This window comes from Bidens hawaiensis, unplaced genomic scaffold (genome assembly GCF_021521415.1).
Source record: "Bidens hawaiensis isolate Kalapana, Puna unplaced genomic scaffold, B.hawaiensis_p1.1 tig00028006_1, whole genome shotgun sequence".
Lineage (NCBI taxonomy): Eukaryota > Viridiplantae > Streptophyta > Magnoliopsida > Asterales > Asteraceae > Bidens > Bidens hawaiensis.
Window position 1 is genome coordinate 176,388 of NW_027494544.1, and position 50,833 is coordinate 227,220.

Here is a 50,833-nt window from a genome sequence, read left to right on the forward strand (position 1 = left end):
TACTAAATTAAATAATTCAATATTAAATCAAATAAGCCTATTTTGAAATCAAATTAATGTTAAGACACATGTTGTACTGATTAATTAGAAAGATTAAATATACAAATGTCTACGATTAGAGTAGACTTTTGTGGCCGGAGAAAGAGATGTGATTCCTTATCTAGTATATATAATGCCACTTCTGATGTAATCATGTTCATTCAAGCTCTAGTTTTTCTTTTCAATTAATTTCATCAGTATTCCATGGAAGAGTTTAATCACCTCAAAATTCAATTGAAAGATATTCTATCGGCTACCAACAATTTTATACCCAACAATCGAATCGGGGGCGGAGGGTTTGGATCAGTGTACAAAGGGGAACTCTCTCGCCCGGAGGGACTCATAACAGTAGCCTGTAAGCGTTTGGATCCTAAATTTGGGCAAGGGCATGTTGAGTTTTTGAAAGAGATCATGATGCTTTCAAAATACAGACATAAAAATTTAGTCTCTCTCCTACACTTTTGCATCGAGGGTAATGAGAGGATCCTCGTGTACCAATATGCATCTCGTGGGAGCCTCGATTGCTATCTATGTGACCCTGGTCTTACATGGACTCAACGTCTAAAGATATGCGTTGGAGTTGCTCAAGCACTAAACTATCTTCATGATCCGACGGACACCCACCAAAGAATACTCCATCGAGACATTAAAAGTTCCAACATCCTTTTGGATGAGGACTGGAATGCCAAGGTTTCGGATTTTGGGCTATCTAAATTCGGCCCAGCTAACCAACCGCAAACATATGTTGTTTCAAATGCAGTTGGTACACTTGGATATTGTGACCCGTTGTATTCGGAGACAGGAATCCTAACGAAAGAGTCTGATGTTTATTCTTTTGGGGTTGTGTTGTTTTAAGTAATGTGTGGGATGTTATGTTATGAACATAGTGATGGTACGTTCCAGGGCATTTTAGTGCCTAAGTGGAAAGAAAGTTTTGAAGGAAAAAGACTAGAAGACATAGTTTTTCATGGCCTAAAGGATCATATGGATCCTGGTTCTTTGGAGACGTTCTCAACCGTCGCTTATCAATGCTTAAAGAGAGCTCGTAAAGAACGACCAACAATGGGGGAGATGGTGGAAAAACTTGAGATTGCACTTAAACAAGTACTTAATTTTTCTTACCATTTTATATGTTAAATGTTTCCCTATATATTACAAGTCTAGATTTGATTAATATCATGTAGACATAATAAAATATATATTGTTACAGGTGCTTTTTGATAATGTGGAAAAGTTTGAACGAATGCGGAGGAATGCAGATTTTGCGGTGTCTCCTCTATTCTACGAAATCAAAAGTGACTCTTGCTTTTTCAGAAGGGGATTCTTGTTGACGGCGGCAAAACGGTGATATGCTCACACTTTAGAAATTCAATCCTTTCCTTTGTTAATAAGTTTACTAAGCCTTAGCTCGCCTCGTGTCATTATAACATATATTGGCGACGCAGCCACGTGATTGGTCCACGTGGTCTCATGTGTTTGGTTGACTTTTTTTTAAACCCGTGTCAATGAGTCGTCGCAACGCGCGTTTTTTATTGTTTGCCGTGATCAGTTTGTGAGCGCAATGTGCGTGCTTTTTATTATTTAAATATGTTAATTTGTTGTGTTTGGGTGTGGACAAATTTATTTTGTGTTTTACTTTCGGTGCCGTGACCTGATATCGACCAAACTCGTGTTGATTTGCCACCACAACACACGGTTTTTTTGTATGATTTAGTGTCAGCACTATCGAATCCGGCCAACTCGCGTCAGTCAGTTCCAAACGCAGCACGCGAGTTTTCTTCTTGCCGTAGCTTTTTTTGTCTGTCGATTCCGGCGAAATTGCATCAGTGTGAAAAACAACACACATATTTTTACTGTTCGTTACAGTTGTTTTAGTATGTTAATTTGTTCTATATAGGTGCGGACAAATTTGTTTATGTTGTACCTTCGTTGTCGTAAGCAGATACCAACAGAAATTGCATAAGTTTGCCACCACAACACTCATTTTTTATTATGTTATTTGTTGTATTTAGTAGGGGTGTTCCGGATATCCGGTGTTTCGGATATCCGAAAATTTTGGATAGTCAATTTCAGTATCCGAACCCGTATCTGAAATTTCGGATATCCGTTCGGATAATAAAATGGATATCCGAAAATTGAAAAAAAATCACTATATATGTTTGAATATAAAAAAAATATATATATATAAACTTAAGATTTTGGATAGTTCGGATATTCGAACTATCCGAAAATTTTAGAATCACTATACGAATTCGATTTCGAAATTTTGGATATCCGAGATTCGGATATCTAAATTTTCGTAATTCGGATTCGTATTTTCGGATACGGATTCGGATTTTTTTAACACCCCTAGTATTTAGGCGTTACCAAACTTTTTTTGGGTTTATTTTCGGTACCGTAACTCAGTACAATTGAAATCACTTCGACTCGTAGCCGTATCGTACATACAGGTTGATAAGCTATATGACAGACAAAAAGCATCGTTAAGCCGGATATACTACCTAGTTGACTTTAAACTATTCCTTAGGGTCAGTGCGATTTAAACGAATTGCATGTTATAAAAAAGGCAAACAGAAAAATTAACGCTCATTTATGGATGGAGAGGGTAATTACTAAAAATCTAAAATGTTCACTATCTATTCCACAGTGGTTTTCAGTAAACAAGAACGAGCGACATCATGAACTCATATCTGCAGAAAAATGTGTTCCTCCATCTGACGTGATATTTCGTCCGCGAAATACAAAATTTGGTTCAAGGTCAGTCAGTCTACCTTGTCGTATATTCCAATTATTTTTATATTTGGGGAAGTATTGCTTCTTGTTTTTGTTGAATTGCTTGATTTAATATTCCAACTTTGTGTCCAGATTTCAATGCTTATTGAAATATGCATCGACCAAAGATTTGAGACTAGAAGTTGAGACTCAATTCTTGTCACCACATGTCACATATGTTGCAAACCTTGTCTACAAACGCGATCACCCTCATCAAGATAACCTGTGTATACCCTTCAAATACAAACTGGAAGAAAAGGGACAATATTATACATCATGTGTTGCACATGTTGGCGAACGCGGATGGCTAAGGACCGAACTGTTCCAGTTTACTAGCACCAAAAGCGAACATTATTTTGACATTCAGTTCTTGAGTGAGATGAAGGGCAAGGATATACTGTCTGAGTCTTGCTTTACCATTTCCATTGAAGGTGTTGAATTTTGTCCAGTAGCCTTGGTATGTATGTAGGCATATTATATTTCTTTGTTTACTTCAATTAATGGTCAAATTCTAATACAAATGAACGTAATTATAGGAGAATGATGAAGATAAGGTGGATATGCAACCCGCATACAATGATTGGGCGGAAAGATTGCCAGATGATTACTGCAAAATAGTGGAAGATGTCGATGAGTCCATGACTCTGAATGAAGTTTACTTGCTTCTTCGGAAAGGGCTCTACATAAATGATTCGCAACAGGTATAATGCACAAAGTGTACCTTCATGGTTACTTACCACATATGTTCATGTTCAGTTAAAAGCCATTTTTGATAACATGACAATGATGAAGAGTTTAAAAGTTAATGATTGATTACTTACAAGATATACTTTTGTTGATAAAGCAGTGGTTTTCTATAAGTAAGAAGTCAAAGAAACGTCCTATGCTACCAGCTCGAGCATTTTTAACAGAAAGAAGACCGCAACTGGATGATTATCTACCACCAGTAAAAAATTGTCTATGGAAGGCACTGCCAGGATCAAGGTTATGTAAGTGTGTGTGTGTAAATGTGTGTGTGCGCGCGCGCCCCTATTTAGAGATAATAACTGAATTAAGTATGTTGACCAAGATAATTAACAAAATAGCTATGTATTTTCAAAATTATCAATGAACTAGAGCGCGAGATGTGTAATTTGACACGACAGATTTCAATCTAGCGCACCAGATTTTGATCTGGCATATGACAGTGGCGTAGGAGATGACCTTAGCCCAGCATATTTGACGCAGTAAACTGCATCTGTTGCGCCACGGTGTAGTGGGAGGACACATGTCCCTCTCTGAATTAATTGATAATTAAAAAACAAAGTCAAATGTTGTTAATTCAAAAAAGTCAAGGTTGCTGTTTTGTTAGTCATCTTGGTCAACATGGTTAATTTGGTGATTATCCCCCCTATTCATCATATATTTTCATTAATTTGTTGAGTTATATACTTATATATCATGAAGGTAAGATATATATATATATATATATATAAGGAAACGAAACAATCATACCTTGTGGATTTTTATTAAGCTTGCAGAAAATGATGTAGGTAACCAACCATATAACTTTCTTGTAAAATAATACTCTATTTACAATCTTGCAGATTCAATGAGGCGGCCGAGTCTCTTTAAAAACAATCGCATGTGTGCGAATTGAATCTCGTCTATTATCACCCGATATAACGTATGCTTGTTACCTCGTGTTCAAGCTACCCGAAAATGCCTCCATGTTTGAGGGTATCGTAGTAACAAGTTTTAGGGATTATAAACAAACAAAAGATTACATCTATTTACTTGCCCCACCACATACCCCGATTATCGAAGTAATCCCTGGTGAGAAACCATCAAGAACGCGTAAAATAAAAGGTCATCCAAAACTCAGGTTGGATGGATGGATGGTTCCAGTGTGGGAGTTTCTACTTGGTTCTAATTCAGACTCTTTAGATATGGATGGTTATTTGATGAATGGAATATTGCCGGTCTTCTTATCCAGGGCATTGAGTTCAGGCCACATCAGTTGTTTAAACCTATTACTATGTAATATTGTCAATATGATTTACATTGGTAATGCTTTTTGCTTTTTATTTCTGTTCTTTAGGCTATATATTAATTTTGTGTTTTTAATTTTATTATCAGAGTGTGGATACATCAATTGACATATACAAGAACAGTCAATAATTTTATTATGTATATGGATTTAACTGCATGTTTTACTAATCGTATTACTTCTATTTATACTAACTGAAGCGACACGCGTGCTCCTTGAAATGGTTACATGAAACGCGGTCAGGTCCATGGCCCACCTGTTGTCCCCGTCATCCTCGCAGGCATCTAATTCCATTGTCGTAGGTCAATGTTGTGGACTTAATTGATCTAGGGCTGAGCAATTTGCTGTTCCAAACCGTGAGAAGTGAGAACCGGGGAACCGGAACCGAACCGCTAGATCCGAACCGCATTATTGTATTTGGGTCCGGTTCTGGTTCTTAAATTTGGGTGAAAACGGTTTCCGGTTCGGTTCCGGTTAGAACCGACGGTTCCAGTTATAGAACCGCTAGAACCGGGTTTGGCTTAAACTTTGAAGATTATATTTAAAATTCTATTTTATTAGTACTCTTTCATACTTCCATGTACGAGCGACCATCCACGTTCTCACTTTCCTTGTTAGTTGTTACATTTAATCCCTTACAATATAATAAACGATAATCATCTTCCACGGCCCTAAATCTGTTTTAAAAATTAATTGTTTTCTGAAATATCTTGAGCTATTCTAATCTATTTTCAATCCCCTTCATTAAAATATAATATGTTAATATGATAATGTTTTATTTTATGGGTTGTCGGTTGTTTCTTACACCTTCTAATATTTCATATTTAAAACTTTAATTCAAAACCGGTTCTAGCAAGAACCGTTTAACTCGGTTCCGAACTGAACCGGAACTGTTAAAATACGGTTCGGTTTTGGTTCTTATATTTAGCATTTAACGATTCCAGTTCGGTTCCGGTTCCAGTTCGATTCTTGCAGTTTTGAACCGTTGCACGCCCTAAATTGACCTAACAATCTCCGCCTTCAATCTAAGTTATTCGTAGGTCCTTTACACCTAGTAGATTTCTCATAAGACTATTAGGCGTGGATGACACTTTGCTTCCCACTTTAGAATGTCACGTCAACGTCACATCATACCCTATTCAATCCACTATCTTCACAACACTATAGAAATTGTCACCAATTCACCGCTTACCCCCTTTTCAAAGATAATGATAATATTTATATCACTAAAATAATTTAATATAACTAAAATTAATTTAATACAACTAAGCTTGAAACTTATATAAAAATAATGTTTCATTCATTGAAAAAAATAACAAGAATTAAAATTTAAAGCCTAAAAAAAGAAAAAAAAACAAACAAACATCTTTGTTGGCGATTTGAGCTTACAACGCCTCCCATGCTCGTTCACGTTTTTTGTCCGTGACGTCGATGTTAGTTTGGAGGATTGTAAAGTCCTCCCTCATTGCCGCCTCCTATTCCCACTTCCTCGCCTCCATTTTTTTTCTCATTTTGAGTTTTCACTCCTCAATTTCCATATATATAGTTGGTGTTAAGCGCGTCTAACTTGTTTGCCAACAAATCCAATTTATCTAACGTTAAATTCGATGGCAAGCTTTCGGTCTTAGTTCAAAGCAGCTTTTCTCGTTTTCGGTATCGAACTTTCACCCTCATGGTTACTATAGCGACTACAGCAAACACGATCGTATGAATAAAAAGCAAAACCACCAAACTCGACTAGACATAGGATGAAAAATCTGTAACAAAATTGAATTTAAAGTTTGAGTTGTTATAGATTTGTAATTTTTGATATGGAAAAAATGAGAAACTAGGGGTTTATATGTATGGTTTAATAAGTTATTTAATTTTTTTAAAACATATCGTTGTGCAAATGGTTTTATTGAATAAAAAATAGTTTTTTGTGTGTGGAAATTGTAAATCTCAACGGTAATTTGAGCGGCACTTTCTCCACAATATTGACACCGCCAAACAGCCTTAATATAAGGGGGGGGATGTTTGCACACCGCTGGCGCCGTTGCCACATGTACAAAGTAAGCGATAAATCAAGGACCATGCATAATAGTCGTAACGGTTTTGTTAGTATGCTGCCTTTTGTAGATCTAACTTTTCCCTTTTTTCTACGTATTCACGTATGAAGTGATATCTAATTTGGTTAGTATGCTGCCTTTGTAGATTTAACTTCTCTCGCATAGGTGGTTAATTTGTTCCAAAATCATTAAAGACAATATGCTTGGGGGAGGGGGGATCCGCGATATAATCAAATCGGGTACCCCACGACGAGCGGTAACACCATCGCCGTGGATTTAATACCCATTTCGGTGACTTCAAATGTTGGAAAAGAACCCGATTTAAAATTTGACCGACGGTAAATTTGTTTACTGTTGGTATTGAAAAAAAAAGTTTTTCCTATATAATATTCAATCATTTACTATTTCACCTACACACTTGAGCCGGATGCCACGGATTCGGGTTTGAGCTTGAGTTTGGGTTCGGGTTTGAGCTCGGGTTCTTGGTTGAAGAAAGTTGAGAAATTGATTGTATTTTGAAAAGAATTGGAGTGTTGAATGAAATGGAGTTGAGAAATTGTTTGAATAAAATGATGTTGAGAAATTGTTTATTTAAATAGGTTAATTTGTGTCACACCCCAACCTAAGGCGGAAATGTCGGGACGTGATTCGATTGCTCACAACTCGAGGATACTATCATAATATAAAAGTGACAATATCTAATTAATTATTTTATTCAGAGTATACACACATTATTCAATTACAACAAGCAATTTTAAATACATGAATATAAGCTCAAATAATGATTAACTTGATTATATCCTAAGGTCTTGTCTACGTGTCCAAACTTCAATCTTCAATACAAGCAACTTGCATATGCGTAGAAAATGGAGTTTGTCAACATAAAGTTGAGTGAGAATATCACTAGTTTTGCATGTCAATGTAAATAAGCATAACGTGATAAAAGCGGTAAATATAATCATACCACAAACAAGTATGTAGTCCGTTGCCAAGCGAATCGGGCGTTGGTCAATAGCATGAGCACCCAATACATGGGAATACGTCGGACCTCGCCGAATATACGAATGACTGAATATCAACACCATATACGAATGAATGAATATTAGCACAAGTAAGCACATAACACGTATATTTGATTAAGTCACTCATAATTACACGTATGCATTTGTTTGAGATATATATATATATATATATATATATATATATAGTATGAAATACGGATAGGTACGCATATGTCCCCAAAACGTTTAGAAAAGTTGGTAAAATAGGGGAATGATAAACTCACATTAGATTAATGATAAACGAATATAAGCACGATTAAGTGAGTTAATGAATAAGCGAGTCGTCCACTACAAGTCAAACGATATAAAAAATTTAGAATTTGAGATTTTAGGATCTGATAATATAAGTAAAAATGAACTCGTTTTCGTTAGAATAAATCCAAACAGACGTTTAGAATTTAAGTTATGTTTGTTTTAAGATTTAAGCGAGCTGGTACTAACCAGAATCCGAACAGCGAGTCGGAAGTCGGGTTTTGGGCAATAGCCTTAAAATTATGTTATGAGAATAAAAATCTTCTGGACCGAACGTTAAATCCAACCATAAGTATGAGAAAACATAAAGTCAAACTAGTTGACTATTTTGCCCTTTAACGAGTTTTAAACGATTTGACCAGTCAACACCCTTTAACCATGAAATTTATTGAAGGTTATTGACTAGGGAATATATATGAACGATTCCTATCTTTACAACTTACCCGGAAAGTGAAAGAATCAAGAGAAACGATAAGCAAAGGCCATACATATGCAAAGTCAGCTGGTTATGAACGTATCTTCAACCAATAAGCAAAAACCGAAGAGTTTGAGGAGGGACAGAGGAGGGTGACGGCTGAGAATAGTGTTTTAGGGTTTAGGGATGATTTGTGGCAGAGAAATAATGATATGTTTATATAGAATACACTAAATCGAACTAAATATGGTAACTTACTCGTTTAAGAAACCGAATGGGCCTTTAATGATCAAATCAATATTATAACCAATAAATTTCGTTCTTGATCAAGGGTTAAGGAGTATGGACATGTATCTTAGCTATATTAATTTTCTTGGGTCTTAAAACACTCAATTATGTCCTAAAATAAGCGATTTATATGCCAAAGACGAACTAGGAAACAGGATCGATCAAACAAACTGTGCAGGGAGGTGGTGGGGCTGCGCGATGGGCACGGGCACTCCACCGTGCGGAACTCCGGCCTAGGATGCTTGGAGTTTGTATTTTGGCAACTTTGGTCCTTCTAGTTTCTTATAATGTCCAATTTCAGGCTATTTTAAAGTTTAAACAAAGAATAATTAACTTTAAGAACTTAATGGGTATAAAATGAATATTAGAAACTTAATTACTTATACATATTTGATTTTGATCAATATTAAAGATCTAAAAATGTTTCGTTCGTAAACGAATACGGGTTTGGAAAATCCGAAATGTACAATTTGTGTTTTATTTTGTTATGGTATATTGGTTTTTAATGATCCCAACTATTGCATTTTGGTCACTGCTGGTCCCAACTAATGAATTGGCTATTGATGGTCCCAACTTTTAAAGTATTTGTTCCTAATGGTCCGCGACTAACAGAATTCTAACGCCTTTAGTTTCAAGTCATCGGAAAAACGTTTTTGGCCGGAAAATTCAAATTCATTGCCGGAAAACACCACCTGAACACCGCAACCACCGCCAATGAACTCACCGCTAACTAACTACCACCACTTGAGCACCATCAACCGATTCCGACGATGGTTCTAAGATTTCCGGCGACCTCAATAATTGGGGCTTTTACTAGAAAAAGGCTTCTAAAAGGTCCGAAACTAAGTTACCAAGATGTTTGGGACGAAAATGTTGAGTTTTCGGGAAAAAAAATTGAGATTTTCTGCCAAAAACCGTTTTTTCCGGTGACCTGAAACTAACGACATTAGGATTCTGTTAGTCCGGGACCGTTAGAAACAAATACTTTAAAAGTTGTGACCATCAGTAGGCAATTCATTAGTTGGGATCAGCAATGACCAAAAGGTAATAGTTAGGATCATTAAAAACTAATATACCTTTTTTTATTGAAACGGTAATATTACCGTTAGAAATGGAGAAGGGCTCACCAACACATTCTCTTTGCCTCCCAACTTAGGTAGACACCCCCCCCCCCCCCCCCCCCCACAAAAAAAAAAGCCACCCCTATTATCACCCCTCGGCCATGTCCCCCCTAACCGCCCATAATGAACAGCCTTAGGGGCAGTTCCAAGCACCATTTGTGGTCAAATCAACAAAAGTAGAGCGACTGGTAAATTTACCTTCAAACATATTTCTATAGGTGAGGAAATTGCATAACGGGCTATGAGGGTGCTAGTTATCAAACCTGGCAGAGCTGTGCTGACCATTACCAATCTGATGAATGATGTGGGCCCTAAGAGTGCTATGGTATGCCATAATTTTCACCATCCCCAACTCATGTCATCTTTTCCTTCAACTTCCCAGATGTTCTCATCATTGCGACCAGTGTGGACGTAAAAAATTATTTTTACAGGAGTCGGAATTTTTGGGTCGATATTCAGTTGATTCTTGGTATAAAAAAATATTTTGGAACGTTCTGCTGTTTGGGTCGGGTCGGGTCAAGTCAAATCCATATATAATTTTTTTTAGTTTGTTTTGACCGTTTTAGTCGGGTCACATAAAAAAAGAGAATCAAACAAAATATGTATAACAAAACAATATAGGTGAAACGTTATTAAAAATGCATAATTAAAACAAAATATATATAAAGTTGTTATCCTTTAATTTTGATAAAATATGGACAAACTTTTTCAATGACTTAATAAAATATATACAAGCTATGCACAAAATAATATATATATATATATATATATAAGGTTATGTTAGAATAAAAACCTACTTGAATTGTAAAAACTCTAGAAATTTATTCTCAACCATATGTTTTTATTTAAAGATTAAATCTTGTGATCCACAATTAAAGTTAATAAAAAATGTAAAAGTTTATTTACGTTTTCTCTCTTCTGAAAACATATATAAAAATTACTAAAAAAATGTAAAAAAAATAGCAAAACATTTTTTTTTTATGTTTTTGATGTTGTGTATTAAATATAACAACATATATTACATGTAACAAAAAAAAATGATGTTATATAGGGTTTTCTCAACTCAAGAGGGTTTTCAAACTATACTTCTCATATATATATATATAGGGTAAGGTTAAAATAAAAACCCACTTGAGTTGTGAAAACCTGCGAAAACCCTATATAAGATCGTTTTTTTTTTGTTACATGTAATATATGTTGTAACATTTAATACAAAAAATCGAAACATTAAAAAAAATGTTTTGCTATTTTTTAACATTTTTTTACTAATTTTTATATATGTTTTCAGGAGAGAGAAAAGGTTATATTTATATTTATATTTTTTATTCACTTTAATTGTGGACCACAAGATTTAAACATTAATTAAAAACATGTGGTTGAGAATGGGTTTTTAGAGTTTTCACAACTCAAGTGGGTTTTCATTTTATACTTAGCCGGGTGGAGTTATAATAAAAAGTGAAATGTGTTTAAAAAGTGTAAGAAGTAATCTGGTGCATTAGATTTGGTGATCAGATGGTCAAGATGGAAAGTGGATTTTATGGGCTGTGTGTTTTGTTTTAATACTTGTTTTGTAACACACTAGGGACATAAGCGTTTAGTGTGCTGTATTATATATGGAAACATAATCAATATGTCATTATCATATTTTAACCCAAAATTAAAATACAACACCAAAAACACATCTAATCTTTATTACTGTATGTTTTAAAACACTATACCAAATCTTAATTCATATTTAGAACACAACATTAAGAACAAGAAGAACAAAAACACATTTAACAGAAACACACCAATAATTAAAACATAATTAGTATAAATTTTGGTCGTACACCGCCGTGTTCCACCACCGCCGTTGTACGTCGCCGTGTTATAATCCAAAACTGTCAAATAGCTGCACCACGCTTTTCTGGCGGTAAAATCCGACCAAGAACTATCCAATAACTGCTGTGTTTCGCTACCCGCCGTACACCATATTCCGGCCCGTACACTGCCGTGTTCCGCCATATTCTGATCGTACACCACTATGTTCCGTCGTACACCATATCCTGACAATAATATTTTTTCAAATCATACCTAAAAGATATTAAATTAATATCTGATTTGTCAACCAAACCGGCCGGTCATGTGTGCATATTCGTTTTATTACTACTGTTACTGTCAACCATTTAATCATAACACAAATATTATATGTATCCACTTTCCTTTCTGAAGAAAACAAAATCTAAAGCATTTGCCCTTTGTTCAAAACTTAAAAGTTTGATTGTCTAAATGTCTACTAAACTGATTTTGATTGGAAAAGTGCGCTGGAAAAACGTGAGTGACCGGAAATTTCTGTTACGTCATCGGAATAGCGGTTACTCTCACCTGAAGTGTTATTCTCCATGGCTCCTCAATCGTTTCATGCCGTAAGCCCATAACAAAGGCTCAGATCTGACCGTGGATTTGGTTTATGACGCCTTGTTCGTAGCCATATCTAGAGGTTTGTTAGTTTGTTTTTTCTTCTTTCAAGCCATAATCGCTCGCTGGAATAATGGTGGTGATAGAAGATGATGGTGATGCTAATATGGGGTGAACGAAGATAGGGGCGTCAGAAACCATGGAGTCGCCGGAAAAAGTGGGGGCGCCGGAAACATGATAGGGGGAGGGTGATGGCTGTTTAAAATGGTTGGCCGGAATTTTATTTTTCTTCTTTCATTAACATTCCAAAAAATAGTAAAAGAATTCAGTCAAAATATAATAAAAGAATTTTGAACGATTGTGTGATATAATCAATTCAATGGTTCAGATCTTTTCTTACACTTCTTAGGAAATATTCACTTCATATTCTAACCTTTCTATATATATATATATATATGACGATTTCTATACTGTTTTTTATTTGCATCAGCAACTTTAGTGATTTTAATTTATTTCTTATATGGAACGTTTGTATTAAAATAATATGCATTAGTACCTATTATACTTTTTCAAATTCCATATTTAATGGTGTTTAAATTGGTTATGAATATTAAGCATAAATTAAGCAACAAACCATTGAAAATTAAGTACACTTTAAACAAAATTACAATGACCATCTAAATTTTGAATTTAAATATATAGTTGAAATCATTAATTTGTATTTTAAAATGGAATTATGTAATAAACCTGGAAAATAACTTATGTAAAAATAAAATTAAAAAGAAGCATTCACAAACATTAAAATATATACATTATTTTTGACATTTAGGCATAATTAGAAAATGGTCAAATATTAAAAATGGAAACAATGTTGAGATTGTAGAGTATTAAAAATTTTAAGCTTTGTTGCAAGATTGGTCAAATTTCGTAAAATGGGTATAAATATGTGTTTTGGTCAAAAATTAACAATAGCGATTTCATAACTAAATTAGTAATCGGGACTTGGTGCTTGTATGAAATGAACGTAAAAGTGCTTGAACACGAGGATTTGTTGCGAGAAAAAAAACCCGTTATCCTTAGGATAACAAGCAAAAAACCCCGGGTGGTGAAAACCATCACCGGTTTATTAATAATAAAGGTGATTACAATTGTGGAGCTCAAACTTGATCGTGATTACAGAGAATGCGAGTACTAGTAAGTTCTCGAGTGCTAGAGTGTGTGTTTGATCATTTGTTTAGAGCTCTGTTTATAATAAACAAAGTCTAACAACTAATGCCTATAATTTAGGAAACTATTAGACTAAATCTAATTAGCCGTTAATCTCTCAATCAACACGTTTCCTTTTACGCCACGATCTATCAACTGAAAGTGCGAGTCTTCGGGTGATCAAGCAACGGTCTTTGTTCTGGTATTCATGGAAAGTAGCAAATTTCGTGTTAGTTATATAATGTAATTAGGATACCAGTTACCTTAGAGGATACCGCATCCTGGATTCGTTCTGAATATAATCTTTGCTGAAGATACTGAAAATCCGTGCCCTAACAATATGTTATCAATATTAAGCATAAATTTTAGGTATTATATAAAGCTAAAGTAAATAAATGGGTATTTTATTAAAATGTAAAGTTGAATGATATTGGAAATATAAAAATCTTTTAAATATCGTTGACAATGGTGAAATAATGTTCTCTGAGATTAAATGTAATTATAATGATTATGTAAATTAATTTGAATTTCAAATACAAGATTGATTAGAATGACTATCTTCATTTTAAATTGAAGTATAAAATTATATTAAAACGGAAATAAATGAAGGTGCATTTTATTATATTGGAATTTTTAATTTAACTTTTGTTTTAGTTGCATTCAATGACTTTTTAGATAGATACATTAAATCGAAGGTTAAGGTTCAGTTTTATGAATAATAAAAGAATATCAAGACGATAAAGTTGTATTATACTAATTTTATTAAATAATATAGCGATAATTAAAAAATTTAAAATTAAATAGGTTAATTAGAAAACTTTCAAAAATTATGGAAAGGATTTTGATTTTTTAAACATTAAAATGGGAGGTTTATTTTATACATTAATTTTGACATTTAGTCATAATTACAAAATGGTCAAATATAAAAAATGAAAAGTTGTATCTTATACATTAGTTTTACCCGCATTTATTAAATCAAATTTGACCAATAAAGTTGTATTCTGAAAATATATTAAATCGAATTTGACTAAGAACAATAAAAGATTGATTATATAAAAATGATTTAAATTGCATGAATTGTGTAACATACATAAATAAATAGATAAATAATCATAACTTAACATCCATTGTTGAACAAAAACAAAGCCATTTTTGCAGCAAATACTCCTTCGTTGAAATTAGTTATTCTACCAAGTTGGACGTCCATAAGCTGAAATGAAAAAATAATGTCACACCCCGACCAAAGGCGGCGGAACATGCCGGGGTGCAACGATTGCTCATAAGCGCATGACACTATTTAAAGCGACAATATTTAACAAACTCATTTCATTTCACATCATCGAAAATGTCACATAACCAAATATTCATAACTCAAATACAACAAAATATAACAAAATATAGCAAATCAAATATTGTTCAGTTTTGCTAATATCCTAACGGTATTTGTGACGTTTTCTTCACCGAACTCCATAATCAACCTAGATGCAAACCTGTAACATTTCATAAAATAAAGTTTATCAACACAAAGGTTGGTGAGCAATTCATAAGTTTGAACAATAGATATATAGTATGAAAAGCCACAAAACTAGTATACAAAACCATAATAGCTATAAACTTGGATAAATAGTTATCGCTAACAAGTTAGCGACACCCAACTATAAGGGGTTGCCAAATAATTTAGGATTTTATAGTTATCGTTAATTGCATTACGTTAACGACACCTTGCCATGAGGGGTTGCCAAATGGTCTAGGATTTATAGTTCCACCATCCAAAAGCGATAAACACATAGTCAAATAAGCATAGAACACCAAATCAAGCAATTATTCAAGTAAGGTATACAACAACGTTTGTGGTTTAAGACCCAAGTATAAAACATTTAGTTTAGATAAGTTGAAATGTCACCCCCAAAATAAAAGATAGAAAACGGGGTATGAAGTTACTCACATTCAAGTAATAAACTTGAAAGATTGATTATTTGGAGATTTACCGGAACGACGAGTTTAACGTATGAAGCCTAAATAAAAGAAAGTCTTGGATTTAGAAAGGTTGTCTTGAAGATCTTTAAATAAAATAACTGTTGCAAAAACTAAGCAATTAAAGTTCAAGGTTTAAAATGTAACTGTTTAAGAATTTATAATAATAACCCTTTTAAAAAATTTAAGTTTGCTCAAAACCGGGTTAAAGTATCTAACCTTAATATTTGCTTAACCAATGTTAAGTAATAAGGTGGGGAAAATGCTAAAATGCAAGTTCCATTAGGCTAAAGATACTAAAACGGGTTTTTAACGAGTGTTCGGGTTGTCGGTTCGGGTCTTGACAAATGGTCAAACCCAAATTCAACTTTCCAAAATATTAATTGTTATGAGATAACTCATTAAAACATACTAACACTTAACCAAGTATGTAGATCTATTGTTTAGAACTAACAACGCACGTTAAGCGAGTGTTCGGTTTTGTCGGTCCAAGCTATGTTATGAGATCAAGTTGGATCCAACTATTCCAAGTACTTAAGAAAATAATTAAAATCAGTTTGTAAACTATTTTTTAAAGAAATATACAAGTCTTGATAACCAAAAACACACTTGTGTGTCTTAAGCGAGTAAAAGTCGATATAGTTCGGTCTCCATCTCACAAATAGTTCATAGATGGTTTCTATATGCCCAAATATCATAGAACTTGTATATTGGTTTATAAATGAAGAAAACTTAAATTTTACAACAAAAAAAGTTAACTACAAGTCTTTTAAGCAAAAGTTTCGGTTTAGTTCGGTTTCCATCTCCCAACGAGTTCATAGATGGATTCCATATGCTTAATATCAAAGAACTTGTAAAAATGATTTTTGAAACTCAAATCTAGCAATAAACATGTTTAAACAACTATTTTAACAAAACTAGTAAACAAAAGTTTGGTTTCCGGTTTGGACTAGTTTCGGTTAAACCGAGGTTAGTCTTATACAAACCCACACCATGGAACTTGTAAATAAGATGAACAAACTAAAGGGTTAGAAGTTAGTCATAAGTGATATGTATAATAAGTTATGTGTGTGTAAATATATATCAAGAACACGAAGTCCTCCATGAAGTCTTGCCTTATGACATTCGAAACTTAACCAACCAAAGTCGGTGAAGTAACAAATAAAGGAAACAAGGGGTGTGTATTATATATATGTTGTACCACCATATTCAAGAGTTAGTAATGTTAGATGAACAAGTTAGAATGAAAGACTATAGTTAGTTTGACTTGAGAAGTCAAAACTTCAAGAATACATAAGAAATAACAACCTTGAATCTATGGAGTTTGAGAGAGTTTTTGGAGATGTAGCAAGAGTAAAATGAAGAAGATGGGTGTGTATATATAGGGAAGGAGTGAAGGGTTGGGTATAAAGATTCTTTTATGGTTTGCAAAAAAATGGGTATGTTTAAATGGTCAAACAATGCATAATATAAAAAAAATATATTTTATATATTTTAAATGACAAGATCCAATATTTTATATATTTGAAATGTTCGGGTTACAAATGGGTCGGGTTTACATAACAAAAGTGACCCGAAATTGACGAATGTCACAAATAAAAATGTATATTTTGGTTTAGTAACAATTACCAATGGATGTAACCGGAATAATTAACAGAATAAATCCGATAACAATTGTAATCACAACCTAAATAAACCACCCATTGTATGGAAGATGGAGTGGTGTTGTCATAAGCTAAAATCATTAAAATTAAATTAATGTTACATAATATATTATTTCGGCTAAATTAAAAAATATAAAAGTATATTTGGTTTAGTAAGAATTACCAACATATGTAACCGGAATAATTAGCAGAATAAGTGTATGGAAGATAGAGCAAGTAGATAAACTTCAGTATTTTCATTGAATCCTGAATTTTGATGTACAACCTAAATAGATTATATGAAAATCATATAATAATTAAAATCAATACAAACAAAAAACGGCAAAAAAAATGAATTGACAATGACAACAATTGAATGATATATGAGAATCGGTCATTAAAGTATAAAACTACCTTACTGGAAAAATGGAATAGATGATCAGCAGAGGCAGGTAATTCGCAAGAAAGAGAGAGAAATTAAAATGATTATTAGGGTTTGCAATGTTAATATTTATATAATTAGTTTTTAATGTTAAGGTTTAAATATTTATTGGTTGATTAAAAATAAAATCGGTTATCAAAACTTGTGAAATGAAAGTTGTCTTGGTAATTATTAGATTAATATTAAATGGCTAATATGTGGAAATTAGATTTATGAAAAGTTAATGACATGAAAGACTATGTAGACAAGCTAGATGAATGACATGTGTACAAAATTATGTTGTTTTAATAGATTAGTAAGATGAAAATGTTAGAAGCATTTAAAAATTACAAGGGAGAGTTGGTTTGGAAAGAAATTAACATATTTACATGGATAAAGATGAGAGGACAAAATTGAAAATTGTAAGTATTAAAGAGTTGAGTAAAGATAAGGGTACAAAAGTATACCTATTAATTAAAGGAGACAAAGAAAAAACAATTTTACCCCTTAAAAAGGTTTTTATTACTTACAAAAAAAAATGCATCAAGTTATCCTATAATCCTATATACATCAAAACTTATAAACTCTCAAGAGTTAAAAAGTTCTTAAAATATCATTCTCAAATGTCTTATAATATAAGCATGCACATTGATAATAAGATGATCAAATTATAAAAATATCAAGAGGATTAAAATACAGTCACTAGATTTGCAAGCTGTATTGGGCACCACGTAACAGGGTAACCATGTACAAACCCACCTGTTATGGCCGAGACTTGCAGCTTATTAGTGTGGTATGATACACTATATTGTGACATGAAGAATTATTCTTTTTAATATAATAGCTAACTCAATAGAAGCGGAATTAACAATTTTTACTTGCTTCTTTCAATCTAATTATTTTGATTATAAATAATTAAAAACCCATAAAACAATAAGCTTAAAACTACATTAAAACGCATGCCAATGAATCATGCAGTTGATTAATTTGTCATGTAAACATCATAATGGGACCTATCTTTTGTTACAACACTTTTAAAACCCAAAATAAACAGTACCATATGAACTATTTTTCCAATTCGAACTATTTTTCCAATTCCTATGAACCAGTCGATTGTATAAAAGTTCACCTCATCTAGTATGGTCGAAACTTCCTTGCAGCCCGCAATTGTTGTATTCTTTTCTTGTCCTGCTCAAATTTGCTTTGCAGCATCATGATCTCTGCAATGATCCGAAAACATTTGAACATAATATTGCCAATAATGAAAGTAAACTTTTGTATTATAAAAAAACAAAAGGAATGAACATACCGTTCCTCTGTGCCTCCCTTCTCTGAAAACTATAAAAATTAATGCCCACTTGTTTATCTTTCTTTTTCGACATCTTATCCATTACAGCAGCTTGTGCAACTGAACCAACAGTTGTACCACTTTCAGCATCGGTTGTTTTCTTTCTACCCTTTAAATGAGTAACAACGGTCCATCCACCTTCTGCTGCTTCCTCTTCCCGTTCTTTTCTTTCCTGCATTTTCTTAAAAATTGACCTTTCTTTTCTAGTCACACTTAGTATTCACAAATTTCAGAGTAAACTGATATTACCTTCTCCTTTTGTGCCCAGTAATCGACCAGGAAATCATTGATATTTTCCATCAAAACCTCTGCCCCAGGCCTAGCTCTATGATATTTAGTAATCCATCCTATCAACATCAATAAAACCATCTTAATTAAGATTAACTTATTACAATTTGGCCCTTTCGTTAGAAGAACTTTATGCAGTTTGTTTACTATTATCAAACATACCCTGTGATAAACTGAACATCTAGGCATGTACATAAACCGACGTGAGCAGTTAATGGGAGGTCCATTTATTTAATAAACAAACGAGCATGAAAAAAAAAGTTGTTCATTTAGTTTAACGCACGAACACGAGCACATGTCTTGCTTGTTCATTTATGTTATTTTATGTTCATTCATTTAAATTCATTTATGCTCGTTCATCTACGCTCAACTATGTTTGTTTAAGTTCGTTCATTAATATTACATTTAATTTTTAAGCCCATTACAATTTAATGTAGTTTTAAAACTTTGTAGGACCAACATTTTTGTTCACGTTTACTTTTTATGGTGTTAGCTCAGTTACATACTCACGTTCATTCATCAATGTTCAGTTTGTTCGTTCGTTTACATTCGTGAACCGTTCATTTATACTGTTAATAAGCGGACATAAACAAACAACAAAGTGTTCCTTTCTTAACAAATAAACACGAACAAGAAAAACTTGTTCGTTTAATTGTCTTTGTTCAATCATTTGTTCGGTTAAAGTTAAACAAACAAACACGAACATGCTTCGTTCATGTTTGTTCAGTTTGTTAACAGGCCTATGAACATTTAAATATGCATAGCCTTTAATCTCATCTAGTTGTGAAAATACATACTTTTCATTCCTGTTGTCTCATCTTCATCACCTGAAGAAATTTGATAGACTTCATCATCATCATCAAGTAAAGAAGCTTCATTTATCAATTGAGACACACTCTTTGGTTTACCTACAAGAATGCATAGGCTTCTATTTGTTAACAAGATATTAAAGTATTAAAAAAGTTACAGATGTAAAAGACTTTTAGTCAAAGTTTGTAACTGCATACCACTTTGTTGATTAGAATCATCTCCAGCTTCATTAGCATGTAAAATATGTTCATGAGTACCAACTTTCTTGCTATTTTCTTTGACTTTTCTCTTTTTCTTCAATTTGTTCCTTTTTTTGTCACTCGTTTCAGCACTGTTTTTACCTTCACCAACATCATTTCGAGTAGGGGAGACAACGATTTCAGGTGTTTCTGCTTCCGATAGCTCTGTGGTTTTTCTTTTCTTTTTTCTTGAAATCTTTTTCATTTTCTTGTCAGAATTTGCATCATCCGGATTATCTGGCTCATAATTGAAGATATTATGCTACTACTAATTACCTATTATTATAATTTATAATAACAATATAGTGGTTTTATTAAACACTTAATTTCTAATGTCCTTAGCAATAATATAAAATGAATTGAAATCAATGCAGTCAATAACTACCATGAATTTTCACATGGAGAACTTATGAACATGAGATGTTTAAGAAAACAATTTTGCAAATTTTCATTTTTGATCAGGAGTGTAAGTGCTTACCACTTCGTTGATTAGAATAATCTTCATCTTCATTAGATTGTGAAACATATTCACGAACACCGCCTTTACTTTTTTCTTTATCACTTTTCTTTTTCTTCAACTTGTTTCTTTTTCTGTCATCGGTACTGCTTTCGCGCTCGTTGACATCAGCTGGCCTAACAAAAACAAAACTTTCAACTGTTTCAGCTTCAGGTAGCTCTGTACCTTTTCTTTTCTTGTTTCTTGCAATTTTTTTCATTTTCTTGTCAGAATTTGCACCATCTACACTGTCTGCTAAAAGTAGAAGACATTACGCAATCAATTACATATCGAGTTCTCAATAACATATAGAAGACTTTTCAGCACAACCAAAGAAAAGAAAATAGTAACTTGAGCTAAATATTTGACATAAAAATAAAATCAAAATGAATTGTTCTCCCAAAATGTAAAATAAACACATCTCAATCAAATTCCAGTGACATGTATATCATCTCATCCTACCTAATTGATTGAAACTAGAGATAATAATAATAATAACAATAATAATAAATGAATGAATGAATTACCAGTGTTCTTTGGTGCTTTCTTCTTCCTCTTGCCAATCGCTTCACCCTGCAATTGGCAAATTTGAAAACAAGAATAAATAAAAGAATAATGATCATTGGTTATGAGTAAAACACTATCAATTACACGTCTATGCAAAATACTGATGACGAATTTACCATGGTGTGTAGACGAGAAGAAGAAGAAGCAAAACCCTAGGGTTTACTGGAAGACGATTTGCAGAGCTTAATGATAATGATAGAGTTAGAAAGAGCTGGGCTTTATATTGCCTCAAAAGCCCAAACTCTATTCTTCGCTTACAAACAAACTTATGTTTTTTAAAATATTAAGAAAAATGTCCTTTTTTGTTAACTTGGGGGGGGGGGGGGGGTAAAGTTCTAATTTTCTAAGACTTGATTGATAACTCGTTACCCCTGTATATTAAAAAGAAGAAGAATATGTATGTGAGGTAGTTTTACTGTTTAATTTAATTTTAAGTGATTTGATTGGACCAACTTTTCCACTATGTAATCTTCTGTCTTTTAAGTTTTAAGGAACTAAGTTTTATCTTCATCGCTTCACCCTAACACTGCCACCACATGATTATCATGGTCATCATCTCGGGTTCGATTTCAGAAGCCTTGGTGGCGGTCAAGTTGATTAGAGTTCATTTATATTATTTGGTTTATATATATATATATTGTATGTATTTTGAGTCATTCTTTTAATATTATCTCTAATTTTAGTTCAAACTTGTTTCTACAACTTTTTTTAGTGTAACTAATTTGTTTAACTACAATAAAATGAAATATATTATTTTGAACCAAAAAATATGAAAAATGAAAATATAAAAAGAATAAATCATCTCAACAATTTACATCACGTTGCGATCATTCATGATTGGTTCATTATAGTTTTGAGAAACAACAAACCCAACTTGGAGGTTGAGCGTGCCTGCAAGACTAGTCTAACAATTTAATGGTTTAAAAGTTCAGTTTTGACTGTCTGAACCATATTTTTCTTTCTAAATCGTTATGCTATGCTATATTAAAATTAATTATAAATATGGTTCATCAAGATAATACATATGGTAAAAATAGACAAGGTTATACGGTTCGTTCCAAGCACCAAATCAGCCAAGGTTAAACCATCAAATTGTCATAACCAAATCTTGAAACTGGTCGTACCAGCCGACTTGCTCTTGTTTAGTGGTCGTTATCTGCTTCAACCGATTTATCAACACATAATTGAAGCAAGGAGGTTCAATCAAAGTGCTTCAGGTTATTGTCATTAAGTGTAGAATTTTCTGTTTTCATTTTAAATTTTATGAGGCATGGTCAAATAACCAAAAGCAAAAGAACCTGCTTTAAATCATTGCAAACTCTTACCTTCAAGTAAAAAGAAACTATTTACTGAAAATTAGCATTGTTTCAACTTTCAAATTTCAACAAACCACCAAACCAAAATATAAACTTCTATCAAAGATGCCTACATCTTTTTCTTATATGTGTGTTAAACTAAATGCAAAGATGCATCAAACATTAATATCAGTGCGTTTCGACCTAATACTGCTCAATTCCGGAGCCCGAAACCTCTGGAAATTATAGTTTTCCGGGGTCAACACAGGCTGCTGAGGATACAACGTTGGAGGCGGAGTTAGATTTCGCTGAGCTGGCAGTGGCGGTAAAACATTCCCAATTTGACTGCAAACACCACACCAAGTTACACTCAGAATAACTACAGAAAATGCATTAATATATATAATTAGTGTCACCTTGTACTGGAGTATGCACGATCTTCATCACTGTCATCAGACCTCTGCAATGGCGGATGTATGGTGGTTGACCATGGATTTGCAGTAGGCAAATCATCTGAAAAATATCTTCTCCTTACCAACTGAAAATATAATTCCCATACAATTTATGTTACTAAAATACTAAATTAAATTCATTTTAGTCTGAAAATAAATAACTACTTACCATCCGAAAAAACTTCATCACCGATTCCTTATCATATCTTGCTTCTTTTGCAGCCTGCATATTTTTAAAAGTGTAAACACTAAAAAAAATATTATGTGAAATTGGCAAAAATTGAAAATCTTACCGCTAGAAGGCCGCCACTACCGGGAAAACTGTCGGTTAAAGGAAGCTCTTCACTTGGTGGAAGTAAACCTTGTTTTTCGACCCACTGGCGGGCAATATCTACAAGATTGCCACTGCTATTTCTTCTACCCTCTTTGGAAGCTATATCTGCCTTGTTTCCGATTACAATGTATGGTACCAGAAGCCCACCAGGCCCACCATTAGCTAAAGGGGCTGAAAACGTCCCGGTGGTGGCAATCTCTGCAGCCCATTTCTGCAAACTTGTTTTTGTCCTCCTTTGAGAGAGATCGTGTACGAATATAACACCTGTAAACGTATTTAATCATTACTATTAGAACAGAACAAATATGATTATGAAGAGATAGAAACATAGCATGTACCGTTTATTTGAGAATAGAACATGGAGCGACAATCATGATACCGCTCGTGTCCAGAAACATCCCAAAGTTCAACAAAGAATTCTCTATCTGTATCAGCTTTAAGGCTACGTGAAGAGCTACTGCTAGATGATCCATACGTAAAATGCTGCAGAAATGTCATAATAAAATACTTAAAAAGAAGAAAACAAGTTATTTATGTATGGCAGTACTGGAAGCTATTTGTGGAGAGAAATATGTACGACAAACCTTAACGTCCACTGTACACCCGACTGTTTGAGCAGGACGAGCGATGGATGAACCTTTCACAATCAGATGAACAAGAGAAGTTTTCCCAACACCTACAGATGCATATAACAACTTTTAATATACCAAAATGGATTATAACGGTTTTATTTATATTTAAGCATTAAGCCAATGCCTTCTTGCTAATGAGGTCCCCTCTCTTAATTCTAGTAAAAAAATAAATAAAATAAATAAATAAATACCCTTCTGACCATCGAAATTGAAAGACAAAACAGTAAATACAGAGCACCATAATTTCCATTTAATGAAGTATCGGTATCATTTCACTTGAAGATGAACACATAAATACTATGGTCTAACATTAGTGCTTAGTGGTATGCATCAAACCAACAAAAAAAGAAATTGAAAAGTGCACTTAATCTTTTAATTGCAAATGTAATAGCTTTTAAAGAATATATGATTGTGCATTTGTACCCTTGGAAGCTCATAGAAGTGGTAAGAAAATGTGAAATCTTAAATTGGAATCTTTCCATGTTATGCGTCCGTTTTAAATATTTGGTCGCAGCTCAAAAATGACTTGCTATAAGTTATACATGACTACATATATTCATGAGTTAGTTAACATTTCATGCTAAAATTTCCCCTATGTTTTGCCCATTTTGCCAAAAATTGACTAAAACAAAAGTGCATATGCACCCTTCTCTAACGCATATAGGATCTTAGACGCAACTCAAAACCAATTAACGGGTGAGGAACTGATACAGGGTTTTATAGGCCGAAGCCCGAAGGAACAATTCACATCTACCCACTATGGCACCAGCAAACTACTCAACATATAGGTATCACTTAAGCAAACGTTAATGTGTGAAAGTTAAAAACAAGGGTTGTCTTTTGAGTAAATAGTAACAGTTCAACGATTAGCGGATCAAAAATAAAGCACGTGTTACAAAAAGGACGTGCTTAAGGGGAGCATTCGTTTGCCATAATATGCCGCGGTAAGTATAACGAACAGCCTTCATATCTAGGTGGCATTTTATTTTCTGAATATTCGAAAGCAAATGTAAAAGTTTAGTATCATTCAACAGCAACCAGTCTTCAAATGCATCAAGTCATCTCCCAAACAACAAGATCAAGGATACGTTCAGACGCGCATTTTAACAAAAGCAAATACAATTCAAATAACTAGTGTAACTTAACTAACCATCAAACAATACATAACACCAAAAGAGTGTGCAAATAAAAAATATATCTCCTGTGAGCCAATTATCATATTATAATACATGATGAATCACAAAACTCAACCCTAAGTAATGTTAATATTACCTGAATCGCCAACAACGAGAACTCGAACCTGACCGGACGGCGGAAGGCCATTTTTATCTTTGATAATATTATTATTGTTATCCCTGTCACGGCCTCTCCAAAACATAGCTATTTGGGTGATCAAAATCAGGTGGGATTCATTGGTTGGATTAGAGTATAATAACTAGTAATTAGAGAGGTGAAGTGACGATCTGAGTGAATATGTATATATAGTAGGGGGTTTTGGATTGATGGATTGTTGGTTTAGGTTATTATAGCTAATTAGTGTTGGTTGGTAATAGTTTCTTCTTTTCTTGTGTTACGGTAAACAATCGTATATGATATGATATGATATGATATGATATGATATGATATGATAGATTGATTTCCACAAAATCGTTCACCAAGAAAGAAAGGTGGATGGAGTTTCCGATACGACCCGATTACCCGAATTCGCCCGTTTTAACCAAATTTGTTGTGCTGGTGCTAACTACTAGGGTGTTTGGGCTTATTGTCCAATAACTTAGAAAGGTGTTCGGCAAATGTAAAAACACTTTTTGTTTTGGCTTTTTGATTGGCTTGGAAAAGTTATTTTTCAAAAGCCCTAATTTGAGGTTTTTAAAAAATACTTTTGACTTTTTGATTAGATATTTATTAATTTACCCACCCTTTACCCTAATTCAAAATATTCATAAAAACACAACGTTTTCTTCTCTTCTCCTCTTCTTCTCACGTTGCTAACCAGCCACGTATTGCATTGTATGTCATCTCCTTATTATACATCCTATATTATTGTTATGCCTTGTGCTTTATCAAGCCTACATTATTGAAGAAACACTAATCGACCCCGGGCAGATTACGGATGATCTGGGGGTTAAATAGATGTTTCCCACGAGGGGTTAGACCCGGCAAAGATGGTTCTTCTGATAACCTGCAAAACAGACACCGTGAGCTCGTCACTGAGAAGGGGGGGTGCCTCCTTGTGGCCACCCTCCGGCGTGAGAATCAGACTAGATTGCTCTTGAATATAAGTGTATATTAAGAGATTGCTAGAGCAGATATCAGGTATAAGATGTAAGATACAAGATAAGATGAGATGATCATACCATTTGGGGTATTTATAGCCGAAGATAGGTTTCCAAGAGGGTATAGCCGGTTGAATAGTATTCCTGTTCTACCAACTGTGGCCTACGCACGTGCCATGCTGGTAGTTTGTGGGTAGGCAGCGGCTGACAGTGACCAGGCCTGCTGTGTACTATTCCTTTTCCACCAACTGCAGGCTATGCACGTGGTATGACAGGAGTTGGTGAGTAGGTACCGGCTAATAGTGACATACAGTACAAGAGCATGCTGCTCGCCATACTGTTGTCAATGGGCTGTCGTATCTCTGGTCAGATCTTTTGCCCATACCTCGTCAGGTACAGTACAAAAGATCTTCCAGTATCGTACGGACTGGCTCATTTGGGCGGGAGTATTCCCCCTCCCGCCTTTGTGCGGGATTGTTCCCGGCTTTGCTCATTCCTTCAGGTGACTACTGAATTATTGAGAGCTAAGTGCCTTGTGCGTGTAGCCTTGCTGCGCGGGTGGCCTTCCCTGATGGCTTGTATCCGCAGCTGCGGGAACAGGCGGAGTACTTCACCATTGGGAGGCATTTCCTGCGGGAACAGCTTGCGTACTGCGCGTAAGGACGTCACGTCTCTGAGCATGGTGGGTCCCGCGGATCCAGTTGGTTTCTGCGCAGACGTCTCTCTTCAAGGTGAGTCCTGTGGGTCCAACTGGGCTCTGCTGGGACCTACCTCTTCAAGTCCCCCCAGTCCAATGTTCTTCTCATGAGTGTTTAATAAGTGAGGTGAACTTTTGGACTTAAGCAAAGGGTTTTTGAAAAGGGTTTAGTTTTAAGGTTTTCCATGGGGATTCTTCCCGCGGAAGTCCTTATGTCACTTGCAGAAATTCCCGACTTTCCTGCTTGATCTTTGGGTATGATGCGGGTAGGTCTGTAACCTCCTCGCAAGTCACGAGCGTTGAGTCACACTTGTGTGGATTCTCCATGAGGTTTTGGTAGTTTTGAACATAGTGATCAATTATGTTAAAACCACCAATTCCATCTTGAAGCTTCAAACAATGTAGTTCTCGACGTTCCCGCTATGCGGGGATGTTATTCCCGTTTCCGCAAGCATTGCCCAGAAGATCCTTCTTGGTTTCAATTCCCTGCGGAGCGCTAGGTATGTGAAGGGTTTTGCCTTGACACTGTACCCGCACTCGTCTTACGGTTACTTTACTTCCAAGGTATTCCTGGCGTCAATTCCCTGCGGGTGCTAAGTATGTGAAGGGTTTTGCCTTAACACTGTACCCGCACCCGTCTTATAGTTACTTGGTCGCCGAGGTATTCTTGGCTTCAATTCCCTGCAGGTGCTAAGTATGTGAAGGGTTTTGCCTTAACACTGTACTCGCACCTGTCTTACAGTTACTTGGTTGCCAAGGTAAGGGGTATTTTCCCGCTTACTTTTGAATCTTTTTGAAATTTTGAAATTCGAAGAGTTGGTGAAAGGATAAGAACAGTCCAAACTGTTGAAACGTCGTCCGACGGTTTCTTCTAACTGTGTCAGGACGTGCAGGAAGTTATGGTGACGTGAAAGTACATGGTCATTCCAGACGCTTTTTCAGACGCGTGGGCGCGATTTTTCGGGCGCGTGGCCGCGAAATTAATGGCACGCGTCCTTTCAACAGCTGTTGCCAGCTTGCACTTTGCCACGTGTCATAGTTTCATTGCACCTGCGATTTCTCTCTCTTCCGCATTAAATTCATCGCATTAATTGCGATGAGTATATAAAGGGAGAGAGGGTCTCTTGTAATTCACACTTTCACTCTTCTCTTCTTGTAAACGATTTCCGGCGAATAATTTCTGCCAAGCATTCTCCTGAAATCACTCTTCTTTACCTCCAAACCATGTCTTCTACCTACGATTTTGAAGCTGTTGCCGAAGAATCTGACGTGCACGTCGAGATCCCGACGTCTACGTCTGATAAAGACGATAAGAGCACTGCTGGCGAATGCCAGTGTGCTCTTCCGGCCGACCTCTATCGGTACGTCGTCCGGAAGTTCATGCTCGAGTCGTTCGAGCCTGAATTTCCGGAGCCACACCAGACGGTGTACGATGCCCCCAGGGCAAGATAGGGGTGTACGCTGCATTCTTCGTTTATGGGAATCTCAGGTTCCCATTGACGAAGTTTGTATACCGTGTCTTGGAGAGGCACGGCGTGCATCTGACGGAGGTACACCCGATGGCGATCGCCAAGATCCGCCACTTTGAGTGGGTGTGCCTCATTCTGGGCGTGGAGCCCCATGCTGACCGGTTGATGACCTTCTATTCTTGGAGGTGCATCCAGGGGTGGTACACCTTGGTCAATCAGATCAAGGGGTTGAAGATCTGCGCTACCGAGCGCAGTCTTCGGTCGTGGAAGCGTGAGTTTTTTTATATCTCCGCTCGCGTCATCCCCCTTGTGATGACCTTTAAGAATGGGAGAGCACTCCCCGCCCTTCACGCCCTCAACTACCAGGAGGCGGAGTGGTTCGCCAAGATCTCCCGGGTCCAGACTCCGGTATACCGCTTTGCGGAGTCTGGGATGGTGATGCTTGGGATGAGCCGGGTGTGGAAGGAGGCGTCACAGGTTCCCATCGTCCTCGAATACGGTTTGAACTCTGTCCCTTACGGTATGCTCTGTCTTCTTTGTTTATATAGGTTTGTCTTCTAACTGTTTTTCTTTTATTTCAGAGGGGAACGACTTGCAGTCGCTCTTGCATCCGCGGGAGGCTGATAGTCCCGCTCGGATGGGTACTCGTGCTCTAGATGAGAACGAGTTGCCCATCCTTGAACAGACGGCGGATCGGTTCGTGGAGGTCTACCCGCCAGGCCACGAGATCCTGAGCGCCAGGCGGCCATGTAAGGAGTTATTCAACCCTCGACCCCTCAATGCTGAAACCTCTGCTGGAATTCCTCTAATCTTGTGTTCTGATGAGGAATCCGCAGATGGTCCTCCGTTGGTGCGGAAGAAGAAGGCTGCCGGCGGGAAGGGGAAGGCGAAGGTTGCCTCCACTGCCGATCCGGTGCCTCGGTCTGATTCAGAGACTGAGAGCGAGGAGGTGGCGGGGAACCCTGGTGGTGATAAGACCACTGCTCCGGAGGCTGAGACGACCGTCACCTCCGAGCAGCCCAGGACAACGACGGTGAGCGGCGTGAAGAGGCCGGCTCCATCGGGTTCGTCCCTGCCTGTTCGCACTTTTAGGCTCAAGAAAACCCGTAAGTACAAACTTTCTTTACTTTTTAACTTCATATCTTTCCGCCATTATACTTATATTTTCTTTGTGCAGGCGTGGATGCTACCGCATTCCAGGGTGGAGCGGGGAGGAGCACCTCCGGACCCATGACGGTAGGTTTGGTCAACCTACCTGAGGCGATGACCCAGGCGGCTGCACCTGCTTCAGTTGTTGGTTCAGTTGCTCACCCAGTTGAGCCAACTGTTCCAACTGTGATGACATCTCCGCCGGCTGTCAGTGCCATATTTACTGAATCTGTTACTGAGCCGGCGGTGACTATTCCTGCGGGTACTTCCGCAGCGGCGACCACGGTTGTGAGTTCACCTCCGTTGGTTTCTACCGCGGCGGCCTCCATGCCTCCTCCGACGTCGGCAGCTACGGCCGATCCTCCAGGTATGCTTGGGGCTTCTCGCCAACCTCTGCCTCCTTCCCATCTGCCTGACCTCTTGGATGGATTTCCCTTGGGTTCAGGTGATGGGTTTGGCGGCTATCGACCTGTTGTCGACCCTACAGGTGCGTAGGGTTCTTTTGGCCTTTTTTTTTTTTTTATCTTTTCCTAACTGCTTTTTGTTTTTTGCAGTGTCGGATTCCAATGAAGTGTATGTTCCACGATGGAACATCCGCCGAGGAACAACCCTTCGCACGCCTGTGGAGTGCGTGGAGTGGGCTCGTCACGCAGCTCCCAGTGGTGCGTTGGGGGAAGCCATGGCTAGCTACCAGGAGGGTAGGCTAACCAATGAGCTTCGGGTTCTCCTGGCCCGGATGCAGCCGCGCGTCGAGCTGCTTTGTCGTGAAAACGACAAGTTAAAAGCAGCTCGCATCCAAGAAGTAGCTCAGGCGCGGGCTGTCCGGGAGGAGAATAGGAGGCTTACCGCAGTGGCTGCGGAAAAGGAGAAGGCCTTCAAGGCCCTCGAGGTTGAAGTTCAGGCCCGGCTCGAGGCCCGTTCCAAGGCTGCCCAAGCTGTTAACGAACAGCTTCGGCTGGCTATGGAAACTGCACGGAACGCAACCGAGAGGGCCACCAAGGCTGAAGCTGTTGCTGAGCCTTTACGTCTCGAGAATGAGGAACTTAAAGCCAAACTAGAGGCGCTCCAACAGGCTCATGATGCCTTGGCGATGGAAGACGCCAAGAAGCTCCAAGAGATCTTGGACCAGAGGGGGGTGCTTGACCATACTGAGCGGAAGCTAAAGGGCGTTGAAGAGGCTGCGGCTAAAGAAGTGTTGCTTGCCAACCTCAACAAAAGTGAAGCCGAACGCGCCCGTAACCAAGCTCAAGCTGCCCTCCAGGAAGCTCTGGTTACCAATGAATGGCTTATTCGAGAAGCGTTGTCTCAGGTAAGCTTAGCTTCATAATGTCTTCACGCTTTTCTTTGTAAATAGAAAAGGTTTTGATACTTGTATATTTTTTTTGTAGGTTGTGCATCGAGTCTTCACGGACACATCATACGACGATGCCATGAACGCAGCCCTCAACGCTTCTCATGAAGATGGGGAAAAGGCCGGCTTCCTGCTTGGTCTAGGGTTCGTTGAGATATGCATCCCGCCTTCCAACTTCCCTTTGTATGATGTGGATACTGAAGCTGTTTATGACCAAGCAGTGAATCAGTATGCCGCCTTCCCGCATCCGGTGGTGGAGAAGGTGAACGAAGTTGCTGCTGCTGATGATGGGCTAGCTATCCTTAAAGCTTTCCTTGAACCGCCACGCTCTACTGATGGTGCTGGTCCAAGTGGAAGTGGTCCTGAAGCTTGATCCTGAAGATCCCTTCCCACTGTTAGGATAGGTTTAGCTTGTATAGATTTATATTCTTGTAGGCGGGTAGTTACCCGGCCATTCTTGTAATGAATATTATGAAATATAAATCTTTGTGCGGGTAAGACCGCTACTTTCACTGGATGACTTGCTTTATAAACGTTATATGACTTGCTCATGCATACTTTAGTTTAAATTAGCAATTTTCCAAGTGTTTAGAATAAGTTAACCTTTGAACGTGGTAGATAATAGGTTGAAGTTTTGCTTCCTCCTTCGTGATTGTGCGTGTAGGACCGTCACTTGCACTTAGTAGGATGGCTAAACTTTACCTATATCTGACCTGCGTGGAGGTTTTCCTCATCTTTTTAGAAATTTTCTAATTGTTTAGAATAAGTTAACCTTTGAACGTAGTAGATAATAGGTTGAAGTTTTGCTTCCTCTTTCGTGATTGTGCGGGTAGGACCGTCACTTGCACTTAGTAGAATGGCTAAACTTTACCTACATCTAACCTGCGTGGAGGTTTTCCTCATCCTTCTATTAGAAATTTTCTAAAGTATTTTGAATAAGTTAACCGTTCGACGCGCGGTTGTCAATAGGTTCGGTTTCCTCTCATGATTTGTGCGGTTAGGACCGGCACTTTCATTTAGTGGGATGACCAAAGTTTACCTATGACTGACCTGCGTGAAGGTTTGCCGTTTTTTGGGTTTATGCGGGTTTTGCCGCCTTCCCCACGCAACGACTTTCCACGTAATTATGCGGTGAGTACCGGCATCAGTGTTGAATAAATTAACCTTTCGACGCGCGGTTGTTAATAGGTTAGTGTTCAGTTTCCTCTATCATGATTCGTGCGGATAGACCGGCACTTTCATTTAGTGGGATGACTGAACTTTACCTTTAACTGACCTGCGTGAAGGTTTGCCGTTTTTTGGGTTTATGCGGGTTTTGCCGCCTTCCCCACGCAACGACTTTCCACGTAATTATGCGGTGAAAACCGACATATCAGTGTTGAATAAATTAACCGTTCGACGCGCGGTTGTTAATAGGTTAGTGTTCAGTTTCCTCTATCATGATTCGTGCGGATAGACCGGCACTTTCATTTAGTGGGATGACTGAACTTTACCTTTAACTGACCTGCGTGAAGGTTTGCCGTTTTTTGGGTTTATGCGGTTTTTGCCGCCTTCCCCACGCAACGACTTCTTTCACACTTATGTATGCGGTGAAGACCGGCATATCCGTGTGGAAAGTTCATAAGTATAAATGTAACATCATCAGCGTCGATGTTCTAAGGAGAATCATTTCCATTAGAAGTGGCTCTGGGCCTTTTCTTTACCAATTTGGAATTGATCTACATGCAAACTGTGTAATTGAGCTCCCTTCCATGTTGTTGGGATGGGAGTGCCATCGAGCCGATATGCACCTGGTTCGGGATCTCGTTGTTTACGTAGTATGTAGTCTCCGGCATTGAAGCTGCAATTTTATTCGTGTTTTCCCCAGCTGGGGTTCTACACGCATCAGACTGCTCAGCGTTCGTTACGCCACGAGGTGTGCGAGCGTCCCATCTCTGACAAATGCTTCAACGATGTCCTTTACGTCTGTGCATTCTTCAGTGTTGTGGCCTTTTGTCCTGTGAAAGTCACAGTATTTGCTCCGATCAGCATTGTGACGATGTCGGATTATTGGAGCCTTTGGCCATGGGAGCTCCTCAGTGGCGAATATCTCGATGACGCTTTTGGTGAGTGGCGTCCATCTGGAGTTCTGGTTCGACTGTACGTTATCCCTTCCGCCTAACCGATGTTGCAAGCCGGATGAGGTGTCAAAGTTTACCCTTGACTGCCAAATGCCTAGCTTCCGCTTTTTGTTTAGTCGGGCGGTAAGGACGTTGTCTTCTCTTGTTTTCTGGGTGTAGAGGTTTGTGCTATGGGGGAGATCTCTACCCAGTTGCTTCTCCGTTTCCGCAAAGCGTTTAGCTGCTGTCATGATGGCATCCCATGTGGATGGCATGCCATCTTTACCCGTTAAGGTGCGGATGGGCTCTGGGTCGTTCGCGCCCTGGATGAAAGCAGCGCGAACAAGATCTTCGCTAATATTACCCAGACTTAGCTTCTTTGAGTTGAAGCGAGTGATGAAGTCTGGCAAAGATTCATCTTCCTCTCGAATGCATTTGAGGATTGTCCATTGCTCTTCGGTATACTTTCTTTGTTGGCTGAAGTGTTGGCTAAATTTCTGCTGGAAGTCTTCCCAATCGTAGATGTGGTGGACCGGTAGACGATCGAACCACGCTCTAGCTGCCCCAACAAGCGTCATTTGGAACATGTAACACCACGTAGGTTCCGTCCAACTACTGACGGTTGCCCCCGCTATGAACCTGTTCAAATGATCGTCTGGATCAGATATACCATTGTAAGTGCCGATGTTGGACATCTGTTTGGCACTTTTCGGGACGATTGCTTCCGCAATGTCCCTTGCAAATTTGGACGTTCCCGCCTTTGTAGCAGTTGGTGTAAATGTTTTGGAGAAGTCACGTGGGTTTCCACCTGCGTTTTTTGGTTTGAAGGTTTCTCCAAAACGCCTTCTCGGTTGGGAGTCCGTTTCCTTACGCTTCCTTTTCGCCCTATGACGAGGGTTTGCGTCACTATCGGATTCCTCCGAATCATTGTCCCAGTACTCTCCGAATTCCTCAGGCTGTTGGAGTGAACGTAAGCGTTCATCCAACTCAGCTTGGAATTCTTTTTGACGTGCTTCCGCCCACGCTTTAACTTCATCGAGTGTTTGGCGGGGGAGCCTCGTTCGTTGTCTCTCTAACTGGGTATCGGTGAATCCCAGTGAGCGATTATTTACTGCACTTGCCCCAGCTTGGTAACTGGGGTAGTGTTCGTAAAATTTACTGCACTTGCCCCGGCTTGGGTAACCGGGGTAGTGTTCGTAAAAACTGTGTAGTCGCCGGTATTCCCCTAAGTAGCTGGGGTTGTGGTTACCGGAGTTTCTTTAACCATCTTTCCAGAAGTTTGAAAAAACTGAAAAGAAATGAAGTTCTAGCTTTTATGCACGGATGGCGCCAATGAAGAAACACTAATCGACCTCGGGCAGATTACGGATAATCTGGGGGTTAAATAGATGTTTCCCACGAGGGGTTAGACCCGGCAAAGATGGTTCTTCTGATAACCTGCAAAACAGACACCGTGAGCTCGTCACTGAGAAGGGGGGGTACCTCCTTGTGGCCACCCTCCGGCGTGAGAATCAGACTAGATTGCTCTTGAATATAAGTGTATATTAAGAGATTGCTAGAGCAGATATCAGGTATAAGATGTAAGATACAAGATAAGATGAGATGATCATACCATTTGGGGTATTTATAGCCGAAGGTAGGTTTCCAAGAGGGTATAGCCGGTTGAATAGTATTCCTGTTCTACCAACTGTGGCCTACGCACGTGCCATGCTGGTAGTTTGTGGGTAGGCAGCGGCTGACAGTGACCAGGCCTGCTGTGTACTATTCCTTTTCCACCAATGCAGGCTATGCACGTGGTATGACAGGAGTTGGTGAGTAGGTAGCGGCTAATAGTGACATACAGTATAAGAGCATGCTGCTCGCCATACTGTTGTCAATGGGCTGTCGTATCTCTGGTCAGATCTTTTGCCCATACCTCGTCAGGTACAGTACAAAAGATCTTCCAGTATCGTACGGACTGGCTCATTTGGGCGGGAGTATTCCCCCTCCCGCCTTTGTGCGGGATTGTTCCCGGCTTTGCTCATTCCTTCAGGTGACTACTGAATTATTGAGAGCTAAGTGCCTTGTGCGTGTAGCCTTGCTGCGCGGGTGGCCTTCCCTGATGGCTTGTATCCGCAGCTGCGGGAACAGGCGGAGTACTTCACCATTGGGAGGCATTTCCTGCGGGAACAGCTTGCGTACTGCGCGTAAGGACGTCACGTCTCTGAGCATGGTGGGTCCCGCGGATCCAGTTGGTTTCTGCGCAGACGTCTCTCTTCAAGGTGAGTCCTGTGGGTCCAACTGGGCTCTGCTGGGACCTACCTCTTCAATTATTTAGTGTAGATGATTGACATCTGCCTATATTATTGTTACTATAGATGATTGTCATGTGCTTTATCATGTTATTGTTATTGCCGATTGATTTATCATGTTATTGTTATTGCCGATTCACCGTTTTGGTCATTTTATGTAAATAAGCCAAGTCAAACACTTTTTTAAAAGTGCTTATTGGCTTTTCCAACCACATAAGCTAATCCAAACACTTTTTTAAAAACTCATTTTCAAAAAGCAATAAGCCAATAAGCACTTTTGACATAAAGCACTTTTAAAGTCATATAAGCAATCCCAAGCACCCTCTAAAATTTTAAGAAAGTGGATAAAAATGGTTCACTGGGATAAGCATTTCGTAACGAGTATCGATATCACATTGAGGTAGGGGTGTGTTTTTTAACCGTACCCGAATAACAAACCCGAATCGAAGCGACCTGAGACCCAAATAACCCAAACCGAATTCACCCGAACCGATTAAACTCCTAACCCGAACCCGAGATAAAATATTCAGGTCGGTATTTGGGTTGAAATACCCAAATTTGGGTTGACCTAAATAACCCGAACTATAATACATCGATGCATGTATCCCTAATTTTATAGGGTAGTTTAGCAGTGAAGTAGCACAATGACCTTATGTATTCTTGTTCGGTTGTTCTCAATACTCCAATTAATATTGGATCTATCACATCCCAATGTATTAATGACCATAAAGCATGCGGAGAATGTATCTTCAATTCAAAAACTTAAATAGTATAATAATCAACAGGCTACAACATTCCTTCATCTCATCTAATGCATTCTTATATGATAAATTTCATGTTTTGCTAAACAATATATGCTATTGTTGAATATAGCTGTATATTATGGCTTTATAATGGCTTGGAATATGGTTTTTTAATTTATGATATTGTTAAAGGTGGATTTTTTTTAATTTGTTAAACCCGAAACCCAACCCGAATTTACCCGAACCATATAACCCAAAACCCGAACAAACCGAACTTATTTGGGTCGGTTATTGGGTCAGTTTGTTTTGAGCTCAAACCCGAACAACCCGATCCAAACAATCCGAAACCCGAATAAATAACCCGAAGAACACCCCTACATTGAGGGAAGAGATTTGATATTAACTTTTTAGAAATTCGAGGATATTAGTTTTTTGATATCGTCGAAACGGGTCATGGGTTAGAACGGGTTAAGGTCAAATGGATTAGGGTCGGAACGGGTCAATTAAAAAAGGGTTGTTTTGATTCAGGTCGGAACGGGTTAGGGTCAACAGGTTCGGGTTGGAACGGGTCCTGGTCAGACCGGGTCCAAGTCGGAATGGGTCAAAACGGGTTTCGAGTCAGGTTTTTTTTTTAAACAAGCACAATGGAGGAAACATTTTTGTTTTTTTATATTTTTTGTTTTCGATTTATATTTTGAGTTATAATTTTTTTATGAATTTTTTTAAAGGTTTTTATTAAGATCAAAAACCCCTAAAAAAATTCAAAAAATATAATAAAAAAATCATGACTCAAAGTATAAATCGAAAAAAATGTATAAAAAAACAAAAATGTTTCTTACGTAGTGCTCGTTCAAAAAAAATGATTCGAACCCCGTTTTGGCCGATTCCGACCCGTTCCAACCCGAACATGTTCCAGCTCGAACATGTTGACTCGAGAAATAAGCACGTATATGTTCCTAACATATGACTAGGACAATTTTTAACGACCTATCTTATAACCTTCGGCTCTGATACCAATCTGTCACACCCCAACTTAAGGCGAAAATGTCGAGGCGTGACCGATTAGTTACAGGTCGAAGATACTATCATGAATATAAATGACAATATCTAATTAATTATTTTATTCAAAGAATTTCACACAATATCCAAATATAACAAAATATTCCAAATAGATAAATATGATTCTAAACAAACTTAAGCAATGATTTTCTTTGTTAAATCCTAAGGTCTTGTCTAAGTGTCCAACTTCAATCTTCAATACAAAGCAACCTACATATGCGTAAAAAATAAAAGAGTTTGTCAACAACACATACTGAGTGAAATGATCACCAGATTTTGACACAACAATAATATATATGATAGATAAATTATAAATGATAAATGTTAAATACGCAAACAAACATATGTGGTAATAATCAATCAAATCTTAACAAACCACGTACACAACCAAAGTCTTGCTAGTGTGCCAATGAATCGTTGCCAAGCGAATCGGGCATTGATTACGATGACTAAAATTGTCGATTTACCTTCGCCAAGCGAATCGGGCTCCGGCTATTAAGACGGTCGTATGATCATACTAATGAGCACCCTATACAAGGGAATACGGTGGACCTCTCCGACAATGATAGAATATACACATAAGCAAATAGCAATTAGCATTTAGCATTTAATTGATATTCACACGATGATTATGTTTACGAGTTTGTATATAATATATGATAGAAAATATGAGTAAGTACGCATATGTCCCCAAAACGTTTGAAAATAATAGATAAAAGGGGAAATGATCAAACTCACCTTAGATTAATGACAAACAAATATAATTATGAATAAGCGAGCTAACGAATAAGCGAGGCGTCCACTACATGTTAAACGATATAAACAATTCAAAATCTGAGACTTTAGGATATGATAATATAAGTAAAAAACGAACTTGTTGCCGTTGGAATCAGCCCAAACGGACGTTTAGAATTTAAGTTATGTTTGTTTTGAGATTTAAGCGAGCTGGTACTGACCAGAATCTGAACAGCGAGTCGGAAGTCGGAAGTTGAATCTGACCAGAAGTATGAGAAAACGTTAAGTCAAACTAGTTGACTATTTTGCCCTTTAACGAGTTTTAGACGATTTGACCAGTCAACACCCTTCAACCACTGAAATTGATTGAAGGTTATTGACTAGGAATATATATGAACAATTTCTATGTTTACAAATTACCCGGAAAGTGAAAGAATCTAGAGATATGATTAGTCAAAGGTCCATACGCATGCAAAGTCAAACGAACAAGCATTGTATCTTCAACGAATAAGCAAAAACCGAAGGATTTGATGATGATCAGAGGTAGGTGACGGTTGGGATTAGTGAGTTAGGGTATGAGGAAGTTTGTGGTAGGAGAATTATGATGTATTTATATAAAGATTACAAAAACGAACCCTATTTAGTATATTTACTCGTTTAGGAAACCGAATAAGAGTTTAATGATCAAATCGATGAAATAAGCCAAAAGATTTCATGCTTGATCAGTAATATAAGGGTATGGACTTGTATTTTAGTTAATATCCTTTTCTTGGACCTTAATTCATTCGATTTATGCCTAAAATAAGCGATTTACAAGCTAAAAACAAACTAGGAAAGGAAATCGGACAACGGATCTGTGCAGATCCTCCAAAGCACCGCGTGGTGGGCTAGCTACCTCCCATCACGTGGTGCTCCGCGCAACTAGAGGTGAAATTTCAGTTTTTATAAGTTTAGTCCCTATAGTTTGGTAATTGATCATTTTAACTTTTGATAATATAAATAGGAATTAAACATTATTTAAAGTACGAGGGAATAAAGTGAATATTAGGAACTTAAATATTTAAAATTATTTTATTTTTGATTAATAATAAAGATCTAAAATGTTTCCGGGTCGGGTTATACGCAAACGAATATGAGTTTGAAAAATCCGAGATATTACATCGCTCAACACGAGCTAAGTGAAATCATCAAGAAAATTTACCAAAAAATGTGAATGGTTGGTACGCACTTAGAGTATGAAGTAGTGTTAGGCTGAAAATAGTGGCAAACAATTGGATTTGAAATGAAAACCGAATTATGTTAAAATGATCACGCCATGAAAGGGATTATTTTGTTCAAGAAATTGAGTAACATAAAAACTAAGTCTAAAGTTTATTAGGTAATTTAAGATTATAACGAGTTGATAAAATTAATTTTCGTTTCGAGTTACTAGAAACTTTGAGTGGGGTTTCACAACGCATTCCTTGTGCCCCACACAAAGAAGTGCTTAATTGTGATATGGCACATATTATTGAAAAAGATATATGATGTGAAAATGTGGTGTATAAATCATTCCCGATTAAGCTTTAGTTAAATTATATAAAAGAGAATAAAATATGTTAAAAATAATGATTTTTTTAATACTAATAATAATATGAAGAAACGCTTTATCAAAAGCGTACACTTGAAATTATGAGATAGTTTCCAGACTTCTAGTTGAATCTATTTAATCTATGACAAGGCAAAAAGCGACAAACAGGCTTAGTTTTCACTTAACGAGGCTATCAGGGACTCGTGTAATGATTATGGAAATAAATCCTTCATTCTAGTCTACTGTTTCTATTTGCTCGTTTGAGTTTTCATTTGTTTGTTTGGAAAATGTCGGTTCTGTTTACACTGAACGGAGCTAGAAACGACAGTTAGGCTTTTGTATTCACTGATCGGAGCCTTTAGGACTTGTGGATGATTAAGGAGGTGAGTTCCACAATCTATCCTTCTTTTACTCATTATGGTCTCCATTTATTCGTTTGCGCTTCCATTTGTTCGTTTGAAAAGTGTCGCTTCTGCTTTCACTAAAGGATTAATAGCGACTGGTGGGCTTCTGCTTTCACTAAAAGAATGGGATGACGACACTACTTGCTTTCATTTATATTATGTTTGAATATTTATTGAATGACGATCGTTGAATCCCGTATTTATATATATTTATATACGCAAAAGCTTATAAAAACTCACCAACATGTGTTGTTGATAAAATATATTATTTTAAACGTGCTGCAGGTTGATACGATGAAGTGCCACGCCAAGAAAACTAGTTATACCTTAGGATTATTTCAATGAATAATATTTGTTTTATTTAGATGTAATGTTGTTTGTCTCATTATCAAACTATTTGTGTACTTGCGAAATTATGGAATAAAATAAACATATTTGTCACTATTAATAGTGTTATGAGCTTATGAGTGATCTGTACGTTGCACCCGAGCCTATTAAGCTTAAAGCCAGGGTGTTATAGAGTCCCTCATCTTAGTCTTCTTTTACTCCTTGTGGTTTCCATATGTTCGTTTAAACTTCCATTTGTTCGTTTGGAAAGTGTCGCTCTTATTTTAACTAAGTGAGGATATTAACGACTAGTGGCCTTTTGTTTTCACTGAACAGGGTTGCTAGGGATTCGTGGGATGGTTAAGGAGGTTATTCTCTCATTCAAGTCTTCTTTAACTCGCTGTGGTTTCCATTTGTTCGTTTGAGCTTCAATTTGTTCGTTTGAAAAGTGTTTATTCAGTTTTCACTAAATGTGGTGGGATTTTTTTTCATTGAACGAGCTATCAGGGACTTGCGGGATGATTAAAGAGGTGTTTCCCTCATTCTAGTCTTTCTTTTACTCGTTATGGGTTTCGTTTATCCGTTTGGGCTTTCTTTTGTTTGTTTGTAAAGTGTTGCAATGATTTTCATTAACCGGGGCTAGTGGTGATAGATGCTCTTTTGTTTTCAATGATTGGTGCTATTAGGGACTTCTGAGATGATTAAGGAGGTAAGTCCCTCATTCTAGTCTTCTTTTACTTGTTGTGGTTTCCATGTGTTTGTTTGGGTTTCCTGTTCGTTTGAAACCCGCCGCTTATGATTTCACTAAACGGGGCTAGCAGCGTCTGATGGGATTTTGTTTTCATTGAACATGGCTATTATGAAATTTTGAGATAATTAAGGATATGAGTCCCTCATTCTAGTCTTCTTTTACTCGTTGTAGTTTTCATTTGTTCGTTTGGGCTTCTATTTGTTCGTTTAAAAGTATCGCTTTTGTTTTCACTTAACAGGGGTAGCAAAGACCGGTGCCGTTTTGTTTCATTGAACGGGACTATTAGGGATTCATGGGATTATTATGGAGGGCGGGTCTCTCATTTTAGTTTTCTTTTACTCGTTGTGGTTCTCATTTGTTCGTTTGGTCTTTAATTTGTTTGCTTGAAAAATGTTGCGTTTATTTTCACTGTATGGTAGCAACGAGTAGTGGCATTTTGTTTTATTTGAACGAGGCTATCAGGGACTCGTGGGATTCAAGGAGGCGAGTCCCTCATTCTAGTCTTCTTTTACCTGTTGTGGTTTTCATTTGTTCGTCCGAGCTTTCATTTGTTTGCTTGAAAAATGTCGCTTTTGTTTTCTCTAAATGGGGCCAAAACAACATGGATGGTTGGTACTCACTTAGAGTATGAAATAGTGTTAGGCTAAAATTGGTGACAACCGATTGGATTTGAAATGAAAGCGGGATTGTGTTAAAATGATCACGACATGGAAGGCATTAGTTTGTTTAAGAAATTTGGTAACATGGTAAGGTAAGCCTATGGTTTATCAGGTAATTTAAGATTGTAACCAGTTAATGAAGTTAGTTCTCGTTTTGAGTTACTAGAACCCTTAGAGTGGGGTTTTATAGCGCATTCCTCATGTCTCACAAGGAAGTGTTTAATTGATGACATGACACATATTATTGAAAAAGATACATGATGTGTAAATATGATGTATAAATCAGTGCTGGTTTAGCTTTTAACTATATAAATATAAAAGAGAATATAGTATATTAAGAATAATGAAATAAACAATTAATATTAACAATACTATTTAAAAATACTCTATTAGAAACGAACACTTGAAATTATGAGATAGTTCCAGACCTCAATAGTTAATCAACAATACTCGAAAGAACTAGTCAAGAGGTTAAGGATAACCCCAAAAGATAGTAAAGGGTCTAAAATATATGAACTTTTTCTAAAATAAAAGTATCGACATTTTATCATATTTAATTATGTTAATACAATAAAAACCAATATTTATATACTATAAGAAAAATAGAAATTATGTTGTTTTTCAAGATTTTTACTCATTTTACATAGGTAAAACTATAAAAGGAAACCAAACTCCTTTAAATATACTTTTTATAAAATACACATACTTGTAAAAATAAAAGAACGAAATTTTGCTTAAAATAGTCGAATTTGATTAAGTGACATTTCAAACATACAAACCACTCATAAGAATATTTTTTTCGATCATATAAAATGATTAACTTCGTAGTTTGTATCTAACGCCTACGACCACACGGTAATAAAAAAGACAGTGTTTCATGTTAACAAAAGAGCGTATACGAGATTCAATCCAACAAAAGAAATCATACGCATAGTCTCCGTTATCTATGAACTCTACTTAAATTAATTATATTTATTTATAAAACTTAAAAGTTAATAACAAAAAACATGTTCTAGAATAATGAGGACTAAAAGCAAAAAACCAGAGACTATTTGTGGTGTTTAATAATAACCAGCACACAATAAACCTCCCAGGGTCTGTGTCTCGGTTCCAATATTCATTCATTCCTACGCCACCTGTTTCTGAAATCTAGAAAAAAAAGGCTCCATTATTTAAGATCTTTAATCTTTATTATTATTATAGAAATATATAAACTTTATTATTTCTAATCTTGATTATTATTATTATTAAGCCTTTTATATGTGAGAGAGATCTTTAAACATTTTAAGTACCCGTGTCGTCAAACTCTTTCCATATAAATATTTACTTTTCACACAGCATCCGATTCGTCTGTAATCAATCCAATCACACATAAAAATAAACCCCAGAAGGAAAAAGATCGAATCGAAGTAAACCCATCTGCTAATTCACAAGTAGTTATGGATAATAATAATAATAATAATAATAATAATAATAATAATAATAATAATAATAATAATAATATCAGTTGTCAGATGAAAGTTGAAACAGGGGATGCAGGATATGTGCTTGAAGATGTGCCTCACTTAACTGATTACATCCCTCATCTCCCTGTAAGTTTACTTTTATTCATTTTATTACAGCATATTATGCTGTAGTTGTTGCTTTGACTTTTGGGTCTTTTTTTTTTTTTTTTTTTTTTGGGTTGGGGGTTTTTAGATCTGTTGTGTAATAATGTGAATGGGTTTGATGGATTTGATTTTTAGGGTTTTGATATACTGAGATTTGGATGTTAATTATGAAAAAAATTGATGAAATGATGAACATGTGGTTGACCGGTTATTAAAGTCAAATGTTGTTAATGATGTTATAATGTCAGTTTGTTTTTTGATTTCTGCAGACTTATCCTAACCCGTTGCGTTCGAATCCTGCGTATTCGGTTGTGAAGTAAGATGCATCTTCAAGAAATACTTGTAATTATCTTTTTGTTGAATCTGTTTATGTTATATTAATGTGTAACCTATGATGGATCACAGGCAGTACTTTGTTGATGCGGATGATACCGTGCCTCAAAAGGTCGGTTGCGATATTTTTTATGCTTTTTGTATAATATTGACAGTTCTAAGTTTGACCATTGACCGGTGATGACATGGCTATCTTGTTATGACTTGTTGTAGGTTGTTGTTCACAAGGATGGTCCAAGAGGGACACATTTCCGGCGTGCTGGACCCCGCCAAAGGGTATGTTGTTTTTGACTTATTTTATTATGAAGGAGTTGATTTACGTTATTAGGCTACGTTCTTATCTCTAACGAGTGGATTGTTAACATTGGTTTCGCTAAAGTAGAGTTTTCAATTTGGTGCAGGTTTATTTTGCACCCGATGAGGTGCATGCTGCTATAGTAACATGTGGTGGTTTATGTCCCGGGCTGAATACAGTTATTAGGGAAATTGTTTGTGCACTTTATCACATGTATGGTGTCACCAGAGTTCTTGGTATAGATGTAAGTCTTATTATTATTATTATTATTGTTATATAACTTTTGACATCATGACATCAAGGTCTAAGTTTTATAATGTTTTGGTGCAGGGAGGGTATAGAGGCTTTTACTCGAAAAACACCATCACTTTGACTCCAAAGGTTGTGAATGACATTCATAAACGTGGTGGTACGATTATTGGTACGTCTCGTGGGGGCCACGATAAACCAAAGATAGTTGACAGTATTCAGGATCGCGGTATCAACCAGGTGTGTTTTCATATATGCCCACATGTAATATTAAGTATATAGCTTTTTTAAGCATTTAGTTGTTTAAATAAACGAGGGTTATGTTTTAGGTTTATATAATTGGAGGTGATGGTACTCAGAAGGGAGCAGCAGTTATTTATCAGGTAATAAAGTGCTTAAATGACCCTTTTCTTCTTTTATAAACTCAGGAATTTTATAAAAGTTAAAGCAATTTTGTTAAATTGTGCAGGAAGTGAGACGGCGTGGGCTTAAGGCTGTAGTGGCTGGGATTCCTAAGACAATTGATAATGACATTCCGGTACTTGCATTCCTATTCCTATAATAATAATTTTGTGTAGGTGTGTAATGGACCGAACATTTAATGAATAGTTCATGAACTGTTCGGCGGGAAGTTAATAGACAAACGAACATGAATAAAAATTTTGTTTATTTAGTTAAGACGAACATGAGGACATGCCTTGTTCATTCATTTATGTTCGTGAAACTCCATTTACGTTTGTTTATTTAGTCATTTAAAGTTGTTTATGTTCGTTCGTTTATGTTTGTTTATTTTTTGTTATATATTTATTTAAAATTTTTAGGCCCATTACAACTTAGTCTAGTTTTAATAACTTTTTAGGCCTAACACACTGTTCTTCACCTTATTTTTAACTGGTTTTAGCTCAGCTATGCTCGTTAATTTATCCTGTTAACGAATAAACATAAATGAACACAGACATGTTCATTTTCTGAATGTACGAACACCAACAAGAACAAAACCCTGGTTTGTTTAATTGTTCATGTTTGATCGTTTGTTTCAAAGGTTTAAAGATTAGCCGATCTAAGACGGAGTACCTCCATTGTGATTTTGGTGGGATAAACGACAATGAAGACGCACAGATTACAATTGAAGGTCAGGTGGTCCCGCAGGTAACGAAGTTCAAGTATTTAGGATCATTTGTACAGAGCGATGGGGAATTAGACAGTGATGTGACCCACCGAGTTCAGGTAGGATGGTGTAGATGGAAAGCAGCCACAGGTATATTGTGCGACAAGAGTTTCCCGACTAAACTAAAGGGAAAATTCTATAGGGTGGCAGTTAGACCTGCAATGCTATATGGAACAGATTGTTGGGCCATCAAGAAGGCACAAGTGCGGAAGATGGAGGTAGCAGAAATGAGAATGCTACGTTGGATGTGTGGGCACACAAGGCTAGACCGAATAAGAAACGTTGTGTTTCGCGAGAGATTAGGGGTGGCGAACATAGCAGACAAGATAAGAGAGTGGAGATTGAGATGGTTTGGACATGTAAAGAGAAGACAGACGACGAATCCTGTTAGATCCGTAGAAAACATTACTATAGAGGGGAGGAGGGGTAGAGGACGACCGAAATTGACTTGGGATGAGAGGATTAGGCATGATTTGATAGACCTAAACCTCTCCGAGGACATGGTTGAGGATAGGAATTCGTGGAGAAGTAGAATTAAAGTTAAGGATTTTTAGAGAGAATTGAATACCTTAGGGCTTAGACTTAACTTATTTAGGTCACATACCATAATGGTATTTCCCTTACATATATTATTATTATTATTATTATAATTATTATTAGCTTTTATATAGCTGTTAAACTGTGATCTTATTATTAATATTATTATAATTAGTAGTAGTTTTTATATAACTGTTAAACTTTGATTTCCTTTATTTTGCTTCATACACATGTACTTAGAGCCGAGGGTCTCTCTGGAAGCCACCTCTTTATTCCTTTGAATAGAGGTACGGTGTGCCTACATCCCACCCTCCCCAGACCCTACTTATAGCTTTGCTGTCGGTGGGATTTTACTGGGTATGATTGATTGATTGATTGATTGATTGTTTGATCGTTTGTTTCGTTAAAGTTAAATGAACGAGCACGAACTTGCTCTGTTCATGCTGCTTCCTGAATTAGCTGTATCTTATCTTCGTGGTCATGCATTAAACATGTTCTAACATAACACAGTATTTCATATACTGATAATATATGTTTTATGTTTATATTCCAGGTCATTGATAAGTCATTTGGTTTTGATACTGCTGTTGAAGAGGCTCAGCGTGCCATTAATGCTGCACACGTGGAGGCTGAAAGCGCTGAGAACGGTATAGGGGTGGTCAAACTTATGGGTCGCTATAGTGGTATGCCTATTTTGACTTTCTTTCTATTTTAACTATCTTCTTCATAACAAATTGTTAGTGGTCATATCATTATTATGTTTCAGGATTCATCGCGATGTATGCAACATTGGCAAGCCGAGATGTTGATTTATGTCTAATTCCCGAATCGCCCTTTTACCTCGAGGGCGAAGGTGGGCTTTTGGAATATGTGGAAAAGCGTCTCAAAGACAACGGACACATGGTTATTGTTGTGGCAGAAGGTGCGGGTCAAGAACTTCTTGCAGCAGAAAACCTTAAAACTTCAACTGCAAAAGATGCTTCTGGAAACAAACTTCTTCAAGATGTTGGATTATGGATTTCTGATAAAATCAAGGTATTCATTCATAAACATTTTTGACTAAAATACCCTTTTTGGTAATTTACTAAAATGCCCTTTTTTGTAGGCTCACTTTGCGAATATACCTTCGATGCCCATTACACTTAAATACATAGGTAATTAATTACACTTTATGCTTTGGAAGGTGTTTGGTGATGTTGTTTTGACTAATATACCCACCCTTGTCTGAATGCATAATGGCAGATCCAACTTACATGATCCGTGCTGTTCCGAGTAATGCATCTGATAACGTGTACTGCACTCTCCTTGCTCAAAGCTGTGTTCATGGAGTGATGGCGGGCTACACGGGCTTCACAAGTGGGCTTGTCAATGGTAGACAGACTTATATTCCGTTTAATGTAAGTTATATATGATACCAAAAACTTGTTCTTATATGTGTTTTTCTTAAGGGTTAATATTGTAAAAAACCGCTATACTTTCTTATTTTTTCATGATAGGTTTTCTAAGATAATTTTTGGATATTAAAGTTCCTAAAATTGTCTAAACCAACGCTGTTAAGTCTTATAACCAAACTTATATTTTCATGCAGCGTATCACTGAAAAGCAGAACAACGTTGTGATTACCGATAGAATGTGGGCCAGGCTTCTGTCATCCACCAATCAACCGAGCTTTTTGCGACCAAAAGACATTGCTGAAGTCCAGAAACTAGAAGAGCCGCCAACTCAGTTACCTGATGGAGACAACAGCAAGGCAAACGATGCCTAAATCATAAACTTAAGAAGGTTTTTAATGCATGCACAAAAATAATAGCACCACAAACTTGGTTTCGTGGATGCAGTTCACAAGTTTTTGCAGAATTTTCGTGATAATGTTACTTATTTGTGAAAGGATTTAAGTCTCCCAGAAACTTAAATGAAACCGAGTTCTGGTGTATTGAAATATTATTATTAGTACTAGTTAAGTGAGATGATTTTGGCACTAGTTTGTGACTGGTGTTACATTTGATGGGTTAAGTTGCTATATTTTCTTTTGTGTGTGGATGTGTATTATAGTTCCATTTACATTTATGTATAAGTTTGAATTTCAAATATGTGTGTGATAAAAATCCCAATATATAAAATAATTTGATCATACAAGCAAAATTTAATGTAAATAGATGAACACTTTGGTGATTGTCTTGTTAATATATTATTATTATTATTATTATTATTTTATTTTATTTTAAAATAATACTTTCTTGTGTTTAGGCCATTGCAAATTTTAAATTGGAGAGTTCTGTTGCCTTACTCTAGTTAGACTATGTTGTCTTGTTGTCCCGTTAATATATTTCTTAAGTTATTACATACATTTTAATTATATGAAAAAAAAAATTATAGTTTTTTCAATTTTGAAGGTAAATTGGATTTAAATAATCTCAAATGCCACAACCCCAAAGCTATACACGTCACATTTCTCCGTCACAATCAGGCTATAGGAAAGCTCTACACGACAAATATATACCAAAGGATCATTAACAAAATTGTAACAGTTAATTGACATAAAAGCAGCATATGAAAATACCTGGTGCAATGTATCCCAAAGTTCCTGCTATTACCGTTTGGTTGGAGGAATCCGGGTCGAGCACTCTGGCTGCCCCAAAATCACCACAAATCCTTCCATTTCTGAGTTTTAAGAGAATGTTGTTGGTTGATATGTCTCTATGAACAATAGGAGGGATGCAATCATGATGCATGTATGCTAAAGCATGGGCTACATCTTTGATAATTTTCACCCTCCTGATCCAGTCCACTTCCACAGCAAATTTACTGTCACTCAAGGCGTAAAACAGGCTCCCCTTTTCCATGTATTCGTATACAAGGAAGTTGCATTTGTTATGCAAACAAAAACCATAGAGTTTTACAATGTTTTTGTGCCTTAGGTTGGTTAACACTTGGACTTCATTCTTGAAACTCTGGTCGAATCGCTCGACTTCAAACCGATGGAGTTTTTTCAAAACAAAGGTTTTACCGGGCAGTTTGGCTTCATAAACACTACCATAGCCACCGGTTCCAATGCAGTATTTGAGGTCAAAATCCTCTGTAGCAGTGATGAAGTCTTCGTATGCAATTGTGCCATCATAATTCAACACGGAGCACACATTTCCGTGTTTTTTGCTTTCTGGCTGGATTTTGTTTGTGATAGAGTTTTTATGACGCCAGCACACATAACAAATTACTAAAAAGAAAAATCCAAAGATGACAGGAATAAAGATGCCCAAATTGGGAACACGTTTGTTTCGTTTTGTGCAGCACATTAAGTCATTGTATGACAAATCAACTCTACTATTATTGGCACAAAAATCACAGGGAGCAATTCCACTAAGGTGATTATGAGACAGATTTAGATGCTTGAAAGGTGCAATGATCGGATAAGGTATTTCTCCATTTAAATTATTACTACTAAGATCTATGTACTCTAAGTCGGTGCAAGCACTTAGACTTGTGATAACTCCAGTTATCTTATTCTTAGAGATGTCTAAATGTTTTAGATAACAAGGATAATGAAATGACACATTGCCTGACAAATGGTTAGATGAAATATCAAGGGAAGAAAAATGGCTAATCAAATTTGACATTTCCAATGACTTATGGAATTCATGCCGAGGTTTAAAAAGTATAATTGACTTAGATTACCAAAATTTGAGGGAATTAGACCTACAAAATTGTTGTCACCCAGATTCAACGTATCCAGGTTTTGCAAATTACCAATTTCGTGTGGGATGGATGAATTGAGATGGTTTGTGCCCAAGTTTAGGCGTGTGAGATTGAGCATGGAACCATAAGACGGTGGGATTGGACCCCTTAGTTGGTTTTTCCCAAGAGAAAGGTATTTTAAATGGGTGAGCTTGGTGAGCCAAACAGGTAACTCACCACTGAAACTGTTACCAGAAAGAACAAGGTCTTTCAAATGGATGAGGTGGGTGAGCAAAGCAGGTATTTCACCAATGAAATTGTTACTATGAAGGTAAAGGCATTCTAAACCGGTAAGATTGGCGGGGGCAGCAGGTAACTCATCACTGAAATTGTTATTAGAAAGATCAAGGTATTCCAAATTGATGAGACTGGCAAGGGCTACAGGTAACTCACCACTGAAATAGTTATAAGAAGGATCAAGGAATTTTAAACTGGTGAGATTGGTGAGTGAAACTGGTAAGTTACCACTGAAACTTGAAACCATGACCTCATGGTCACAAAGTAGGCATCTTAAACAGTTGCTTCAAGGCCCGCTCTCTTATATAAGAATGAATAATGAAAGTCTACTAATTATTACTTCAAGAGAAGTATGCTCTATCGCAAAAACAAAAAAAAAAAAACACTTTTCTGTCATGGGCTAGAGCAAGTAATAGCAATGACACTGTAATTTCCTTGAGGCATTTTTAGATAACTTATGACGGAAATTATTATAGGGTATAAAACAAGATCAGATGGCGAACCGAACCTGGATAATTTGATAGATCGTGTTAGAGGCACTTTCCTTGATTAACAATTCGACCCTAATTGCCTGGGTTTCAAGAATTTTAATCTCGGATAATTTATCAAACAAAACTTTGATTCAAGGCACAAAATCAAAGTCACAATCTGAAAATATGTGTATGAATTGTTTAGAGTTCCCTGAAAGAGTTAATATCTTTCATTTAATTTGATCGAGAGTATCAAAACCTCCATTCAAAGTTTCTGTTCACTTCAAAATTAATTAATCAAATATGTGGACTTTTTATTAGGATAAATAAAATCAACAGTTTTCCGTTGGTTACAAAACTATTTGTTATATAAACTTTGAATTAATATAAAATAATAAAAAACAATATCATTTGAACCATAACATTTTTAGAATTAAACCAGTTGTACATACAAGTATGCACTCCACAGTGACCGGCTTGTATCAGATGATAGTT

The 50,833-nt window shown here is 36.7% G+C and overlaps 3 protein-coding genes and 1 pseudogene across 3 annotated transcripts; 2 read left to right on the plus strand and 2 right to left on the minus strand.

The window, feature by feature from the left end:
* The first annotated feature begins 243 nt into the window (after positions 1-243).
* Positions 244-894, plus strand: LOC143576155 (putative serine/threonine-protein kinase PBL23 pseudogene; annotated as a pseudogene).
* A 17,849-nt stretch (positions 895-18,743) lies between these two features.
* On the minus strand, positions 18,744-21,533 carry LOC143576156 (uncharacterized). Its single transcript, XM_077060319.1, has 8 exons — positions 21,516-21,533; positions 21,375-21,420; positions 20,830-21,102; positions 20,310-20,588; positions 20,100-20,210; positions 19,264-19,361; positions 18,976-19,186; positions 18,744-18,886 (listed from the first exon to the last, which is right to left on the minus strand). The coding sequence occupies exons 1-8, from the start codon at positions 21,531-21,533 to the stop codon at positions 18,801-18,803; spliced, it is 1,122 nt and encodes a 373-aa protein (XP_076916434.1). The 3' UTR covers positions 18,744-18,800.
* Positions 21,534-22,811: 1,278 nt separating this feature from the next.
* On the minus strand, positions 22,812-25,507 carry LOC143576166 (small GTPase LIP1-like). Its single transcript, XM_077060324.1, has 7 exons — positions 25,400-25,507; positions 24,080-24,171; positions 23,834-23,978; positions 23,455-23,759; positions 23,331-23,384; positions 23,126-23,247; positions 22,812-23,054 (listed from the first exon to the last, which is right to left on the minus strand). Exons 1-7 carry the CDS (start codon positions 25,503-25,505, stop codon positions 22,886-22,888), a joined length of 993 nt encoding a protein of 330 aa, XP_076916439.1. The 5' UTR covers positions 25,506-25,507; the 3' UTR covers positions 22,812-22,885.
* A 15,953-nt stretch (positions 25,508-41,460) lies between these two features.
* On the plus strand, positions 41,461-47,911 carry LOC143576157 (ATP-dependent 6-phosphofructokinase 6-like). Its single transcript, XM_077060320.1, has 14 exons — positions 41,461-41,656; positions 43,046-43,299; positions 43,587-43,633; positions 43,723-43,762; positions 43,864-43,926; positions 44,052-44,189; positions 44,276-44,434; positions 44,524-44,577; positions 44,664-44,732; positions 46,453-46,582; positions 46,666-46,934; positions 47,005-47,053; positions 47,142-47,296; positions 47,488-47,911. Exons 1-14 carry the CDS (start codon positions 41,461-41,463, stop codon positions 47,662-47,664), a joined length of 1,800 nt encoding a protein of 599 aa, XP_076916435.1. The 3' UTR covers positions 47,665-47,911.
* The last annotated feature ends 2,922 nt before the right edge of the window (positions 47,912-50,833 follow it).

What these genes read in the sequence shown, in the direction of transcription:
- LOC143576157 (XM_077060320.1), top strand. Translation starts at nt 41,461, where the DNA reads ATGGTAGCAACGAGTAGTGGCATTTTGTTTTATTTGAACGAGGCTATC. An exon ending in GAGCAGCAGTTATTTATCAG is followed by an intron (nt 44,578 to 44,663) that starts GTAATAAAGTGC and finishes TAAATTGTGCAG; the next exon opens with GAAGTGAGACGGCGTGGGCT. An exon ending in ACTTATGGGTCGCTATAGTG is followed by an intron (nt 46,583 to 46,665) that starts GTATGCCTATTT and finishes ATTATGTTTCAG; the next exon opens with GATTCATCGCGATGTATGCA.
- LOC143576156 (XM_077060319.1), bottom strand. An exon ending in ACTGGGCACAAAAGGAGAAG is followed by an intron (nt 19,187 to 19,263) that starts GTAATATCAGTT and finishes AAGAAAATGCAG; the next exon opens with GAAAGAAAAGAACGGGAAGA. An exon ending in AAGGGAGGCACAGAGGAACG is followed by an intron (nt 18,887 to 18,975) that starts GTATGTTCATTC and finishes GGATCATTGCAG; the next exon opens with AGATCATGATGCTGCAAAGC.
- LOC143576166 (XM_077060324.1), bottom strand. Translation starts at nt 25,505, where the DNA reads ATGTTTTGGAGAGGCCGTGACAGGGATAACAATAATAATATTATCAAA. An exon ending in GGTGTACAGTGGACGTTAAG is followed by an intron (nt 23,979 to 24,079) that starts GTTTGTCGTACA and finishes ACATTTCTGCAG; the next exon opens with CATTTTACGTATGGATCATC. An exon ending in GTAGTGGCGGCCTTCTAGCG is followed by an intron (nt 23,385 to 23,454) that starts GTAAGATTTTCA and finishes AAAAATATGCAG; the next exon opens with GCTGCAAAAGAAGCAAGATA.